At 36.2% G+C, this 55,246-nt stretch overlaps 5 protein-coding genes, 2 long non-coding RNA genes, 4 other non-coding genes and 2 pseudogenes across 11 annotated transcripts; 1 reads left to right on the plus strand and 12 right to left on the minus strand.

Moving 5' to 3' along the window:
• Positions 1 to 1,667: 1,667 nt before the first annotated feature.
• Positions 1,668 to 3,494, minus strand: LOC18044273 (cytochrome P450 93A3). The gene is made up of 2 exons (XM_006436991.2): positions 2,527 to 3,494; positions 1,668 to 2,445 (listed from the first exon to the last, which is right to left on the minus strand). Exons 1-2 carry the CDS (start codon positions 3,433 to 3,435, stop codon positions 1,813 to 1,815), a joined length of 1,542 nt encoding a protein of 513 aa, XP_006437054.1. The 5' UTR covers positions 3,436 to 3,494; the 3' UTR covers positions 1,668 to 1,812.
• Positions 3,495 to 15,239: 11,745 nt separating this feature from the next.
• Positions 15,240 to 16,985, minus strand: LOC18044274 (cytochrome P450 93A3). Its single transcript, XM_006436992.2, has 2 exons — positions 16,063 to 16,985; positions 15,240 to 15,981 (listed from the first exon to the last, which is right to left on the minus strand). Exons 1-2 carry the CDS (start codon positions 16,969 to 16,971, stop codon positions 15,349 to 15,351), a joined length of 1,542 nt encoding a protein of 513 aa, XP_006437055.1. The 5' UTR covers positions 16,972 to 16,985; the 3' UTR covers positions 15,240 to 15,348.
• Positions 16,986 to 25,448: 8,463 nt separating this feature from the next.
• Positions 25,449 to 27,098, minus strand: LOC18044275 (cytochrome P450 93A2). The gene is made up of 2 exons (XM_006436993.1): positions 26,190 to 27,098; positions 25,449 to 26,075 (listed from the first exon to the last, which is right to left on the minus strand). Exons 1-2 carry the CDS (start codon positions 27,096 to 27,098, stop codon positions 25,449 to 25,451), a joined length of 1,536 nt encoding a protein of 511 aa, XP_006437056.1.
• A 2,491-nt stretch (positions 27,099 to 29,589) lies between these two features.
• LOC18044276 lies at positions 29,590 to 31,242 on the minus strand (annotated as a pseudogene).
• A 3,194-nt stretch (positions 31,243 to 34,436) lies between these two features.
• Positions 34,437 to 36,144, minus strand: LOC18044277 (annotated as a pseudogene).
• A 2,186-nt stretch (positions 36,145 to 38,330) lies between these two features.
• On the minus strand, positions 38,331 to 40,009 carry LOC18044278 (3,9-dihydroxypterocarpan 6A-monooxygenase). Its single transcript, XM_006436996.1, has 2 exons — positions 39,095 to 40,009; positions 38,331 to 38,972 (listed from the first exon to the last, which is right to left on the minus strand). The coding sequence occupies exons 1-2, from the start codon at positions 40,007 to 40,009 to the stop codon at positions 38,331 to 38,333; spliced, it is 1,557 nt and encodes a 518-aa protein (XP_006437059.1).
• A 2,745-nt stretch (positions 40,010 to 42,754) lies between these two features.
• LOC18044279 lies at positions 42,755 to 44,720 on the minus strand. Its single transcript, XR_002905999.1, has 2 exons — positions 44,265 to 44,720; positions 42,755 to 42,975 (listed from the first exon to the last, which is right to left on the minus strand). It is a non-coding gene; the product is annotated as an uncharacterized LOC18044279 (long non-coding RNA).
• Positions 43,521 to 43,617, minus strand: LOC112099393. The gene has a single exon (XR_002906197.1). It is a non-coding gene; the product is annotated as a small nucleolar RNA snoR31/Z110/Z27 (small nucleolar RNA).
• Positions 44,075 to 44,167, minus strand: LOC112099407. Its single transcript, XR_002906211.1, has one exon. It is a non-coding gene; the product is annotated as a small nucleolar RNA snoR31 (small nucleolar RNA).
• On the minus strand, positions 44,261 to 44,360 carry LOC112099424. The gene has a single exon (XR_002906226.1). It is a non-coding gene; the product is annotated as a small nucleolar RNA R30/Z108 (small nucleolar RNA).
• Positions 44,436 to 44,538, minus strand: LOC112099398. Its single transcript, XR_002906202.1, has one exon. It is a non-coding gene; the product is annotated as a small nucleolar RNA Z107/R87 (small nucleolar RNA).
• Positions 44,721 to 48,309: 3,589 nt separating the features above from the next.
• Positions 48,310 to 52,365, plus strand: LOC18044280 (protein ORANGE, chloroplastic). Its single transcript, XM_006436998.2, has 8 exons — positions 48,310 to 48,806; positions 49,633 to 49,747; positions 50,274 to 50,390; positions 50,659 to 50,745; positions 51,219 to 51,295; positions 51,468 to 51,595; positions 51,847 to 51,983; positions 52,153 to 52,365. Exons 1-8 carry the CDS (start codon positions 48,610 to 48,612, stop codon positions 52,228 to 52,230), a joined length of 936 nt encoding a protein of 311 aa, XP_006437061.1. The 5' UTR covers positions 48,310 to 48,609; the 3' UTR covers positions 52,231 to 52,365.
• A 150-nt stretch (positions 52,366 to 52,515) lies between these two features.
• On the minus strand, positions 52,516 to 54,124 carry LOC112098957. Its single transcript, XR_002905998.1, has 3 exons — positions 54,070 to 54,124; positions 53,269 to 53,312; positions 52,516 to 52,723 (listed from the first exon to the last, which is right to left on the minus strand). It is a non-coding gene; the product is annotated as an uncharacterized LOC112098957 (long non-coding RNA).
• Between the last annotated feature and the right edge of the window lie 1,122 nt (positions 54,125 to 55,246).

Here is a 55,246-nt window from a genome sequence, read left to right on the forward strand (position 1 = left end):
TCATATGCAGTAAGCCTGGTCAGCAGGTTTATGTCAAATCCAGAGAAGGAATACTAGAGGGCTGTGAAATGGATACTGAGGTATCTAAGAGGGACTACAAGCTATGGTCTGCTGTATGGAGGGGAGAGGGCCAACTACAATCTAGTTGAGGGGTCTGTTGACTCTGACTATGCAGGGGACCTAGATAACAGAAGATCACTCACTGGTTTTCTTTTCACACTTAATAACTGCACAATCAGCTGGAAAGCATCACTTCAAAGTGTAGTGGCCCTATCTACAACAGAGGCAGAGTACACAGCTGTTGCAGAGGCCTTCAAAGAAGCAATATGGTTAAGGGGCATGATAAATGAATTGGGGTATGAGCAATCATCCATAGCAATTCTATGTGACAGTCAAAGTGCTATCAGTCTGAGCAAAAATCAAGTCCATCATGAAAAAACCAAGCACATTGACATCAAGCTCTATTTCATAAGGCTGGAAGTCTCTAAAGGCACTGTGAAACTTGTGAAGGTTCATACTAGTAACAATGTTGCTGATATGTTGACAAAGCCAGTCCCAATGGCTAAGTTTGAGCACTGCTTAAACTTAGCTGGCATCTGTAGAATATGAAGATGCAGAAACTAGAGAAGAAGAAGCCATAGGAGTGCTATGATTCAGATTCAAGGTGGAGATTGTTAAATGTGAACATGAATCAGAACCTTCAGAAGGAGACGACTTTGTCGTTTCTGGAATTGGATAGGAAACGACAAAGCAAACACACAGATAACACTGCTTAACGACAACCAGCACCCATCATACAAAAGACTTAAGTTATGCACGTGACTTTCACGATCAAACTTAAGTTAAATGGTAGCTGCCGATGCCGTTTCAATTTGAAGAGTTGTTACTGACAGTTGGGGTTGGCGGGAGTTTGCTGGGTTTGTTGAAACAAACCTAGAACAAGAGCTGGTGTACAGCTCACATATCTGGATTCCTTCCGAGGTGTATATAAAGCCTTTGAGGGCTATACTTAGAATAGTCGTTCCTTGTAGCATTCACTCTAAGACTTGTAATTTGTTTAAGCATAAAGAAAAGGTATGGCTTCTGCTTCTCAAGAGGATGTAGGCTACCAAGCCGAACCTCTATAACCCCCTCTTGCATTTCATTTTGCTTTATTCTTTCTTAATTCCTGTCTCAGTTAAATACCCTTGTTTCTTAATCTGATTTCTAAATTGATACTTCATTCTTGCCTTATCAAAGATCAGTGTGTGGTGATTTCTTGGGTATAAGAATTAAGGTTACACACTCTTAATTCCAACATTGGGAAAATAGAAATGCTACTTTGACTGAAATTGATGCCCCGGATTTTTCAGGCATAAGGAATTGTATTTTGAAGCCAAGTACAAGTTTCTTTACTTTCTCATTTTATTAAAAGTTATATCAATGATGTTGGTACCTAGTAGATATAGTTCAGCAATCAAAGGCTTTGCTTTCTAAGGTTTGTTTGAAGACATGGTCATCGAGTTTATCAAATACTTTTTAAGTAATGGTATGCACTCTGCACAGAATATTTAGTTAAGAACTGAGCTTATACTCTTGTACAAATGCTAATTATCTCCTTTATTTATCTGTTACAATTTCTCAATAATTCCACGCATTTTGACCTTCTGAAGAGAAGAAAATCTGACTTCACAATAAACAGGATCTACATCTTAAAGGAAAATCATTAAGTGTTACAAGAACAAGAAGTTTTACATTCGGAAAAATATGTGGCCACTAGAATCAAAACTAAGTCACTGTTTTCTCCTTGTTTTTGTGTTTTCTTACGATGAATCAGGATAATGGAAACGGATTAATCCTAGTAATAGGGACACAAATCAGAGGATGGGCCATCGGAAGAGTGAGGCCAGTTCCTTCTTCCATGTCGACTCTTGTGCCATTTCCTCCAATAACCTCCCAATCAAAGCACTGAATCATAGCAGCAAGGGTTGAATGAACCATGTGTAGTGCTAATGTGGTTCCAGGGCAGGCTCTTCTTCCGCTGCCGAACGGAATATAATGATAATGTTGTCCCCTGACATCCAACTGGCTCTTCCCATCTTCTGCAATGAACCTTTCGGGGCAGAATTCAAGTGGGGTTTCCCAGTGGTTCGGGTCCCTATTTATTGCCCACACGTTAATGAACACTCTCGTCCTTGCCGGGATCTCATGGGCATTGATGGTGCAGTTTTCAGTTGATTCTCTTACGGGCATTGGGGCAGCTGGGTGAAGCCGAAGTGTTTCTTTTACTAGAGCCTGGAGATAGGGAAGGTTTATGATATCTGATTCTTCTACTAGTCTGCTCTTTCCTACAACAGAATCAATCTCTTCTCTTGTTTTTTTCATCATGTCAGGGTGATTGATTAGCTCTGCTAGCGCCCATTCTATAGTGATGGCTGATGTATCGGTACCAGCAACGAAAATGTCCTGCATATCACAAGCAAAGAATGATGGTTCACCTAAATGATTTTCAAGTAGTTTTATTCAAAGGCGGGAAATTTTCCTTACCAGGATGAAGGCCTTGATGTTGTCTCTAGTCAACTTGATTTCTGAGCTCTCATCTTCTGATATATCTAGTAGCATGTCAAGTAAATCCATGGGTGCATAATCCTTGCCTGTTTCTTTATTTATCTTTCTTGCTTCTTGGTGCTCCTTTATAATTCTCTCCATCATATTATCAAACTTCCGACGAACTTCCTTGAATCTTTTCCCAAATCCCTGCAAATCTATGTTCTTACAGAACCAAATATAATCTTGCAAATTAAATTTTCCTACGAGTTCAGCTGTTTCTTGCACCAACTTCCTGACCTCATCAGCTTCTTTGTCATTGTTGGAACATATTTGGCCCATAGTCATTCTTGACACTACGTTATTTACTAGCCGGATAAGCTCTTTTCCAACATCAACTGCCTCACTTGCTTTCGCTTTCTTCAGCATGAACTGCATAAACCGCCTTATTTCTTCAGACCTGATGGGGATAAATTGGTTCAGCGTTTGGCCACCAAGAAGTTGAGTCATGCATAATTTCTTCATGAACTTCCAGTAAGGTCCATAAGGAGCAAATGAGAAATCAGCTGAGCCATATGTAAGGCAGTTAACCGCAACCGAAATGGGGCGGTCGCTGAAAGAAGTTTCATGGGTTTTGAGGATCTCCTTTGCTGTTTCAGGGGAGCAAGCAACAACACATGGGACTGAGCCAAGGTACAAATGAATTAAGGGTCCATAGCGGATGGAAAGTTTGTGAAGTGCATGGTGAGGTACTGGGGCAAGGAGGTGGAGGTGTCCGATGATCGGTAATGCCATTGGGCTTGGTGGAAGACTAGATGTGGTCTTACTTCTCCGGAAGATTGATCGGACCAAGATTGTGGAGACTAGCCATACGAGGAAAAGTACAATGTAGCCTCTGAAATCAACCATGTTTTGCTCTTAGTGAGAATAACTGAGATCTTTTGCTGTTGGTCTTAATAATGCTGTTATATATAAGTTGGTACTAAGTGGAGATATAGCATAACAGAAAGTCTTTGCCGGCTTTACCTTGCATTTCAGCTATTGTTCCAAACGTTAAATTGTAATTTGTGTGAAAGCAACATCTTAATAATCCAAATTAATTATCGACGCCTTAACTTTCTTGTTTGGACAAAATATTGTTGAAAAGTCAAAATTGGTGATTTGTTTGCTCATGAGCCATATGCATTTTTTTTGTGTTTCAAAACGGTACATATCAATTTTGACAAATTAGCCAAATGTTGGCCAATTTGTCAAGTTGACATTAATGGGCACTATCGACAAGTTGACTTCTTCGGAAGATTGATCGGGCCAAGATCGTGGAGACTAGGCATGTGAGGAGAAGAAAAATGCAGCCTCTAAAATCAACCATGTTTTGCTCTTAGTGAGAATAAGGGCCAGTTTGGTAATGCTGCAATTTTTAAAATAATTGTTGTTAGCTGTGTTGTAGAAATAATCAGCTGTGAAAAGAATTAGTTAAGTGTTTGGTAAATTTTATTTTCAAAAGTACTGTGAATTTTGAAAGCAGATATGGGTGTTTGGTAAATCTTATTGTTAAACTGCTGTAAGAAAATAAATTACTAAAATGTACATAATGTAGGATGAAATTTACTTATACATATAAAAATGTACACGTACAAATATTATAATAAAAATTACATTGAATATGCATGAAAAGGGTGATGAATCACTTACTGTTATTGAATATGGTGATGGAACACGTATTGGTTCTTGCTTTGTTGCACTAGAGAAGTTTTGATACAACACAAAATATGAAGAAATGGGGCAAACGAAAGGTGTGCGTTAATTATAATAAAAAATTATTAAAATATTGATTTTATTTCCAATTTAAATAAGGATAATTTCGGGTTTAAGTAATAATTGTAAGAATATTTATGAAATTATATTAAAGGATAAAATTGATTCTCAAAATCAGAATCTAAAAGTTACTCCTTTCCTACTTTTCAAAATCAGCTGTAGGAGGAGCTGATTCTAGGAAAAGTGATTTTGATTTTTTTTTACCAAACACCAAAATTAGCTTTTAAATTTTTTAAAATCACTTTTAACCCTCCCAAAAGCAATCCCAAACGGGGCCTAACTGAGATCTTTTGCTGTTGGTCTTAATAATGTTGTTATATATAAGTTGGTACTAAGTGGAGATATAGCATGACAGAAAGTCTTTGCCGGCTTTACCTTGCATTTCAGCTATTGTGCCAAACGTTAAATTGTAATTTGTGTGAAAGCAACATCTTAATAATCCAAATTAATTATCGATGCCTTAACTTTCTTGTTTGGACAAAATATTGTTGAAAAGTCAAAATTGGTGATTTGTTTGCTCATGAGCCATATGCATTTTTTTTGTGTTTCAAAACAGTACATATCAATTTTGACAAATTAGCCAAATGTTGGCCAATTTGTCAAGTTGACATTAATGGGCACTATCGACAAATTGACGGGCGCTATTGGGGTAATTTTGAAAAACCTTCCCTGAGGTTTGGGCTTGTTGCAGGTAGATGGCGAGAATCCGTTTATTTGTAAAAAAATCCCTACTGTCAGTTAATTTTTACATTGACCGTTAGTTGACTGTGCAAAGATAATATTGCCCTTAACAACAGTTTGTAGACTGACATAACTAAAAAAAAACTGAAATTGTTGGTGCGAAAAGCACAAACCCTATTTTTTGACAATTTTATCCCTGTCAATTCCAAAGATTTACAATATCATAGGTAAGGATTATGACTATTTTACCCTCTTCAAATTATTGATATTTCCTTAAAGTTCCTACAAGAAAGATAAAATTAAAAACTTGAAAAAAATAAAGAGGGTGTTGCATTATGACCATTACAAACCAACAATCATATTGCAAGTCTCCTGCTATTTATAAGATTGTAAAGTAATTTAAAGCCTTATGCACAGCACACAGAAACAATTTATACTTCTCAACATGTCATTCTTCTTCCCTTATACTCTAAATGTGTCATTCTTCACAACATTTCTCATCAATCATCACAAATAACACACATGCAAAAGCTAGATTTAATAATTTTTTTTTTCAAATGAAACCATCCAGCACTAGTACAATAGCAGCAGTATCAGTTCTAGCCACTCTATACAACCTTCACACAACAGGCAAGAAATACATTCATTTTTTCCATTTTTACAATTGATAACCCAACAAGCACCACCAAGCTACTTGTATTTGGCATGATTACATAAAGACAGTGGATTAAATTGTACTGCATGAGATCGAATTAATTTTCGAGCCATACATCATTGGAAAGATATTTCTGTTAGCTTTCCAATGAATTTTACTAATCTAAATTTGGAGCTATCTACAGTAAGTTATGATCAGTTAAGTGCAGACTGTTCAGTTTTGAGTAGAATTTCTTACATTAATCAAGTGAGCAGAATTTCTGTGCAGAAGGGGAATCTTTGGGAATTAAACTGTACTGCATGAGATCGAATTAATTTTCTAGCCATACATCATTGGAAAGATATTTCTGTTAGCTTTCCAATGAATTTTACTAATCTAAATTTGGAGCTATCTACAGTAAGTTATGATCAGTTAAGTGCAGACTGTTCAGTTTTGAGTAGAATTTCTTACATTAATCAAGTGAGCAGAATTTCTGTGCAGAAGGGGAATCTTTGGGAATTACACTTTACTGCATGAGATCAAATTAATTTTCTACCCATACATCATTGGAAATATATTTCTGTTATCTTTCCAATGAATTTTACTAATCTAAATTTGGAGCTATCTACAGTAAGTTATGATCAGTTAAGTGCAGACTGTTCAGTTTTGAGTAGAATTTCTTACATTAATCAAGTGAGCAGAATTTCTGTGCAGAAGGGGAATCTTTGGGAATTAAACTGTACTGCATGAGATCGAATTAATTTTCTACCCATACATCATTGGAAAGATATTTCTGTTAGCTTTCCAATGAATTTTACTAATCTAAATTTGGAGCTATCTACAGTAAGCCACGATCAGTTAAGTGCAGACTGTTCAGTTTTGAGTAGAATTTCTTACATTAATCAAGTGTCCGGTGTCAAATAGCTTGGCTCTTATTATTCCTTCCACTAATATTAAACCAAAAACCAATTCTCCTATGAGCTGTAAACTCTAAGGCTTAACCATTGTAAGTCCACGACCATATGCAGCAAATGTTATATATAGATCAAACAAATTTTGCCTTGTTTTACTGCCATTACAGAGCTAAATTTTTCTAATTTCAATTCTGATTTTACCTAAGCCATGTATATAAATCACAATATCTTTTTGAGTTATCTACAAATAAAAAGCAGATAAGAGTGTGTTTTCAAACAACTCACCTCTGATTCACTTTGACATAGATGTTCGTGCTTGTGGGTTGCCGGCGAAACTCACTGCAATACATCGTGGACTAGTGGTTCGTGCTTGTGGTTTGTGCTACTGCTCGTTGCCACTGTAAGCTGCTGCTCATCAATTCAGTAATCCTCTGTGATGATCAGAAATCGTCTTTGTATCCAAGGTTTTATATGATGATGGTGGTGGTCATTTTTTTTTTTGCTTTCGTTTTTTGTTTTTAGTTTTTAAGATTATTAAAAAAAATGATAGCAAAGAGATGCATTGTTTGAAACGAAACCAAACTTCTTTTTGCAAGTTTGGTTTTTATTTGTGTCAGAACATCAGTAATTGAAATGACTAGCTATTGTTCTCAAGGCAACGAAAGTTGCAAAAGATTTGTTTTATTGCGAAATGTCAACAATGCCCACAACAACCCAAACGGCAACCAAACAGAGCAAAAACATAGGGGGTTTTTTACAAATAAATGGATTCTCGCCATCTACTTGCAATAAGCCCAAACCTCAGGGGAGGTTTTTAAAAATTACCCGCTCTATTGACAAATTCCTTGAGGGGCTCCTTTAAATTGAAGCTACTCCACTCATTAAAAATCATCCTAAAATTGAGAGAAACAATTCGAGTAAAGAATTATCGAGAGAGTGAGCAATTGAATAGTGTATGTATTTAAGAATTTTTTACTTTTAAGGAGTGTGTGTATTTGAGAGTTTTTTCTTTTCAAGTATGTGTGAGAGTATGTATTTATTTTTTGAAAAGTGAAGTTTCTTTACTCAAATATTTTACTCAAAATAATTTTATTAATAGAATTATTTTTTTTGCTCCCATAGACGTAGACATATTGCCGAACCACATTAAATTATTGTATCATTTATTTTTGCTGTGATTATTTAGTGCGCTTCATTCCATATTCTGCGCACAATCAAATAAAATGTTAATATTTAATTGCACAACAAATATATTGGAATATTAGTTGTAAACAAACAATGACAACTGCTAGACTATAGGGATACGTAGGAATACGTAGGAATATTAACCCCTTAATTATAGGAATGTAATATGTATCTATACGTGCATGAGTTGTTAATGAGAAGGGCAAGAAATTCAATTCTGAAATATATTCTTTTCATGGTATCAGAGCAACACAAATATGGCTAGGAACGGCAGCGATGATGGGCCGTCGAAGAGTGCACCATCACCGTATTTTCTCTCGGCCAACGACAATCCAGGGAACATAATCACCCAAGTTCAATTGAAGGGTGACAATTATGATGAATGGGCACGAGCAATGAGAACGGCGTTGCGGGCCAAGAAAAAATTTGGCTTCATCGATGGTTCTGTGATACAGCCTTTGGATGATTCTATGACACAGGAAGATTGGTGGACAGTTAACTCCATGCTGATATCATGGATCTTGAACACAATTGAACCAACTTTGTGCTCGACTATAACTTACAGGGAAGTTGCAAAGGAACTTTGGGATGATATCAAGGAACGGTTCTCGGCAGGAAACGGACCACATGGTCATCAGCTTAAACTGAGTTAGCTGAATGTAAACAGCGAGGCATAACTGTTATGAGTTACTATGGCAAATTAAAGATGATCTGGGAAGAATTGGGAAACTATGAGCAATACCCGACGTGCCGATGTGGAGGATGCGCATGCAACATTGGCGCGGAATTAGATAAGAAACGTGAAGAGGAAAGGCTACATCAGTTTTTGATGGGCTTGGATGACTCAACTTATGGGACGGTGCGCTCCAATATCTTGAGCACTAAACCATTGCCAACCTTGAATCGAGCATATGCTATGATTATCCAGGAAGAGCGAGTTTGTAGTATAACCCGCAGGAAGGAACAGCAAGTCGAGGCCATGGCTTTTGCAGTTCAAACAACAACAAGCTTGAAAGGACGGACCGAGAGCAAGGACAAAACCGTGTTGTGCTCAAATTGCAAGAGAACAGGACACGATGCAGAATCATGTTTCCAGCTAATTAGGTACCCCGATTGGTGGAGGGATAGACCTCGAGGAGGAGGTGGACGTGGAACAGGCCGTGGACAAGGAGGACAGAAGCAGCCTGCTGCATCTGGAGGAAGAGGACGGGGTGGACAAATTCGGGCCAACGTAGCGCAAGTAACAACACAGGGAAGCACGGCTCAAGGACAGAGAGTCGAAGCAGACAAAAGTGGATTGAATGGACTAAGCAACGAACAATGGAGTTTATTGCTTAATCTATTAAATGGGCAAAAAGAAGGGAATCAAGGAAGATTGAACGGTAAGCATAAAATAATGGAATGGATAATTAACAGCGGGGCCTCTCATCATATGACAGGAAGCCTTAAGTCGATGAGTGATGTGAAGAAAATCCTCTCATGTCCTGTTGGGCTACCAGATGGGAAGGAAACAATAGCGGAGAAAGAATGAACCATAGTTTTGGATAAACATCTAAAACTAAATAATGTGTTATATGTGCCTAATTTGAAGTGTAACTTAATTTCAGTAGCACGGTTGATTAAGGAGTCGAATTGTATAGTCCAGTTCACTAATAAATTTTGTATTATACAGGACCACAATTCGAGGATGCTAATTGGTGCGGGTGAGCAACGCGAGGGGCTCTACTACTTTCGGAGCTTAACATCAGTCAAAGTTATGAAAGTAGCAGAAAACGACTCAGTAGATCTTTGGCATCAAAGGTTGGGCCATCCTTCCAACAAGGTCATTAGGTTGTTACCCATCGTTAATAGAAATAATAATAAGTGCACTGATGAATGTGAAGTCTGTGTCCGAGCAAAACATTGTCGAGAAGAGTTTGTATCAAGTGATAATAAGGCATCTAATATTTTTGAGAAGATTCATTGTGATTTATGGGGTCCTTATAGAACTCCAACTTTTTGCGGTGCATATTATTTTTTGACTATTGTTGATGATTACTCTAGAGCAGTGTGGATTTATTTATTAAATAATAAAAGCGAGGTGGCACGAACGATTCAGAATTTCTTTGCTATGGTTCATAGACAATTTAATAGACATGTGAAAATAGTGCGTAGTGATAATGGAACTGAGTTCACCTGCTTGGATGGTTATTTTGTGGAGAAAGGTGTAATACATCAAACCTCATGCGTTGGGACCCCTCAACAAAATGGGAGAGTAGAACGGAAACATCGTCATATACTCAATGTAGCACGGGCACTGCGTTTCCAAGCAAATTTGCCCATTGAATTTTGGGGAGAGTGTATATTGACAGCTGCATACTTAATCAATCGAACTCCATCCGACTTGTTACAAGGGAAAACACCTTATGAAATATTGTTTGGTGAAACCCCTTCGTATAAAAATATCTGAGTGTTTGGATGTTTGGCTTATGCTCATAATCAAATGCATGGAGGAGATAAATTTGCCAGTCGAAGTAGGAAATGCATTTTTATTGGGTATCCTTATGGAAAGAAAGGCTGGAGCTTGTATGATCTGAACTCGGGTGAGCTCTTTGTCTCAAGGGATGTTGTATTCAAAGAACATGTGTTTCCTTCTGTGAACAAAGGCACTAGTGAGCAAGGCAAAACGAAAAATAATAAGTTAGATAGCTTGGTTGCCGAAGAGGAAATTATGCGGGGAGCTGCTGTGAGTGAAAACTTGGACATGGAGCACCACTCTAGGATGCCAAACCAAGAGGATCAAGAAGGTATAAGGGATATAGATTATGGGCAATCTACTGAAACACCTATATATGATGAACAGGATCAAGGAATATTTGTAGCAAGGGGGGTGCCAATGAGATTATGGACGATGAGCAATCTGAAATTGTGCTAGGGCGTGGTTGCAGGCAACGACAACCATCCACCAGATTGCGAGATTATGTCTTACACACAGTACAACGGTTGAGCTCCTCCTCGAGCCCCTTTGCACGCTCACTTGGCCATACGCATTCCTCAGGTAGTCCTTATCCGATAACACATTATGTGAACTATGATAAGTTTTCATTGCGACATCGTGCTTTCTTGGCAGCTGTCACTGCAGGTACTGAGCCCAGTTCTTTTACTGAAGCGGTCGAAGATGAAAAATGGAGAGATGCAATGAAGAAAGAGATACAAGCACTGGAAGATAATGAGACATGGACTGTAGAATCCTTACCACCAGGAAAACGAGCTATAAATTGTAAATGGGTATACAAGATTAAATATAATGCTGATGGAACCATTAAGCGCTATAAGACTCGATTGGTAATTCTCGGGAACAAGCAAGTTGCAGGGATTGACTACAATGAGACGTTTGCTCCAGTGGCAAAAATGGTTACAGTTCGAGCTCTTCTGGCAGTAGCAGCAGCTAAGCACTGGGACTTCATCAAATGGACGTGCATAATGCGTTCTTACACGGCGATTTGGAAGAAGAGGTGTACATGCGTATGCCTCCTGGTTTTCATTCAGAGAACCCAGGGATGGTATGTCATTTGAAGAAGTCTTTGTATGGATTACAACAAGCTCCCCGATGTTGGTTTGCGAAATTGGTTACTGCTCTGAAGAGTTATGGTTTCGAACAATCATACTCGGACTCCTCTCTTTTTACTTTGAGCCAAGGCAAGGTACAAATCAATGTCCTTGTATATGTTGATGACATTGTTGTGACAGGTAATGATCATGCAGCCATTAAAGTTTTCAAGGAATATTTGAGCAAATGTTTTCATATGAGGGATTTAGGAATGTTGAAATATTTCCTCGGAATCGAAGTAGCTCGAAGTCCTACAGGAATTTTCTTGTGCCAACGTAAATATGCGCTGGATATTATTTCTGAGGTTGGTTTACTCGGAGCTAAACCTGCATCTTTTCCGCTAGAGCACAACCATAATTTGGCTTTGGCCGATGGCGTTTTCTTATCTAAACCTGAGAGTTACAGACGTTTGGTGGGCCGACTTATTTATCTCTCTGTTACACGTCCCGAGTTATCTTACAGTGTGCATGTGTTGGCACAATTCATGCAACAGCCACGAGAAGAACATTGGGCGGCTGCTCTACGCGTTGTGCGTTACTTGAAAGGGAATCCTGGTCAAGGAATAATGCTAAGATCAGACTGTGACCTGCAACTATCAGCTTGGTGTGACTCAGATTGGGCAAGTTGTCCATTAACTCGTCGTTCTTTAACTGGATGGTTCATTCTACTCGGCAATTCACCAGTCTCTTGGAAGACGAAGAAGCAACACACTGTCTCTCGGTCGTCGGCTGAGGCAGAATATCGATCTATGGCAGCAACCACTTGCGAATTAAAATGGTTAAAAGAGATACTATTGACTCTTGGCCTGGAGCATCCAAATCCAATGAAGCTATACTGTGACAATCAGGCAGCCTTACACATTGCAGCAAATCCAGTGTTTCATGAGCGGACCAAACATATTGAGATAGACTGTCATTTTGTTCGTGATGAGGTTCGCTTTGGTAACATTCAACCAGCTTATGTCTCGACCCATGCACAACTGGCTGATATATTTACGAAGGCATTGGGTAGACAACGGTTTGAGTTCTTCCTTCGCAAGTTGGGCATTCAAGACTTGCATGCTCCAACTTGAGGGGGGTATTGGAATATTAGTTGTAAACAAACAATGACAACTGCTAGACTATAGGGATACGTAGGAATACGTAGGAATATTAACCCCTTAATTATAGGAATGTAATCTGTATATATACGTGCATGAGTTGTTAATGAGATATAATGTTAATATTTAATTGCAGGAAGTCTGAATTCTTACTCATGGATTTTGGTCATTGTCTTTAATGAGATGGTTGGCAAAGCCATGACTGAGTCAGTGATAGTGTGTAGTATTTGCTGCTCCTAATTTTTTAATCACTTGTTTGTATGCAAATGTTTAATCTTTCATTTTAGTGAATTTTAACCACATGTATTTGGTATTTGCAGTGAGCTGCCGGCTGCCAGGGTGAAAGCAGAACCCTGAACAGTCATCTTGTTACTAAATATCAATGACTGGCCAATGAGGGTACAGGATCTTCAGCAGGCACAATAAAAGTCCATTGATGAAATAATGTTGTACGCTCTGCAAACCTTTTATTCTGATTTATATCCCTGACTTTACTTATTGGGTAGCTTAGTTTTTGCCATCAAAGCTTCATTCTTTCACTGCTTTTGCTATGGTATATTTATAGTAATACAGCAACAGCCAAGAGACAACTTTATTGCAACGATACTTTAATAGGCTTATAGGTCTTCAATAGTCTACATTTTTAAATTTTAACCTCTGCAATTCTAAGTTTCTTAGGATTTCAAGCCAAGAAACCTTGAAACCCAGGCCTAGTTGATCGAGATCAAAGTATTCTATAAAGATTAAAAAATTGATTGAACACAAGAAATCGCAATCAATACTCAAAGAACTTGATCGAGAACAGCTAAACACAGAGAAAAGAACGTACACAGAAATGTCACATGATTCAACACTAAGCTTACATCAACTGCAGCAGTCACATATTGACAGAGCACTTTTCTTAGCTGAAGAATATTTGAAACAGTCTGTCAAAGGGAAGTGTTGAAGGATTGCCGTTGGGGGATGGCTTGGTTGAGTTTGATTAGTGTCAGTTAGCTGGGTATTTCCGATGGATCTGTTTGCTTTAACACCAACTTGAAGAGGAGCTGCTTAACTAATCACTTCCCATCTTAGCAAACCAAGCGATTAAGATTAATTTCTCTCCTGAGCCTGCTTCAATGATCATGTCACAATGTTAACAAAAGAGAGACTAAGCATGTTAAAAAGCTTTAACTTCAAGAGTCATGAAACTTTCATCCAAAATATATATTTGAAGTGCTAAAACTCTCATCCAAAATATATGTTTTAAGTGCTAAAAGTTTCAATCTTCTTTCAATTTAAGCGAGGAATGAAAGAACCTGATGGTAATCAATTTTTAACTATCATGAAACTTTTAATATGTATCAGTCTGTCACCATCTTGGAAACAACCCCGCAATTTTGGACAATAAGAATTGATTAAAGTTACGTTTGTTTTTGTGTAAATCGGTAGATTTGAGCGACACCCAAATGAGATTTTTACCTCTAAAATACAAAAACAGATCTAATTTGTGAAAGATTATGATAAAGAATGAAAAAGATAATCAAATACAATGTATCAAAACTGGATAGCAATTGAGTTCGGACACTGAATGATGAATCTGAAATAGAAAGAAAATACAAATTGTGAAGATAAGGAAAAATTGCTCGGACTTGAAAGATTTGAAAGCAACTAATTGAGAGATATTCGAGGCAGATCCATACTGTTAATTATAGACGCAGATAGAAATGAGTTGCCTTGAGTTTAGAGTTTAAACAAACAAAACAAAAAATAGGAGTAATGTATAAAACTATGGGCGGATGATAAAATTATGAAATTGAAACGGTTTGTGGGTCTATGACACGTGGTCCTGATCGCACGTCCCATTAGAGGACTTATCCGCATCCGGTTCTTGTTGATTTATTTTATGTTCATAATTAATTATTAAAAGGTATTATTTTTCTGTGAGTCCCATGACGGGCCATGATTCCATCCCACGATTGCAGCGGAAAGCGAGGGACCCGAGTGTTTTGAACTTACCCACCAACAATTAATTAATTAGTTGATAAGAAATTCAATTATTCAAAGCATTGCCTGTAAAAAGAAGGTTGGGATTAGGTGGTAATCATGATTGTTGAGTTATTTAATTAGGTTTATAATCTTAAATAATATTAATGAGTTTGGTTAGCTCCGTTCGTGTTCATCAGTTCATGTGAAAATAGAGTTCAAAGGCAGATGAAACAAGAATCAACAAAGTATCAACCATTTTTTTTCTTTTTTGAAAATAGAAATGCTACTTTGACCGGAATTGATGCCCCGAATTTTTCAGGCATCAGGAATTGTATTTTGAAGGCAAGTATAAGTTTCCTCACTTTCTCATTTTATTAAAAGTTAAATCAATGATGTTCGTACCGAGTAGATATAGTTCAGCAATCAAAGACTTTGCTTTCTAGGGTTTGTCACTAAACCTTGAAGACATAATCATCGAGTTTATCAAACACTTTCTAAGTAATGGTGTGCACTCTGCACAGAATATTAAGAGTTGAGCTTTTACTCTTGTACAAATGTTAATATCAAAGTTCAGTGATCTTTGCTTTCTAAGGTTTGTCACTAAACATTGAAGACATAATCATCGAGTTTATCAAACACTTTCTAAGTCATGGTGTGCACTCTGCACAGAATATTAAGAGTTGAGCTTTTACTCTTGCACAAATGTTAATATCAAAGTTCAGTGATCTTCATAAGCAACAATTTGTCAATAATTCCACGCATTTTGACCTACTGAAGAGAAGAAAATCTGACTTCACTATAAACAGGATCTACATCTTAAAAGAAAATCATTAAGTGTTACAAGAACAAGAAGTTTTACATTCGGAAAAATATGTGGCCACTAGAATCAAAACTAAGTCACTGTTTTCTCCTTGTTTTTGTGTTTTCTTACGATGAATCAGGATAATGGAAACGGATTAATCCTAGTAATAGGGACACAAATCAGAGGATGGGCCCTCGGAAGAGTTAGGCCAGTTCCTTCTTCCATGTCGACTCTAGTGCCATTTCCTCCAATAACCTCCCAATCAAAGCACTGAATCATAGCAGCAAGGGTTGAATGAACCATGTGTAGTGCTAATGTGGTTCCAGGGCAGGCTCTTCTTCCGCTGCCGAACGGAATATAATGATAATGTTGTCCCCTGACATCCAACTGGCTCTTCCCATCTTCTGCAATGAACCTTTCGGGGCAGAATTCAAGTGGGGTTTCCCAGTGGTTCGGGTCCCTGTTTATTGCCCACACGTTAATGAACACTCTCGTCCTTGCCGGGATCTCATAGCCATTGATGGTGCAGTTTTCAGTTGATTCTCTTACGGACATTGGGCCAGTTGGGTGAAGCCGAAGTGTTTCTTTTACTAGAGCCTGGAGATAGGGAAGGTTTATGATATCTGATTCTTCTACTAGTCTGCTCTTTCCTACAACAGAATCAATCTCTTCTCTTGTTTTTTTCATCATGTCAGGGTGATTGATTAGCTCTGCTAGCGCCCATTCTACAGTGATAGCTGATGTATCAGTACCAGCAGCGAAAATATCCTGCATATCACAAGCGAAGAATGATGGTTTATCGAAGTGATTTTCAAGTATTTTTATTAATAGCTGGCAAATATTCCTTACCAGGATGAAGGCCTTGATGTTTTCTCTAGTCAACTTGATTTCTGAGCTCTCATCTTCTGATATATCTAGTAGCATATCAAGTAAATCCATGGGTGCATAATCCTTGCCTGTTTCTTTATTTATCTTTCTTGCTTCTTGGTGCTCCTTTAAAATTCTCTCCATCATATTATCAAACTTGCGACGAACTTCCTTGAGTCTTTTCCCAAATCCCTGTAAATCTATGTTCTTACAGAACCAAATATAATCTTGCAAATTAAATTTTCCGGCGAGTTCAGCTGTTTCTTGCACCAACTTCCTGACCTCATCAGCTTCTTTGTCATTGATGGAACATATTTGGCCCATAGTCATTCTTGACACTACGTTATTTGTTAGCCGAATAAGCTCTTTTCCAACATCAACTGCCTCACTTGCTTTCGCTTTCTTCAGCATGAGCTGCATAAACCGCCATATTTCTTCAGACCTGATGGGGATAAATTGGTTCAGCGTTTGGCCACCAAGAAGTTGAGTCATGCATAATTTCTTCATGAACTTCCAGTAAGGTCCATAAGGAGCAAATGAGAAATCAGCTGAGCCATATGTAAGGTAGTCAACCGCAGCTGAAATGGGGCGGTCGCAGAAAGAAGTTTCATGGGTTTTGAGGATCTCTTTTGCTGTTTCAGGGGAGCAAGCAACAATACATGGGACTGAGCCAATGAACAAATGAATTAAGGGTCCATAGCGGATGGAAAGTTTGTGAAGTGCCTGGTGAGGTATTGGGGCAAGGAGGTGGAGGTGTCCGATGATTGGTAATGCCATTGGGCTTGGTGGAAGACTAGATGTGGTCTTACTTCTCCGGAAGATTGATCGGACCAAGATTGTGGAGACTAGCCATACGAAGAAAAGTACAATGTAGCCTCTGAAATCAACCATGTTTTGCTCTTAGTGAGAATGACTGAGATTTTGCTGTTGGTCTTAACAATGCTGTTTATATAAGTTGGTACTTAACGGAGATATAGCGTGACAAAAAGTCTTCGCCGGCTTTGCCTTACGGTTCAGCTATTGTTTCAAACGTTATTGTATTCATGTGAAAGCAACATTTTAATATTTCAAATTAATTATCAACGCCTTAACTTTCTGGTTCGGACAAATTATAATGTTTATATTTAATTGCAGAAAGTCTGAATTCTTACCAATGGATTTTGGTCATTGTCTTTCTGCCTTGAAATCAGATGGTTGGCAAAGCCATGACTGAGTCAGTGGTAGTGTGTAATATCTGCTGTTGCTTATTTTTTAAAGTTTATTTCTTTTCTTCACTTGTTTGTATGCAAATGTTTAAGCTTTTATTTTAGTGAATTTTAACCACAAGTATTTGGTATTTGCTGTAAGCTGCCGGCTGCCAGGGTGAAAGCAGAACCCTGAACAGTCATCTTGTTGCTAAATATCAATGACAGGCCAATCAGGGTCCAGGATCTTAAGCAGGCACAATAAAAGTCCATTGATGAAAAAATGCTGTACTCTTCGCAAACCTCTTATTTTGATCTATATCCCTGACTTTACTTATTGGGTAGCTTAGTTTTTGCCATCAAAGTTCATTCTTTCACTGCTTTTGGTATGGTATATTTATAGTAATACAGCAATAGTGAAGAGCCAACCTTATTATAATGATACTTCAATAGGCTTCTAGGTCTTCAGTAGGCTGCATTTTTAAATTTTAACCTCTGCAATTCTAAGTTTGTCAGGATTTCGAACCAAGAAACCTTGAAATCCAGGACTAATTGATCAAAATCAATATAGTTTATAAAGGTTTAATTGACTGAACACAAAAAATCACTGTCAATACTCAAAGAACTTGATCAAGAACAGCAAAACACAGAGAAAGGAATGTACACAGAAACGTCACATGGTTTAACACTAAGCTAACATCAACTGCAGCTGTGCAGCATCCACATTTTACATTGGCCTTAACTGTCCTACTGGTTTGAGTTTTCCATATTTCCCCACTAGGATTATTTTGTCCATTCTAATCATATACGTCCCTGACACTCTCATGATACCAAGAATGAGCAGTAGCTGTCTCAGCCGCGGCTTGGTTCTGAATAAGAGTTGCCTAGCCGTGGCTTGGTTCTAATTAAGAGCTGCATGTACAAAGTTCCTATCATACCAATTGCAGCGGCAGATTGCCTTTTCTTATTCAAATAACGGGACTTCCAACAACAGCAAGACTACGAGCCATTCCTTTGATTCTGCAATAGCAGTCACACAGTGACAGAGCACTTTTCTTAGCTGAAGAATATTGGAAACAGCCCCTCAAAAGGGAAGTGTTAAAGGATTGCCGTTGGCTGAATCTTGATTGAGTTTGATTAGTGTTAGTTGGCTGTGTATATCCTAATTATCTTTAACACCAACTTGAAATGGAGCTGCTTAATTACTCACTCCCCATCTTAGCAAACCAGGCGATTAAGATTAATTTCTCCCCTGAGCCTGCTTCAATGATCACATCAGAATGTTAACGAAAGAGAGAATGAGCATTTTCAAATATTTTTAACTTCTAAGAATCATGAAATTTTCACCAAAATTTATATCGTAGGTGCTAAAAGTTTTAATTTTGTTGCGATTTAAGCTAGTACTGACAAGAACTTGACAGCAATCAATTTTTAACTATCATAAAACTTTTGGTATATTAAGACAATCAAGCGTCACTAAATGATAACAACTCGTTAATTTTGACTCATAAGAACTCTTTAGTTAGCAATTTTTTACTTTTTCTTGGATCAAGCAATTTATTCATGAAAATTAACACGTGCTGCTCCAAGCAGTTTTTTAAATTTTGAACCGGTATGAGTGAGTCGGTTGAGTGAGGAAAAAAAAAGGGGGTAATTAGTTGCCTTGCCGGTTTCCGCCTTAAAATGAAGTGAAACGGCTCTATGTAAAGAATTCTATTCATTCTTCAATTGCATAAGTTTGTGTTCGTCTTCAATTGCTTGTCTTAATAGTTCTCTAGCATCAAATGATTGAATTGAGCTCATTACGTTTGTGTCAATCTGATTTGGCCCTTCCATTTGCATCAAGTACTGAACATTTGATGCTATGGCATTTTGGATTGAGGCCGTTGTCTAAATGCCCATGCCCTTTAACTGTACCACCCATCTCACCAAACTCATCAATGTTCTGTGTGTGTGTGTGTGTGTGTGTGTTTTTTTTTTTTTTTTTTTCCATCCCAGTAATTGGATGGATTTTCCAAGAATATCTGTGGGATTTTATCGGTTCAGTCTTTCTTCTTCAGAAAACCAGCAGGGGCAGAAATGTGAATCATTGCAAAAGATGCCACTACTGATGTCTTATTGAATGATCAATGTGCTTGCACTTTTCTAAGGTTTATTCCTAGTCTTGACTTTGTTTGTGTTGAGACTAAAAGTTAAATCTTGATCTTTAATCAAGCAAAAGAATCAAACTAACTTCCCAAGAACAAATTATCAAACGATAAAGAAACAATCAACACACCCAAGAAAAATAAAGAACTTAAAACCAGAGAAGATAAGAGGAAGAAGAAGCACTCAAAGATTACGTGGTTCAGTACCAAAGGTACCTACATCCACGGCTGAAGAACCCTCTTGGGCTTGAAGCTTTTATTGAACAAGTCGATTACAAAGAGACAACTGATGACAAGGATTAAATCTCTCTCACAGAGTATTTTCTATCTCTCACCCTAAGCCTCTCAAATCCGTGAATCAAGTACTCCTACTGATCAGCCTTGAGCCATCTTTTATAGCTCTGTTTTTGTCCAGCTGTTAGTAGTAACAAACTTAATTAACCCTGGCCCCATCAACGCTGACTCAGCTCGTCACTTAACCTCTTAACTGAATTAACTAACTAGCTTCACAAATCTCCACCTTAGTTCATTCTGTTCCAGCCTCACCCCAACTTTGCTTCAGCTTGTTGACATGCTTGACTTACAAGCATCTAACTCCAATCAAGCTCAGAGAGTTCCTGAACTTGATGGTTGGCAGTGGTTTAGTTAATGCATCTGCTGGATTGTCCTCTGTAGATATTTTAACGACATCTACAGCACCCCTTTCAATTTCTTCCCTTATGAAATGCAGCCTTATATCTACATGCTTGGTTCTTTCATGATATTTGGAATTCCTACTCAGCTGAATTGCACTTGAGCTGTCACAACATATGGGAATCGTATCTTGATTCAGTCCCAGTTCTGATACTATTCCACTAAGCCACTTTGCTTCTTTTACAGCCTCAGCTAATGCAATGTACTCAGCCTCAGTTGTGGATAAAGCAACCACAGGCTGCAGAGAGGCTTTCCAACTCACAGCTCCACCACACAATGTAAAAACAAAACCAGTAGTTGACCTTCTTTTGTCCAAGTCACCAGCAAAATCAGAGTCCACATAGCCAATGATTTTACCTGTGACACCATTATTCCCTCCAAACAAAATACCAGATTCAAATGTCCCCTTCAGATACCTGAGAGTCCATTTTGCAGCATTCCAGTGAGTCTTCCTGGGTTCCCCATAAATCTGTTGACTAAGCCTACACTATAAGCAATGTCAGGTCTAGTGCAGACCATAGCATACATAATGCTTCCAACTACACTAGAGTAAGGAACTTTCTTCATATACTCAATATCAGCATTATCAGATGGCTCCTGCTGCTTTGATAATTTGAAATGAGTGGCTAAGGGAGTGGAAACTTCTTTAACATCCACCATTTCAAACTTGTTCAATACCTTTTTAACATAACCAGCCTGTGTGAGGAATAGAGTTTTGGCAGCTCTATCTCTCTTAACCTGCATTCCTAGGATCTTGCTTGCAGAGCCTAAGTCTTTCATTTCAAATTCAGACCTCAGCTCAGACTTAAGTTTCTCTATTTCTTCTCTGTGTTTACATGCTATGAGCATGTCATCAACATAGAGGAGTAAATAAATCCCATCTCCAGAAGGTAGAAGCTTACAATATACACAATTGTCATATTGACTTCTTGAATAGCCATGAGCCACCATAAACTGGTCAAACCTTAGATACCATTGTCGAGGAGATTGCTTTAAGCCATAGAGACTTTTTTTAAGCAAGCAAACCTTGTCTTTTAATCCCTCCTGAATGAAGCCTTCTGGCTGTTCCATGTATATTTCTTCCTCAAGGTTGCCATGAAGGAATGTTGTCTTGACATCTAGCTGATCTAATTCCAGATCAAAATAAGCAGTGATGGCAAGCAACACCCTGATTGAGCTGTACTTGACAACAGGGGAAAACACTTCACTGTAATCCACTCATTCTCTCTGTGTAAAACCCTTAGCAACCAGCCTTGCTTTATACCTTGGAGGTTCAACACTAGCAGCCCCTTCTTTAAGCTTGAAAATCCATTTACAGCCCACCAACTTCCTTTCATTTGGCCTCTCTACCAGAATCCAGGTATCATTTTTCTTCAGTGATGCCATTTCTTCTTTCATTGCTGATAACCAATTTGACTTATCTCTGCTGTTCATGGCTTGTTTATAGCTACTAAGTTCTTCCCCAATAACATCTTCAGCCACTGTGAGTGCATAGGATATCAAATCAGCTATGCCAAATCTCTTAGGCATTCTGATAACTCTCCTTTCTCTGTCTCTTGCCAGCTGATAAGTATCTTGTTCTGAGGTGCTGGTGCTAATTCTGCTATCATGAGACTTGCTCTTGTCATTTGCAAGCTCTACCTCTAAGTTAGGTTCTTGACTAACACTTTGCTCAGGGGCTAACAGTTCAGTTTCAACCTTCTGTTGCAGCATAATATCCTCATAAAAAATAACATCCCTGCTCACTATTACTCTTGAGGGTTTCCCATCAAAACACCAGATCCTATATCCCTTAACTCCCTCAGGGTAACCAATAAAAATACCTTTGATTGCCCTAGGCTCAAGTTTTCCCTGTTTGATGTGTGCATATGCTGGTGAGCCAAATATTCTAAGGTTACTCAGATCAGGGGTTTTACCAGACCAAGCCTCTTGTGGAGTTTTGAAGTTCAATGCTGTAGAGGGGCTCCTGTTGATTAGATATGCTGCTGTAGTGACAGCATCTGCCCAGAAGTGTTTTGATAGATTGGCACTAAACAACATGCATCTAACATTCTCCACTAAGGTCCTGTTCATCCTCTCAGCAAGGCCATTTTGCTGGGGTGTGTGCCTTACTGTTTTGTGCCTTACAATTCCCTTCTCTTTACAGAAGCTATCAAACTCCTTGCTGCAGTATTCTAGGCCATTGTCAATCCTCAGCCTTTTCACTTTCCTCTCAGTCTGATTCTCAATTAATGTTATCCATTCTTTGAACTTCATTAGTGCTTCCCCTTTCTGTTTTAAGACATAAATCCAAACTTTTCGGGTGTAGTCATCAATCAAAGTCATGAAGTATCTAGCTCCACCATGAGATGGAACCTGTGATGGCCCCCATAAGTCTGAATGGATGTAGTCCATTGAATGTTTGGTTTCTTGCTTGCCAGTGCCAAACTTTTGTCTGGTTGCTTTACCAAAGACACACTTTTCACAGAATTCAAGTGAGAAGATCTGATCAGAACTTATTACTCCTTGTTTACTTAGCTCTCTTAGACCCTTCTCACTCATGTGGCCTAATCTCATGTGCCACAGTTTAGTTTTATCTTTACTAACTGAGGCCATTATTCCTGGTGTGTAAGATGAGCCTATCAGAACATATAGCCCATTTCTTCTAACCCCCTTCATTGTAACTATGCCATTGTTAATGACCTGCAGCTCACCATTTTCAGCTTTTATGCTGCAACCAGATTGGTCCACTTCTCCTAGGGATATCAGATTTCTTTTTAGATCTGGTACATATCTAACATTTCTTAGGTCTCTTGCTACCCCATCATGCATAGTAATGGACACTGTCCCAATTCCAGCAACTTTACAGGCTAAGTTATTTCCTAGTAAGACTTTACCTGTATCAACTTTCTCAAAAGTCTTGAAGAGTTGCTTATTGGGGCTCATGTGGAAGGAGCATCCTGAGTCAAGGATCCATTCATCAGTGGGTTGCTTTTCGGCAGCAATGAGAACATCAGCCCCTTCTGAATCTCCTTCATCCTCAGATGCTATAGCTGCCTTTCCAGAGGTCTCCTTTTGGATCTTTTCAAGTTTCTTCTTCTCAAAGCAGTCTTTGATATAGTGCCCTTCCTTCTGACAGAAATAGCACTTTCTCTTTTTCTTTTTCTTATCAGTGTTATCATTTTGGTTGTTTCCTTTCTTCTCATATTTCTTCTTTTTGTCAGCTTTTGATTTAGCCATCAAGATTTCTCCCATCCATTGATCTTTTCCTTCAGCTCTTTTCTTCAAATCTTTTGACTCGAGGGCACTCTTCACATCCTTTAAGGTAAGGGTTTGTCTCCCATACAATAGAGTGTCAACAAAGTGCTCGTACGAGTCTGGAAGAGAGCTTAACAGTATAAGAGCTCTGTCCTCATCTTCAAGATTTATGCTCACATTCTCCAAGTCCAGAATCAACTTGTTGAATTCATCAAGCTGGTCTTTCATGGTTGTTCCCTCCTTCATTGAGAACGTGTACAGTCTTCTTTTCATGTAGAGTCTCTTGGCCAGCAATTTCTTCAGGAACATCTCTTCAAGCTTTGTCCAGAGGCCTGCTGCAGACCTTTCTTTTGCTACCTCTCTCAGCACTTCATCTGAAAGGTGCAAGATGATAGTGCTGTGAGCTTTGCTGTTGATGATCCTTATGTCTCCACCTGAAACTGAGGACCCCTCTGCTTTTTCTTTCTTACTAATTTGATCTTCTTTAATATCAAGGGCAGCATCAAGTCCCTGTTGTATCAAGATTGCACGCATCTTGAGACTCCATAGATATAAGTCATTTTCTCCATTGAACTTTTCCAGATCATATCTCGTAGAAGTCATTGCAAAACCAGAGTTGAGAGCTGTAAGGGCTCTGATACCAGTTTGTTGAGACTAAAAGTTAAATCTTGATCTTTAATCAAGCAAAAGAATCAAACTAACTTCCCAAGAACAAATTATCAAACTATAAAGAAACAATCAACACACCCAAGAAAAATAAAGAACTTAAAACCAGAGAAGATAAGAGGAAGAAGAAGCACTTAAAGATTACGTGGTTCAGTACCAAAGGTACCTACATCCACGGCTGAAGAACCCTCTTGGGCTTGAAGCTTTTATTGAACAAGTCGATTACAAAGAGACAACTGATGACAAGGATTAAATCTCTCTCACAGAGTATTTTCTATCTCTCACCCTAAGCTTCTCAAATCCGTGAATCAAGTACTCCTACTGATCAGCCTTGAGCCATCTTTTATAGCTCTGTTTTTGTCCAGCTGTTAGTAGTAACAAACTTAACTAACCCTGGCCCCATCAATGCTGACTCAGCTCGTCACTTAACCTCTTAACTGAATTAACTAACTAGCTTCACAGTTTGGTTGTCTTGTTTGTATGTATGCTAATTCTAAGAAGTTCATTTTAGTATAACCACATGGTCTAGAAGTTGTCTACTGCAAAATCAAACCAGAAATCTGATCACTCACATAGAAATGTCCATTGCTAATTGACAGGCCAAGCCCTGCAAGCAAGGTCCAGGATCATATTAAGCAAATATGATGGAAGTTCTTCATGCACTTTTGGAGGAATGATTCTGAAAGGCTGTACAATGCTGGTTGTTCAGTTTTATCACTGACCTTACTTCACTAGTAAGTTACCTTTTCCTATCAAAGCTACTTTCACTGTCTTTTTTTTTTAACTTTTTTATTTCATTTTCTCCTCTGCTATAGTGTATAGCCTCCCTGATATCAGTTGTTTTATTCATTCCAATCTTTGATAATAAACCACACTGGTTTGAACTCAATACACATTATCAAAAAGCTGGATTTTAGCTGGAATCATGCAAATGGTATTAAAAGTATTTAAAGACCTTTTTCTTCTTTAATTAAAAAAATTTATAAAAAAAAACTCAATGCACAATAAGCTTCATGGAGGTTAGGAAGTTCAAAATGGACAATAATTGGTCCATCCAATAACTTGGTGAGTTGGCGTTGAATCAATTCTCATTCAGGTAAAGGGTTCAACTCCCATGTGAACAAAATTTCAATAGTAGATACTTTTCTTATTTGGAGGTAGATTTGATCATTCTTCGTCTGAGACCTGAACCTCTTAATAGACTAGATATCGACTGTCATACTAAACGTGATTTGAGCAAGGGTTCTGATAGATCGCTAACTAAAAATGGCAGTACTTGAAAATTTAATAGGAAAAATAGAATTTATCTTATAACTCCAGGAACAAGCTTCATTTACAAAGATACAATACAACCATGCTTTTAACTACAGCTGCTTACAAGTATACAAAAAGTACCATGCAGTTTTTTCTTTTTAATTCCTTTGTGATATATATATATATATTAGAGTGAGGGAAATGGATCGAGCATAGTGATTGGGACACAAACTAAGGAATGAGCCCTAGGAAGAGTTATCCCAACTGCTTCTTCCATGTCGACAGTGCCATCTCCTCCATTGACTTTCCAATCAAAGCACTGAATCATAGCAGCAAGAGTTGTCTGAACCATCAGTAATGCTAATGTGGTTCCAGGACAGACTCTTCTTCCACTACCAAATGGAATATAATGATAATGTTGCCCCCTGACATCTAACTGGCTCTTTCCATCTTCACCAATGAACCTTTCCGGGCAGAATTCAAATGGGTTTTCCCAGTATTTTGGGTCTCTGCATATAGCCCATACATTGATGAAGACTCTGGTCTTTGCTGGAATCTCGTAGCCATTGATGGTGAAGCTTTCAGTTGATTCTCTTACAGCCATTGGGGTTGGGTGAAGCCGAAGTACTTCTTTGACTATAGCTTGGAGATAGGGGAGGTTTACGATATCTGATTCTTCTACTAGTCTGCTCTTTCCTACTACAGAATCAATCTCTTCTCTCGCCTTTTTCATTACATCTGGGTGGTTGATAAGCTGTGCTAGTGCCCATTCTATAGTTATAGCAGGTGTATCGCTACCCGCTGCGAACATATCCTACAAAATTCAGAAAAAAAAAAAATTGTCAGATTTTGTTCCCGTAAGATAACTTGCAACACGAGGAAAAAGAATTCCTGAATAAGTTAACAAAAATTATGAACTTTTCTTTACCGCTATGAAAGACTTTATGTTTTCTCTGCTCAACTTTATTTCTGAGCTCTCATCTTCTGATATATCTAGTAGAATGTCAAGTAAATCCTTAGGCGCATAATCGTTGCCTGCTTCTTCATTTATCTTTCTTGCTTCTTGGTGCTCCTTTATAATTCTCTCCATCATTTCATCAAACTTTTCAAGAGTCTCCTTGAGTCTTTTCCCAAATCCTTGCAAATCTAAGAACTTACAGAACCAAATATAATCTGCCAAATTAAACTTCCCAGTAAGTTCAGTTGCAGCTGACACCACCTTCCTCATCTCATCAGCTTCCTCTTCATTATCCGAACATCTGTAGTTCATAGTCATTCTTGTCACGACATCATTTGTTAACCGTATAAGCTGTCCTCCAACATCAACTTCCTCGCTTGCTTTCGCCTTTTTCAGCACGTATCGTATGAACCGCCTTATCTCTTCGGACCTGATGGGAAGAAACTGGTTCAGTGTTTGGCCACCGAGAAGTTGTGTCATGCATATTTTCTTCATGAACTTCCAGTAAGGTCCATAAGGGGCAAACAAGAAATCGGCTGAGCCATAGGTAATGTAGTCCACGTTAATCAAAAAGGGACGGTTAAGTATAGAGGTTTCGTGGGTCTTAAGGAAATCTTTCGCAACGTCTGCAGAGCAAACAGCAACACAAGGGACAGAGCCAAGGCGAAAATGAATCAAGGGTCCATAGCGGATGGAGAGTTTGTGAAGAGCTTGGTGAGGTATCGGCGCAAGGAGGTGGAGGTGTCCGATGATTGGCAATGCCATCGGGCTTGGTGGAAAATAAGATGTGCGCTTACTTCTTCTGAGGATTGATCGGGCCAAGATCAATGAGACTAGCCATATGAGTGAAAGAATAATGCAGCCGCTAAAATCAGCCATGTTTTGCTCGTAGTGAAGATAACAAAGAAAGGTGTTTATATAAGTATTTTTCGGTACCAATTTGGCAATGACGCCGGTTGTCATTTGTATTGGAAAATCTGATTCTCGGGGTTCTGTCATGGAGAGGCTGTTCGGATAAGTTTGAAGTAACGAGACGGCCGCTTGACGGAATGTACAGAGGATTAATAATTTGCTGATGAAATTCAAATGAAATTCTTTGAGCAGTTACTCAGTGCATTTGACTATTTTAACCTTTGGTTACACCTCCAAACGTTATGCCTTGTTGTAACTTTTCTGGTTTTTTAACATCTAATATTTGTCTCTTGATTGCAGGAAGTTTAGAAATCATAGATACCTTGATTGTTGTCTTTGTCGTGAAATGGGGCAATGGCATTGTCATAATCGGTATAAATAATTGATGTAACAATATATACTGGGGGCAGAACTACTTGCATTGCATTCCTGAAGTTAAAAATAATAACTTAATTAAATTCTTGGAAAAAAAAATAATTTACGCAAATTTATCACAGCCCATCAAAGTTTGTAGCCGTTTATCTATTACAGCCACCTCTGTAACTTTGTTAGTCTCTTCAATTTTATAAATTTTATGTTATAGCCCAGTCTAGTTTATAGCTCTCCATTATGGCCCCATAAAACCAAGATGCTGGTTCTGCAATGCTGCTTCGTGCTCTAAAGTTTATTGCCTAGTCTTTTTAGTGCTTATGTCGAGTTGTAAAAATAAGTATTCGGCGTTTGGTGAAAGCACTGGTCATTGCTTTTTCACAAATTCATTTACGCGGAATTGAACCACCGGTGTCAAACTCGAGCATATAATATGTCCTTTTCAAGTTTATTACACATAAAAAATCGTTCAATTTTTGTATTTCAGAATAAATTTATTGGATTAATATTCTTTTAGATGTCAAATTTAAGCATCTTTTTTTTCATTATTTTAATTTTAACCAAATGCATTTTATTATGTAAAATAATCTGAGTTTTCCTTTGTTTTTGATAAATTGAAGTTATTTAAGTTTTAGGTATAGAAAGATTGTCAAAACCAATAGTTCGCATTATTTTTCGTATTATTCAACCTAAGTATCTCATTGGGAATGTATACTCCTTTTGTCCTTTACTTTTCACATCGTTATTCACTAATAGCATCTTGTACATCATCAGCAGATTCAGCACATTCTTTAACAACTACCACCCTAATTCAATCTTTTAAATATACATAAAACATGCCCATTTAACACAATATATGTAGTCTTTTTTTAATGTGGGTGCACTCATTTTTTTTTTTTATGCAGACATGCTGTTAAGCTATACAGTCTAACAGAGTCAGTTATTAATGTTATTAAACCACACGATTATATAATGCATTAAAAATTAAATTTATTAAGTCACACAGCTTAACAATGTGTCCGTGTTTTTATATACCATATACATTCTAATTTTTTTATGTAAACATACCGTTAAACCGTGCGGCTTTATATTACATTAAAAAATAATAATCTATTTATACCGCACAGTTTAATAGTGTGTGTTTGTGTGTGTATTCCAATTAAGAATACCTGACCATATCAAAGTCAGGAATGAGTTAAAAAATAGAAAATAGCGAACTTCAATGTAATATATTTTGTCCTTAATATATCAAAATTTGTGTTTTTTTGTATTTATTTTATCCCTAAGTTTAATATGATTAAAAACCCCTAATAGGTAGCTCGCTCTATGTATATATAATGTCAATTTAAAAGATTCCATCAAATAATATTCACTTTAATTTAAGCTTTCAACTTCACTAGTAAAATAGATTAATGGCATATAGGACATACATCAGCTCAGGAATCCTAAAGATATAGGGTGAAAAGCTCACGACAAAATGTTCCTTTTAAGAATATAATTTACAAGTTTTTCTCAAATTTATTTTTATTTTTATTTTTATTTTTACACATCATTTTGTTTGTCATTGACAATGTTTTCATAGGCCATAGTATTCGAGCTCTTTCAGTACGAATATTTAATATGCTATTTGACAGATTCAGCTAACGTTTGACAAACGTCGACAACATGAATATAAAACAAACGCCGTTTGTTTAGGTTGGTTTTTAATTTTATCTAAATATATTTTATAATTTTTACCGTGCAAGTCCTTATTCTTTTCAATCACCCATTTTATATATATATTTGTGTCGTTAGCAATAAAAAAATAAGCCTGATATAAGCTTAATACTCTTGAATAATCAGCGAAAGCTTTTAGGATTTTTCCTCGTTGCCACGTTTTTCATGCATTTAAAATTTTCGTAGTTGTTGTCCTTTCAAATCCTGATGTAAGCCTTTGAGTCGGACGATAGGGAAAGCCTGGATATTGATTCATGAATTTGTAAACCAATTCTTTAATTATAACCTGAGTTTTTTAATTTTGAACCTGACAGAAACACAAGAACAAAATACACCGGATTTTGCTCTGTGGTCTTTAGCATCATGGTGCATTTACATTATTGCTGACTGCTCCAGTCATTCCAATGAGAGAAATGGATTAAGCCTGGCGGCCGGGACACAAATTAACGGATGAGCCCTCGGAAGAGTTAGGCCAGGCGCTTCTTCCATGTCAACTGTAGCGCCATCTCCTCCATTAACCTTCCAATCAAAGCACTGAATCATAGCAGCAAGTGTTGAATGAACCATGTGTAGTGCTAACGAGATTCCAGGGCAGGCTCTTCTTCCACTCCCGAACGGTATAAAATGATAATGTTGTCCCCTGACAGCCAACTGGCTCTTCCCATCTTCTGCAATGAACCTTTCGGGGCGGAATTCAAGTGGGGCTTCCCAGTGTTTCGGGTCCCTGCCTATGGACCACACGTTAATGAACACTCTGGTCTTTGCCAGAATCTCGTAGCCATTGATGGTGCAGTTTTCAGTTGATTCTCTTACGGACATTGGGCCAGCAGGGTGAAGCCGAAGTGTTTCCTTTACTAAAGCTTGGAGGTAAGGGAGGTTGGCGATATTGATTCTTCTACCAATCTGTTTTTTCCTGCTACAACATCGATCTCTTCTTTTGCTTTGTTCATGATATCTAGGTGATTAATTAGCTCTGCTAGCGCCCATTCTGTAGTGATAGCAGACGTATCGGTGCCACCTGAAAATATATTCTGTGCAATACATTATAAGCTGTTCAGAAACTAGTAAATCGGAGAGATATGGATGATAAAAGCTCATGCATAGTGTCAAAGACTTCTTACCATGAAGAAGGCCTTTACGTTTTCCCTTGTCAACTTAATTTCTGAGCTTTCATCTTCTGAAACTGTTAGTAGAATGTCAAGTAAATCATTTGGTGCATCATCTCTACCAGTTTCCTTATTAGTCTTCCTCGTTTCTTCGTGCTCCTTTATAATTCTCTCCATCATTGTATCAAATCTCTTTCGAGCTTCCTTCATCTTCTTGCCAAATCCCTGCAAATCTAAGTTCTTACAGAACCAAATACAGTCTGCCAAGTTAAATTTACCACTAAACTCAAATATGGATAGCACCAAATTCATCACCTCATCGGCTTCTTCTTCATTATTAGAACATATTTGGCCCATAGTCATTCTTGGCATCACGTTATTTGTTAGCCGTATAAGCTCTCTTCCAACATCAACTGCCTCACTTGCTTTTGCTTTCTTCAGCATGAGCTGCATAAATCGCTTTATTTCTTCAGACTTAATGGGGATAAATTGGTTCAGTGTTTGGCCACCAAGAAGTTGAGTCATGCATATTTTCTTCATGAACTTCCAGTGTGGTCCATAAGGCGCAAATGCGAAATCAGCCGAGCCATATGTAAGGTAGTCAACAGTAGCCGAAATGGGGCGGTCACAGAAAGAAGTTTCATGGGTTTTGAGGATCTCTTTTGCTGTTTCAGGGGAGCAAGCAACAATACAAGAGACTGTGCCAAGGAAAAAATGAATCAAGGGTCCATCATGGAGAGTTTGTGAAGAGCTTGGTGAGGTATTGGGCCAAGGAGATGGAGACGTCCAATGATTGGTAATGCCAGTGGACTTGGTGGAAGATTGGATGTGATCTTACTTCTTCCTAAAATTGTTCGGACCAAAATCATGGAGACTAGCCATATAAGGAAAAGTATAATGTAGCCACTGAAATCAGCCATGTATATAGCTCTTATTGGAAAAACAAACTGAGTTTGAGCTGTTGGTCCTAAGGTGCGGTTTATATAATTAATTTGGTGTAAGTGTAACGGATGAGAAAATGTCCAGAGAGATTCTTTGAACGGTTACAAAGTCTTTGCCGCTGTTGCTTCAAATGTTGGGTTTCATCTATTGTTCCGGAAATTGCTTTATTTGTATGAAGGAAACTTGTTTTCTTTATTGATATTAGTTGGACTACTATTTGCTGAATCTTATTTTAAAGTTTATTCCTTGTCTTAACTTGTTTGTATGCAAATGGTCCAGCGTTCATTTTAGTCAACCGAATTTTAAACACAAGTTTTGCTTTGATTCCGGTCAACTTACTCTTTTCCATTTCACCAACAAACCTCTTATACAGGAACTCTAGTGGATTCTCTCGGTGGTTTGGGTCCCTGACTATAGCCGACGCGTTAATGAACACTCTGATCTTTTTTGGAATCTCAATAGCCATTCATGGTACAGTTATGCATTTGACTCTCTTATGATCAAAGGGGTGGCTTCAGGGTGAAGCCTCAGTGTTTCTTTGACTATGGTCTGTTTTCTCCTATTACAATATCAGTCTCTTCTCTTGCTTTCTCCAATCACATCTGGGTGATTGATTATTTCTGCCAGTGTGCATTAGTAATAGCAGATGAATTGTCCTAGCTGAAAATAAAATCCTGGGCAATGCAGAAAAATCTTACTTCACTTGTGATATTTAAAAGAAACGAAAAAAGTACACATGGGTCAAAGAGTATTTACCCTGATGAGAGCCTTTATGTGTTCTCTAGTCAAGTTCATATCTAAAGATCGTCTGCAGAGGATGTTCCTACCACAAGTCCAATCAAAAGAATTCTTCCCAAGCGTCAAAATAGAGGTGTCCCTAAACCCATATATGAGCCTGACTTCTCTAGTAGAGTCAAATACCCTATGAGTCATTTTGTGTCTAACTATCGCTTATCAGAATCAAATCAGTCATTTGTGAATCAATTATCTACTGTATTTATTCCTAACAGTGTACAGGAAGCCTTAAAAGACCCAAAGTGGAAAGCGGCTATGAATGACGAAATAAGATCTCTTCAGAAAAATCAAACATGGGAACTAGTTGATCTTCCACAAGGAAAGAAACCAGTGGGTGGCTGATGGATCTACACTATAAAGTATAAAGCAGATGGCTCTATTGAATAATACAAAGCAAGACTCGTAGCTAAGGGTTACACCTAGACCTACGGGATAGATTATACCGATACATTTGCACCGGTAGCAAAAATTAATACTATTCGTAACTTATGTTCATTAGCAGTCAACTTGGATTGGCCAGTGCAACAGTTCGATTTAAAGAATGCTTTCCTCCATGGAGACCTGTCTAAAGAAATTTATATGGATCTGCCACCAGGATGCAGTGGACCAGAACGACTCAATCAAAAAGTATGCAAATTGAAGAAATCATTGCACGGGTTGAAGCAATCTCCAAGAGCATGGTTCGGGAATTTCACAAAGGCTATGGTTCTTTTTGGGTATAACCAAAGCAATTCAGATAATACCTTGTTCATTAAAAAACGACAAGGTAAAATGATTGCCCTTATTGTCTATGTGGATAATATGGTAGTTACAGGCAATGACGAGGAAGAAAGAGGGGCTCTTCAAAAGTACTTGTTGAGAGAGTTTGAGATGAAGGATTTAGGAGCCTTAAAATACTTTCTTGGAATTGAGGTTTCTCGATCTAAGGGAGGAATCTTTCTGTCTCAAAGGAAATATGCCTTAGATCTATTGCACGAAACGGGAATGACAGCTTGTCAGCCTATTGACACCCCAATAGAAGAAGGACTGAAGTTTTGTATTACCTCAGACCAAGTTCCAATAGACAAAGGAAGATATCAAATTCTGATTGGAAGATTGATGTACTTGTCCCACACAAGGCCAGATCTTCCTTATGCATTGAGTGTTGTAAGTCAATTTATGCATAATCCCAGAGAACAACACATGAAAGTAGTAATGCGGATCCTGAGGTACCTGAAGACAAATCTAGGAAAAGGAATCATATTTTCCAAAAATGAGGATTACAGCAACATAGAAGTTTATACTGATGCAGATTGGGCCGGGTCAGTTAGTGATAGACGCTCTACTTCAGGATACTTTACCTTTGTGGGAGGCAACCTTGTCACATGGAGAAGCAAGAAACAACATGTCATTGCCCGTTCGAGCGCTGAAGCAGAATATCGAGTCATGGCCCTTGGGGTATGTGAAAGGCTATGGATAAGCTTTATCTTAAACGATTTGGGCTATCCATCACAACAACTAATACAACTATACTGTGACAACAAAGCTGCACGAGATATTGCTCATAACCCAGTTCAACACGATCGAACAAAACATGTCGAGGTAGATAGATTTTTCATCAAGGAGAAATTAGATGAAAAAATCTTAGAACTATCAAAAATTCGATCAGAAGATCAACTTGCAGATATTTTAACGAAGGCCATTTCAAGCAGGACATTTACAAAACTCCTAGACAAGCTGGGTATGCAAGACATCTATGCACCAGCTTGAGGGGGAGTGTTGAGAATGTCAAATAAAACGGCATTGAAGGAAGTTTTCAAAGACATAATCCGCACTTGTCAAATGGATAATTTGCACTTGTCAAAGACACGATCCACGCCGAACAGATTGACACATTTCCTTCCGTATTCACATATGTAATCTTTGAAAAAATGTAACCTCTGCATCTATAAATAACTCTTAGTGTATAATGTTTTATTTAAGAAATGAAAACAAGTTTCTTTATAAATATCTTTGGATCATAGCCATGCTTGCTGTCAGATTAAGTTGTTTATCTTAGGAAGGTATTTATATAAGAGCAAGGGAAGCTGTGTTGGCTTTAGGGAGAAGAAATTTCTGTGTCTTTTACCTTGTAGACTTGAGAAATATTGTTACAACTATTACATTACTTGTCTGGACAAGTTCCCAACATATTATATAAACAATTTACTCATGACATATATCTTATTGAATCGTGATTAATTATACTGCAGTGAAGTTTAAACTCACATATATCTTATTGCTTTAGATATTGATTCCATTTTTACAACCAGTAAGGTCCTTGCATCATGCATGTTTGGTTTCTAATGTGTTTGATATTTGTAATTGATCAAGTTCTATACTCTTACATCATGGCGCATTTACATTATTGTTGAATGCAATCATTCCAATGATGGAAATGGATTAAGCCTAGTGAGCGGAACACAAATTAACGGACAAGCCCTCGGAAGAGTTAGGCCAGGGGCTTCTTCCATGTCAACTGTAGCGCCATCTCCTCCATTAACCTTCCAATCAAAGCACTGAATCATAGTAGCAAGGGTTGTCTGAACCATATGTAGTGCCAAAGAGATTCCGGGGCAGGCTCTTCTTCCACTACCAAATGGAATATAATGATAATGCTGGCCCCTGACATCCAACTGGGTCTTTCCATCTTCACCAATGAACCTTTCAGGGTGGAATTCAAGTGGCTTTTCCCAGTGGTTCGGGTCCCTGCCTATTGCCCACACATTAATGAACACTCTGGTCTTTGCCGGAATCTCATAGCCATTGATGGTACAGCTTTCAATTGACTCTCTCACGATCATTGGGCCAGTGGGGTGAAGCCGAAGTGTCTCCTTTACTATGGCTTGAAAGTAAGGGAGGTTGCTAATATCTGATTCGTCTACTAATCTGTTTTTTTCCGACTACAACGTCAATCTCTCCTCTTGCTTTATTCATGATATCTGGGTGATTAATTAGTTCCGCCAGCGCCCATTCTATAGTAACAGCAGTTGTATCCATGCCAGCTGAAAACATATCCTGTGCAATGAAAAAATAATTATTATATTTTCATCTCGTGATTATAGTTCTGCTAGTAGTGAATCAGGGAAATTTTGGATAATAATAAGTTCACGCAGAGGTGCCAAAGACTATTTACCAGAATGAAGGCCTTTATGTTTTCCCTCGTCAACTTAACTTCTGAGCTCTCATCTTCTGATATAGTTAGTAGAATGTCAAGTAAATCCTTTGGTGCATCATCTCCACTAGTTTCCTTATTAAGCTTCCTTGTTTCTTCATGCTCTTTTATAATTCTCTCCATCATTGCATCAAATGTTTTACGAGCTTCATTGGTCTTTTTGCCGAACCCCTGCAAGTCTAAGTTCTTACAGAACCAAAAACAATCAGCCAGATTAAATTTACCACAAAGCTGTAATATAGATTGCACCAACTCCCTCACTTCATCAGCTTCATTGTCAGAACATCTTTGACTCATAGTCATTCTTGACATTATGTGATTTGTTAACCGGTTGATCTCTAATCCAACATCAACCGCCTCTTTAGCATTTGCTTTTGTTAGCACCATCTGTATAAACCGTCTTATCTCTTCTGACCGGACTGGAAGGAGCTGGTTCAGTGTTCTTGCACCAAGAAGTTCAGACATACATAACTTCTTCATGAACTTCCAATAAGGTCCGTAAGGAGTAAAGATGAAACCAGCTGAACCATATGTAAGGTAGTCAACAGCAAGCATCTTTGGACGGCTGCTGAAAGCGTTTTCGTGGGTTTTGAGTAACTCTTTTGCTATTTCTGAGGAGCAAGCAACAACACAGGGGACTGATCCAAGGAAGAAATGAATCAAAGGTCCATAGCGGCTTGAAAGTTTGTAAATGGCTTGGTGAGGAATTGGAGCAAGAAGATGAAGATGTCCAATGATTGGCAGTGCGGTTGGGCTTGGTGGAAGTCGAGACTGTATCCTGGTTCTTCTGAAGATCGCTTGTACCACGAGCAAGGAAACTAGACAAATAATGAAAGGTAAAAAGAAACCCTGCAAATCAGCCATGTTTGATTCTTTTTGAAGGCAAAAAGTGAAAAGAGGTTTTATTAAGGAAATTGAAGCAAATAATTTGAGAAATAACTGAGTCTTTGACTTGTAGACTTGGGGCTTTAGATATGGTTTTGCTTACAAGCATTGCATTTTTCTCGTTTGAAAGCTACCTACTAATACTGCCAAAATAATGTCTTAGACTTTTCTTTGGACAGCCACCCAAACGAATACAATTTATAATCGTAATCTGTGATTAATATATTTATCATTTTAAAATTGCACAATGTTCCATATCTTATCCATTGAATTTGTTAAAGTAGGTATTTCTTCCAATCAGATGTCCTGGGTCGGCAAGATTTGGTAAATGATAATGTCCTTTTACCTAATTTGTTTGTATGCTACTGCTTATGCCCTCAGTATATTAATTTCGTCTGATCCTCTCGATTATCATTCTTCTCCTAGTTTTCTTGTGAACTAAAGTTAAAACTCAGGCCAAATGTTTGCAACATAAATTATTATTCTAGTAATTAATATCAATCTCTCTTCGCTTGCATGTATAATAACGAAAGTTGTTAGCAACTAATATATGAGAATGATGTAAGCTGGTACTTTGATTAACATTAGATTACATTAGGGGTAAAGTGATACATTCATTAGTCAAGCTATGGTCAAGCATCTAAATTAACGGAAAAAGAGACGGCTTCGGTGGACTAACGACTTCCTAAAACCACTGGGCGTTTCCCTGTCGTCTGATGCAATGTGGTACATTCATCATTCATAGGTTTTCAAACTTGATTCATGAATTTGTCACCTGATTCTTCATCTTATTATTATTATTTCTTCTTCTTCTTTTGGGTTAAAGGATTTTGGTTCAAGAGTTTGATAGATTGATGATAAGGTACGATATCACAAAATGTGGAAATGGGTTGTATAGGACTCCCATGGCCATTGGTTGAAGGTTTCAGTTGATTCTCTTATGGCCATTGGGCCAGTAGGGGGTGAAGCCAAAGTGCTTCTTTGAATGTAGCTTGGAGATGGGGAAGGTTTTTGATATCTGATTCTTCCACTAGTCTGCTCCTTCCGACTACAGAATCAATCTATTCTCTTGCTTTTTTCGTTATGTCCTGGTGATTGATAAGCTCTGCTAGTGCCCTTTCTATAGTTATATTAGGTGGGTCGCTACTGGCTGAACAAATATTCTGTAAAATTCAGAAAAATAAAATAAATTGTTAGGTTTTCATTCCCATGATAAAATAACTTGTATAACAAGGAAAATGAATTTCTCATTGTGCGTAATTTGAAAACCTATTTCGACCAGGAGGTTTTGTACATACAATTACTCAATCTTTGCCTGTAGATTAGGGGGCTTAGATACGGTTTGGTTACATACAAGCATTATGTTTCTTGTTTGACAAGCTACCTATTGATACTGCTAAAATAATGTCGGATTTTCATGGACAGTTACACAAATGTATTTTATATATAATTGTAAAGCTGTGATTAATATACGAGTAGCTATAGCATTATTGTTAATATATTTATCATTCAGAATTTGACGATGGTTCATATCCTATCAATTGATCAAGAAAATGCTTCAGCTACGCTTGAAAATGCCTGGTCGGACCTTGTTCTTTAGCTTTGCTTTGCTCTGTTTCTTGCTTTCCTGGTGTCATTTGTGGTTTCTGTGTTATGTTGTACTGAGGAAGTAGGTCTATATTTTTTTATTGTATCCTGTAAAAAAATGCTTGATATTTATAATTTCGTATTGTATATCTAGAGATTTTTCAAATTCATTATTTATTAGTTTGAATGGTGAGAAATGTTGGCAATTAAAATATAAAACTGATGAAAGCTAATAAATAACTAATTTGGTAAAAGCGTTTGGACTAAATTGCCAAAGTTTCTTGTTCTGAATCAGTTATGTCATCGGTCGGCATTTCAGAACTAGAACCTGTAGCTTGGCGCTCCAGCTAGAAGCACAATAATTCAGGCTTTCGCAGCTGATCTGAAAATAAGAACTTGCTGGGATAAGATCCAAAGAAACTCCTTGTTCCGAAATCTCAGTGACAAATGGCACATTAAGAGCATAGAAGTAACACAAAATACACTGAGCTTGGCTCTCTGTTTTTCATATCACACTGTATTTACATTATTATCAACTGCCATTATGCTTCAACCATGAGACGTACACTACATCAAATTCAAATGAACCATACAACAGGAGCACAATCAGATTGATGGGAATGGACTGAGCCTAGCCACTGGAGTACAGACAAGGGAATGAGCCCTGGGAAGAGTGAGTCCAGGACCCTCTTCCATGTCAACAGCTCCATTCCCTCCATCACCAACTTTCAATTCAAAACACTGAATTATAGCAGCAAGTGTGGTGGGAACAAACTGTAATGCCAGAGTAGCTCCAGGGCAGCTTCTTCTTCCACTCCCAAATGGAATCATATGAAAGTACTGTCCCCTGACATCCAAAAACTGGCTCTTTGCGCTCCACTCCTTGCTTAGAAACCTCTCCGGCCTGAACTCAAGTGGTTTCTCCCAATGGTTAGGGTCCCTTCCGAGGGACCACAAGTTAACAAACAGCCTGGTCTTTGCTGGAATCCTGTAATCAGCAATTGTACAGTCTTCGGATGACTCTCTCACGACTAACGGTCCAGTTGGGTGAAGTCTTAGTATCTCTTTCACCACGGCTTGCATATAGGGAAGGCTAGGAATGTCTGATTCCTCCACAATTCTACTTTTGCCAACAACAGAATCAATCTCTTGTCTTGCTTTCTCCATCACTTCCGGTTTGTTAATTAGCTCTGCTAGTCCCCATTCTACTGTAATTGAAGACGTATCAGTTCCAGCCCCAAAAATATTCTGTTAAAACACAAGAAATTATTCAAATGTTAATATCACTAACATGCCAAATCCGTATAGAATTTAATGATTTTGTGTCACGTGTGCATTTATAACAGCGTACGATTAAAATTTAACATTACCATGACGAAGGCTTTAATGTTTTCTCTAGTCAATCTCATCTCCGCATTCTCATCTTCATAAATATCCAACAAAATATCTAGCAAATCCTTGACAATTTCACCTTCGCCATCACCACTCTCCTTCCTCTTCATCCTCTCATCTTCATGCTCCTTGATGATCCTCTCCATCATAACATCATACCTGTCGCGAGCATCCTTAAGCTGCTTCTTTAACCCCAGCTGCAAGTCAAAATTCTTGAACAACCAGATGGTATCCGAAAGATTGAACTTGGCTCCAAGCACATTCAACTCCTTCACCAACTTCCTCACTTCACCAGCTTCATCTTCACTATCAGAACACCTCTGCCCTAAGGTCATCCTCGATATTACATTATTTGTCAACCTCATAAGCTCCCCTCCAAAGTTCACGGCCTCTCCAAGCTCAGCTTTCTTCAGCATTAGCCTTAAAAACCGCTTGGTTTCTTCTTCTCTAACGGGTCGGAGCTGGTCCAGGGTCCTTCTGCCGAGAAGCTCAGTCATGCAGAGCTTCTTGATGAACTTCCAGTAAGGGCCATAATGCACGGTGGCGAAATCAGATGAGCCATACGTGATGTAATCAAGATTGGCCGTTTTGGGCCTGTTCATGAAAATTGATTCGTTGGTTTTGAGAAATTCTTTGGCCATTTCAGGGGAGGACGCAAGCACGCAGGGCTTTGAGCCGATGAAGAAGTGGACTAAGGGGCCATTGCGGGTTGAAAGATTGTGAAAGGCTTTGGGGAGGACTGGACCGAGGAGGTGCATGTGTCCTATGATTGGTAACCGGCGTGGGCTCGGCGGGAGGCGAGCCCTGGTTTGAGTTTTGGCGAAGATGGCTCGAACCAAGATGATGGAGGCTACACAGATGAGGAGAAGTACAGCATCTTGCATGCCAGCCATGGCTCAAAAATGCCAAAACAAAAAAAAAGAAAAAAAATTGTAGCTAAGATATAAAGTTGAGCTTGCTATGTGTTTAAATAACAATAGAGATGCATATTTTAGAATAATAATTACTTTTTTCAAGTTCTTTTAATTATTTATTCATGCAACCATTCAAAACTTAGCCTAAAATGTAAGTTTTAGAAAAGTTGTTTCTTATGCTTGAGGTGGGTACTTGGCTTCATTTAAGAATAATTATAATGTTTTATGATAATTGGACTATAACTATTTCATGTAGAACAAGTTATTTCCACCTTAAAATGTAACATGGAACACTAAAGTTCAAATTATAAGAGAATATATTAAATTTTTTTTTAATACTGTTATACAGAACTGTAGGTATTACAATTAATATTTACAAACAGATTTTATAATTGTGACCTTTTTCATGACATGTACTCCTCTGAAGCGCTGCCCAAATTCTTCAAACTCTCTCAAATATTCGAGGACTGTCCACTCCACTCACATTTCGTAAGGAATAGACTGGCTTCACTCAATTATTTGATAATTGAGGGAGGATTATAAATAAACCACATAAATATTTTTATGGAAGCTCGAACCCTTGCACTCATTATTATAAATACAAGGGTTCTCGCACTGGACCAAAGGCCCATTGGTGAGAATATATTAAATTTTTAAAAGATGGAAAGTGCTTCTAGTGAAGTTTGTTTTAATCTTAATTGTATTTTTTGTATTAAAATGTCTATTAAAGTGCAATTAGATCTGCCCTAGAAATGTTATGCAAATGCATGATATTGACGATTATAGCCTTAAGCTTTGATCATAGTTGGAGATAATCACTATTTTTTAATCTTGCCCTAGAAATGTTATGCAAATGTTGTTATCGCACCCATCATACTTTAAATTTTACGCTCTTTTTTTTTCCCCCTTGCTTTTCAATCGGTTCTCATCCCCGTCAACTTCTTTAACATGTCATCCCGTCCAATTTTCAGTTGCTTTCTTTCACAAAAGATGTACGAATTCATTTTTTTAACTGCAGCATCTCGTCTTAGTTTGTTGGCTGCACAAATGGTCACAAACTAAAACCCACATCATATGTTTATGGACCACTCCAACTTCCATTGATTTATATTCTGGACCCCTCAAGCAATCAATGCAAGTTGATGCTGCTTTTTTTGTATTATTTAAAGCAATTCTTGACCAAAAAAAAAACTTGAGAGCAAAGTTGAATTGCATCCAACTAAATACACAAGATACACACACACAGAAGAAAAATATTCTGCATTATATATTAATTCATGAGTCACCAGTTACTAATAAGCATCATGATTCAAGTACAAATTAAAATAAAATAGAAGACTACATTTGCATCTGTGTGCAATGTAGCGGGTTTGCTATTTTCATTTTCTGATCTATTTTTAGAACATTTAGAAGAAAATCACCTTCATAAAAAGTGTGCATCTATAAAATGTTTTGAATGGGAAACCCAAAAAAAAAATTTATATATATCAACATCGAATAATGCACACAAATACTCCTATCCTTCCCCACAATCGTGAGAGAAGTAGTTTAATTTGATTATGAGTATTAAATAATTTCAATTCAATATTCCCAATTACTTTAGTTTACTTGTAAATAAACTTCTAATTATTCCACATACTCATGAAATAATATGAAAAATAATCAGTTAAGAAAAATAAACTTCTAACTATTGCACAGACTCATGGAATAAGCTGGCTAATAATCAATTTAAATTTGAAATTGTTAACTTACAATAAATAGAAAATATTTGTTAAGAGTGCCAATGGCCACACCGAAATAAAAATGATATTTTTAAGTGCATGCATGTGAAAATTAGAAAATGTAATAGTACATAATTCATTATAGCCAAAAAAATATTTTAAAAAATTAAAATATGAAAAATACTAAACGACGAGAAAGATGAGAGACGGACCATAGAAATATGCCCCCTCTCTCTTCATTTTCTTATTTAAAAAATGAAAAATAAAAAAATTCAAAGGACAATCGAGAGAAAATACAAAAGCAGCTTATCCTCATCCTCAACACTCAAACACTACATCACATTAAACATAGAGTGCTGCTAAACGTCATGAATGCTAAGAGAACCCCGAGAGAAACAAACATTTTTCATTAAGAATGAAAAATGAGTAATGCCCTTGGCCCCCACATGAAAAAGCAAACGTATTAAATATCAGTTTTTCATTCTTCTCTTTCACAACTCTTTTATGAAATACTCAACAAAAAGTAAGTAAGAACCCCACATGAAAGACAAAAAGCAATTCAGAAAAGAATTGTGAAAAAGAAAAAAAAATTAATATTTAATACGCTTGTTTTTTCACTTATTGGCAGCACAAGCTGCCATTTCTCTCTAAGTTCTCTCAACCTTCCCGAAGTTTAGCATTTTCCTTTAACATATTGCCTCTCCTTGAATAATAAATATTTTTTCTCTCTAAGAACAAATGAATTAATTTTTTATTTTTTTATTTTTTTAAATAATATTTAACATTTTCCCTCTCCCTAACCAGAGAACAAATGAATTAATTTTTTACTATTTTTTAATTTTTTAAATAATAAAACGGATGAACAAAGTAGGCACAAAAACAGCAGCACATGCTGCTGTTTCTGCCATCCCTCTCTCATCTCTCCCACCATTTAGCAGTGCTCTTAAAATATTATCTTAGTTTGTACATTTAAGGAACTAAAAAAGTACAAGATTTTGAATTAGTAGTAACACAATGCTTGTTCAATCAGTTGATTATAAAATCTGCTACAACTGTTCAAACAATATATCCTATCAGGCTATCCCTATCTCAATAATGAGTGTGATAACAAAACAAATAACAATAGATGAAACGGATACAATCATAAAAATACAAAGAAATCCACCGTCTATACAGTCAAATATATTATGGATACAAGTACTCATGTAGGAAGTAATCAATAACCTGTAAATAAAAGACAATATATAAAGAATAAGGAGTGAGTAGAATGGCACACATCAAGGAACACAAACTTTTGTTAAAGGTACTTATCATTGTATCAGCGTCCAATCAAATCATAAAAACAGACAGACCACAGTTAATAAGATGGCAAATGCTAAGTTACATGTATCTTACACCACTCACATGAACAGTGCGTGAGTCACACACCACACACTATTCAAGTGAGTAGTAATAAATTACATTAAATTTAACTTAAGAGCTCCCAACTAATAAGATTTCATACAAGTAAGAATGAGGATAATGTCATTGCATTGCATTTCATACAGATGTAATACCCATTATTTTTCATTATTTGACTTTTTACTATTTTATTTTATTTTAAAATAAATTTACCTTTAAAATATTAATAAATCCAAGTGTAGTTAATTTAACCCACTTTAAATTTATCAATATTTAAAAAATAAATTTATTTAAAAATAAAAATAAAAACTGACCAAGGCCATTCACACATTGTAGTTCAAAATAAATGAATTCCCTCACTAGACAAGATCACCATCAGAATGGAAACTTTCTTCTCATCCACAGCAAATGAATGCCGTGTAGGAAGGTGTCCTAAGATTTTTCCTCATTTCATCACATGATGACACAGTTTATAAACTGTAATAACCCTCTGGCCATTAAAAACTGAGAACAAATTACAGAATTAATGCATTGGTTACAAAGACATTTCATCTGATTAACACTTATCCAAATGTCAATTCTATTAACAAAATTCAAGTAAACATGGAATTTCAAAAGATAGATAGAACTAGCTAACATGGTTATAGATGTTGTTATAATCCTATTAACTAAATCTACCTATCTTTAGATAACCAAAGTCTAAATGAATTTTAGAGCAACGTGTGTCCTAAACAAAAGAGCACCAATAGATTTCAAAAATCCATTAAATTTGTACACCAATGAAAAATGATAATCTCACAGCTTTATTCGACATGACATCTCATCACCAACCAGAAATCATGGCAAAATTTTGCAAAAATATATAATTTTAGTCTTCAGGAATAGTGGATACAATTATCAATGAAGGAGCAAAAACTGAAAAGCAGATTCAGAAGCAAATACTTAAAGCTTCATTTGATAATGAATATCTCAGATCAAGTGTTGGATTATAAGATTGTAGCTTCATCCTCATCCACAAAAGCATAATTGTAATTAAATTAAGACAAAATCGAGATGGTCATAATTTTTTAAAAAAGAAAAAAAGTGGTAAAATCAAAAGTAAAGAAGATTACTCAGTGGTGGCAATAAAAGTCGTAGGTTCGATTCTGCCAGCCAATTTCTTCAATAAATTTCGGAAGAGGGAGCTGTGAATCCTCATCGTAATCCCTTCTTTACCTAATTTTTCCCCTAGTAAAATATTTTTTTAAGAAAATAAAATTGAAAATAAAAAATGGAAAGTGAGAGATCGCTCAGTTCAGCGGGGTTGTCGACACGCAAAGTTCTCGAAAAGAGAAGCCTGCATTCCGGTCTGTTGAGCTTGAATTTTACTGAGTCATCACCGCGATCTTTTTTTATTTTTTTAAATCGTGTAGTTGATTGATAATTCAATTTTAGTGAAACGAGTTTGAAAAAAACTGGACAATACCAAAATAATAATAATAATTTAACATGAAAAACGAAACAGAGAGAGCAATGAATGATATGAAACCGTGAACTTGATTGATGGAGGAGAGGGAAAACTGAGGCGACTACAGAAGGGTGGGGGGGTGTTATGAATTTATATAGGAGTGCGATGTATGAAACCCTAGGGTTTTATTGAGGACTCAACCGGGTGTTCCGGATTAACTGCATATCCGGGTCTTCGATCCGACCCGGCTTTAAACCCCCAGCTTTTAATGACCTTGTTTGAAAAAAAAATAAAAAAAAATAGATAAGCATTCTCTAATCAGTTCTGATGTTATTTTTTTGAGCCTTGTTAAGTAAATGTAACTGAACTCGACTTATAAATTTTTTTTTAATAATTCAATTATTGTCAATTAAATAATTAAAGAGTTATGAAAAATTACTTGTGAGTTGGGGTAAGTTGACTTAGGTGGCGTTTGTTTTTTTGTCTGAAATCTGAATAGACCTGAATTAGTCTGAATTCTGAATAGGTCTGAATGTCTGAATCTGAATAATATGTTTATTTTTTCGTCTGAATCTCGAAAAATAAGTATTAAGTTGTTTGTTTTTTTCAACTTAAAAAGCTGAAAATATGTACTTTTACATTTGTATCCTTATTAAATTTGAATGCCAAATAAATAATATATTAAATACCACAATATTTTAACATTTATAAGTAAAACTATATTCAAGTGAATACATAATTATTTTAGAATTTTAATATATAAAATACCATAAATTTCAAATTTTATCATATATAATATAAGAAAGAAAAAACAGGGATATTTTTATGTGGGGCAAATATCTATAGGTGAGTTTTGGGATAGACATGAAAAATAAATTATAAAACAGAGATATTTTTGACATTAGCAAATAATTGACTTAATTCAGATTTCTCCATTAAGTAAAAAACTAAAAAAAATTAGCTTATTTTATTAAGTCAAAATTATCTAAAAAGTCTCATTAAGTTATAAAAACAAACATCTCTAATTAACTTAATTAATTGAGTTAAGTCACTTTAAGTCATTAAGTTAAAAAACAAACGCCACCTTAATTTTTACCTATCTTTTCGCCTTATTAAATTACATCCATCAGTAATATTAAATATCTAATTAGAAGTTAAACTTCAAAGGTTTCGAGCACATCTCACATAAGACAATTAATGTGACACATTACTTGGATGCTAATTAAGAATATAATAAATACTTCGTACACGACTTAAATGTTTAATTAAGAACTAAATTTTAAGGGTCTCTTTATTTTTAACTAAAAATATGATTTTTTTTTTTTTTTTATCTCTTCAATTTCATTTTATAAAGTATGGGGTGTAGTATTAGAAATGTGCCAACAACTGTGTTGTAACTTATTTTGAATTTCAATTTGGAAAGGATACAGTTATTTGTACTCTAAAAATTATTCTGAACACTCTATTACTCTATACACTCATGTAATAAATTTGAAAAATTAATTTTTACTTCGTATACTCTTTAAAATGCTAAAAATCCCTACTTAAATCATTTAAATTAATTTACTCAAAACACCAATAAAAATATTTAGCACACTCAAAGAAAATTCTTTTAATACATATAACATAACTTGCAACAGTAGAATTAAGTCAAGTTTTAAACAAATTTTTTAAAATAATTTTATTTATTAGTTTTCGTTAATTAAAGAATGTATTCCACATTAATTTTTGCACCTATAAATTCTTTAAGATCAAGAAGTATGGACTTTCACTACCCCAATAATAATTGAAAATCAAATTGCAACCTAAAGTGCTTTTATTTATTTATAGATCAAAGACAAAAAGCATGAACACCTTTGCAATAATTTCAGTTTATTTTATTTCTTGAAAATTGTAAGTCTTAAAAATATTTTGTCTTCAAAATTATTTAAAAATATTGATTTGCTGCATGTTCCAATGAATTATTTTTTAACATGTTAGATATAAAAAGATTATATGTTAAATAATGAGTGTATCATATGAGTGTTTAAAGTAATTAAGTTGTATTGACTCATAAATAAATTGTCCTTAATAGTAATTTATATGATGGGTAATTTTGTAATAAATTATTTTATTAAAACAAAAGTGTTCAGGGTGATTTTTAGAGTGCAAATAGTCTCGCCCTTTTAGAAATCTACTTAAAAAAATAGTGGCTACATTAAGAGGTTATTTGTCAAATGTCTTAAATTTGAAATTTTATTAATTTCAGACATTTTCTAAAATTTGTTTGTTTGTTTTTTAGAACTTATGTCTGATTTTTAGATATTTACATCTGAATAGAAAAAAGAAACTTTTGTGACTTTTATCAGAATGAAAAAAAGTCTGAATGACAAGTAAATATTATATTCTAAAAATATCTCAGTAAAATAACTTATTTTCTAAACTATAAAATCTAATCCTTTTTTTTTGTTTTAATTTACAAGAACATAAATGTCAAATAACTAAGTTTAAGATGTTTTTTATTATAAAAACAAACAAGATGCCACTTATATTCAGATATTTAAAAAAGAAAAACAAACATGTCATTTAGATTTTCGTATTTAGATGCATTCAGACTCATTTAGATTTAAGATAAAAAACAAACACTACCTAAGTAAGGAGAAACATTACCACACGTGTAGAGACAAAAATAATGTATTCTTTTTCTTAATTTAGCCTAACTGCTAGGGATGGCAAATTGTGGGCTTGGGCCGGGCTTTTCAAAGCCCAGGCCCAAGCCCACATTAGTTAAACGATGTCCAGGCCCTTCAAAAGCCCGTCCAAGTTGGACGGGCCGAACTCGGGCCGGGCCTGGGCCGGGCTTAGACGGGTCTGGGGCGGGCTCGGGCTTTTTAAATTAATTATAAAATATTTTTTAAATTAAGAAAAATATTTAAATTAAAGATAATAATATAATATATAAATAGAATAATAGTCAAATACATTAAATATTAGCAATACAACCTAATAAAATAACAAATACTAATATAAAAAATTAAACTAATTTAATATTTTGATTTTTTTCTTTTTATTTAAATTAAATTTATTTTTTATTCATAAATTTAAAAAGCCCGGACTTGCTAAGCCCTTGTCCAAGCCCAACATATGCGGGCTTCATAATTTTTAGGCCCATATCCAGGCCCACCCCCTGCGGGCCGAGCCCGCGGACCTGGGCTGGGCTTGGCCGGGCCTGGGCTGAGCTTGGCCGGGCCTGGGCCGGCCTGAGCTTTTTTGCCACCCCTACTAACCGCAACCCATGCGAACTAAATTCAATTGCAACTCTTGCTTTCAAATCGATATATTTTGCTAGCTAGGTTTGAAATTAATATCTCTTGTTTTCAACATAATAATTTATCAACTCAATTAATTTACACGCACATAAAATTTTATGACAAACGAAATTAAGATTTAATTTTAAGAGTGAGTCTCTTCTACTAATATCTTAAAAAAATGTGGTAATCACCAAAAAGAGTACGAAATTCTAAATAAAATGTTCAAACCGTTATCGAGAGTCACTGAAGAAACACTAATTCCAAAAAGAATATGAGATCACAAATTCTAATTAGTTATTAATTAAAATGGGGACATCTCACATCCGGAGAATTTATTTATTTATTTTTATTTAAAAGTTATTCAATTTTATTTCTTAAAACATACCAGTTGCGAAGGCAGCCATAGATTTTCCCGGTAAAAAACCACCAAGGCGGAACAGACAAAGCTCCATTCTCAAATTTCAATTGATAAAAAAAAAAAAAAAAACCGCCAATACCTACCTTCCACGTAGCAAACACCAACGATATTTTTCCCACCATAATAAAATAAAGAATTAAATAAAGAAAAATAATAATGGGATTCCGAAACCAAAATGCCTCGACGTTTCAACGCCTGCGCTCTGCGATGCTTGTCTTTTATTAAACTCCCCCACTCCCTTGTTCATATGCTCTGCAGAGCAATAAACATAATATAATAAATAGATATTCATTCAATTCACGATGTTGATGTGTTGCGGCGGCCGCGTTTTGGCCGGTTTGTATCCAGCTAAAAAACCGCTGATTCCGTACAATTACCACGGCGGCAACTCTAGATTTCGCCGGCTTAATTCGAATTGGCGATGTAGAGCGTCGGAGCCTGAATCTTCTTCTTTTGCTCCGTCGATCGACGCCGAGTCCGCTGATAAAAACGCCGCCGGGTAATCTCTCTCTTTTATGTATGATTGATGTTTTATCTGTTCGGATGATGCGAATTTTTCAAATAACATACTGCAATATAACTTTTTAAAAAAAAAAAATTACATATGACTCCTGTGAAGCGATCACAGAGTGATGGCTACATGTTTGTTATTGGTGTTAACTGTTATTTTTCTTGCTGGTATTTGTACTGAGCGCATCAAATTGTGATGTTGAAGTTGAATTTAGAATTTGGTTGGTCAAATGGCAAACAGGCGAAAATTGGCGCTAGAACAGTGTAAATACTCCTGGGAGGGAGTTTGATTTGAGAATTTTTCAAAGAGTTATCATATACAGTTATTCATCCCAAAAGGTGTAATAGATTTTATTGAAAATTTGTGAAAATTCAATATATCATCCACTTGATGAATCACATGTTGCACGACTCTTGAGTGCGGTGCCGTTTCTCAATAAGTGCTTTGGCTTGAACTGCCATAGGTACATGCAAAGGATATCAATACTTAAAATATGCACGTCTATTTGGAATAAGAAATGAGTATATAATACCAAAATTAGAGATGAAGGGATGCATGGTAAGAGGATACTTTGAAAGTAACTTTCCAACTGTTTTGAGATCACTCAATAACAATTCCTTTATACTAATCTTTCTTGTGGATTGCATATCACACTGAACAAGAAACTTCCCCATTTTTTTCTTTGGTGGTGGGGCAAGAGAGCAATGCATGGCTTGACTTATAATTGGCATGCAAAAATTAGATATGTCTTAGGTGTCTCAAAAAAATCCAATGGAAAGCTTTTTATATACTTGTTTTGTGATTTTGAATGCAGATTTTGCATCATAGAAGGTCCTGAAACAGTGCAGGACTTTGCCAAGATGGAACTGCAAGAAATACACGATAATATTCGAAGTCGGCGGAATAAAATTTTCCTGCATATGGAAGAGGTGAGCTTATGATATTTTGCTGGCTGTTAATGTCTTTTGTCAAGGAGGACAACATTATTATACCATAGGAGAGTTTATCCACTGTCTTTGCTAGGAATGACAATGCACTCATGACAACTTTTAAACAACTTAAACCAGATTCATGTGTGAATATCAAGGCTACATGTATTGCAAAATACAATTCCTAAGCTGATTTTATTTATAGGCAGTTGTTCATACAAGGTTTAATGTATTGTGGTAGTGGTTCTGCTGGAAATATATGATGCTAATCCACACAGTTAGGATAATATATTATGGTTGTAGTTTATCAGTTCTTGGTTTTTGAATGTTTATTAACATGTATGGTATCTCTTCTCCGGCATAACTTTACGTTCCCCTTTCTATGCTCCATCTTTATAGTACATGCAGAAACATTTACTCTTAGCTTTAATTTACATTTAGCTTTAATTTACATTTAGATTCAATTCTAACGTACATTTTTTATGACATTGCCTTAGCGCTTATCTTTGTTCTCAAATGAGCGTAGGTTCGCAGGCTGAGGATACAACAGAGAATTAAAAATGCTGAACTTGGTATTTCCAAAGAAGAACAAGACAACGAACTTCCTAGTTTTCCGTCATTCATCCCGTTCTTGCCTCCTTTGGTTAGTGTTTTTATTTATTTATTTTTTTCCGGCATGCAATGTGAGTGTTCCTTTTTCTATCCATATTTTGTTTCCCAAGTTAATGCTAGTATTCTTTATTGTAATTACATGAGTCAGTAGTTAAATTTTGTTTAGTTGAAATTAAGTGTACTTCCTTTTCCCTTTGTTATTGACTCTTGCAATATTAGCTGGCTAAATTAGGTACATCTTCTCCTTGAAGATGTTGACTGCATGTTAATTGATTAATGATTTCAATGCTTGCTTTCAGAGTGCAGCGAATTTGAAGGTGTACTATGCAACTTGTTTTTCTCTCATTGCTGGGGTTATTCTTTTTGGTGGCCTTCTAGCACCCTCTGTGAGTTATTTATACATTTAGCTGCTATTATCAGATTACCTGTGATTTTTGAGATGCCCATCTCTCCATCAATCAGTCGACTAGAAGAAAAAAATTTCTTCTTAAATTACTTTTCTTGATAAGGAACCTAGTCAATAATTTACTTCTCTTAACAAGGAACGTAGTGGATAACTTGAGGAATGAAAGGTGCCAAATGACTGGTGCAAGATGTGCAAACTTGGAGGACAAATTAAGGGAGAGAATAATATCATGCTCAAGTGTTAACTGTTAAGTTCTCTCTTACAGAGGAAGACATTTTCTAAAAAATATAATTAGCTGATTCTTGAGTCCTCCTGAGTTAGTACATAGTTGCTGCCGAAGAGAAATTGCTCAAAATTTAGTCAATATCCAATGATTAGTGAGCAATTGAAGATATGTTGATGGAGATGAGTTCCATATTCTTAACACAATTTGGCTTTTGTTTTGCATCTCAGTTGGAGCTTAAGCTGGGTATAGGGGGCACATCATATGCAGATTTTATCCAGAGTGTGCATTTACCAATGCAATTGAGGTATTGATTATACAATCATCCATCTCTAGTCGCACTGTTACCGGCTTGCAGCTTGCTTGTTGAATAAAATACAGTCCACTCTCTTCCATGATGGTTCTTTCTCTTAGAATATGATGAAATTTTGGAGATGCTATGATTTGATACTCACCATACTTGCTGCTGCAAATTTCAGTCAGGTTGACCCTATAGTTGCATCATTCTCTGGAGGAGCAGTTGGGGTGATTTCAGCCTTGATGATAGTTGAAGTAAACAATGTGAAGCAGCAGGAACAAAAAAGATGCAAATACTGTCTTGGAACAGGTATTTTCTTGAATCTATCCTCTATTTTCTAGGCCGTTAATGTCTATTTCTAACAAACCTTTCTGCTAGACCTTCGGCACTCTGCAGTTATGCTACCATGATTCTGTGTTCACTTTGGCTACAGATAGATATTTGTTGAGTATATCCACATTGGCTTCTTTGTCTGTAAAGGATTCATACATTCATCCAATTGTCGAGAAAGGAAATCTTTCTTACTGTGTTTTTCTTCGTATTTGACCTGATAAATGCAGGATATCTCGCTTGTGCACGGTGCTCGAATACTGGATCTCTTGTTCTTATTGAACCAGTCTCAACAGTTAATGGTGGAGATCAGCCTCTATCTGCACCAAAAACAGAAAGATGTTCAAACTGTTCAGGATCTGGAAAGGTTGGATGGACACCTAATGAAATATTTTGAACATGGGATTCATTTACAGAATTATTTTACACTTCTTTTTCAAATACATTAGTTGTAATTGGTACTGTATATGCATGCTTTTGGCGCACAAATTCTCAGAATTCATTTTTTTTTTTTTATCATTTCTTATACTTTGCAGGTGATGTGCCCTACATGCCTCTGTACGGGAATGGCAATGGCAAGTGAACATGATCCACGGATTGACCCCTTCGATTAAAGGTGCATTAGCTATTTAATCTTTATTTTCTGTACAACTCACATATGAAGTTGTCGCAAGTTCTTTCTGTGAAGATAACCAATTCTCTGTATATATAAACAAATCAAGATAATCATGAACATATATAGGTGCCAATAAACCGTGTTCGAAACTTTGTGGCGGATGACATTGTAGTTTTGCACTTTGAAGAGAAATTTTTTATGCAAAAAGAAGTCACTTCCTTTGAGTAAATGATACAATTAAATTCTAGTGGATGGATGTGCTTGCTTCACCCAAGAAAATGAGATATGTTGTGTAACACCCCAATCCGAAATCTAAGGGCAAATATGTCCACAACTCACATATGAATTTAAATAACTCTTTACAATCGATAAAATTCGAGCCTCAAATACAAAAGCCAGCGGAATAACTTAAAAACTTAACCAAACCATCTACTATCCTCAATTCAAATCCATTTTCTCACTCATCACGAATCAATCCTGACTTCTGGAAACTGAATCACAATAAACTATAATGAGTACAAAACCCAGTAAGCAAATTAGTTTTTTTTTATATGGAAAATACATACATACTTATACATAATGCAATGGATGATATGTCATGATCTTTTGGAAATACTGTAAAATAAATTCATAAAAATCTCTTTTTGTCGCTTTCAAACTTTCTCATTTTCTTTCGATGAAATACGTATCCTGCAATGTGGCACTTTGTGCTGTGCGTGGCACTTTGCGGCGCTCTGGCCCTCTGGCCCTCAAGAGGTGGCCCCCAATGCAAAATCTCATAAAACAGAAATTTCGTTTGCTAAAATCCACTTGCTCATTCATAGAAAACTCAATGCATTTTCGTGTTCATGCGAATGAACCATCACACATACATATGCCCATGTACATACATACGCCCATTACATAACAACACATCACATAAACACATGAGCAGACACATATAAATTCATATTTGTACATATCAAAATAGGTTTTTCACACAAGTCAAACATATATATTATTTAGTGTGATTCGTTTTAAAGTCTAGTTTACTTACCTCTTGGCATCCTCATGTAACAAATGCGTACTGATACCATCAACCTAAAATCATCAATAACGCCTCATAAGATATAATCAAATCTCAATCATAAACTCTAATGTCCTCAAATATTTCAATTTAAACAACTCAAAAGCCAAACCTCAAATGTTCTCAATAATCGGCCCTTAAAACATAACAGTCCATACTTCTTCGATTTTTAATAAACTATTCTCTTATTGGAAGAATTTCAAATTTTACAAACCATATGCTGACACATTGAAAGTTCATTGATAAAAATTTCATAACATAATTCCTTCAAAAACTATTGAAAATAATTCACGTTTCAGACATCATCAATATTGTCAAACAGTTTTCTGTTTTGAACACACTTGCTTTACAAATACAAAACAATTTATTGCTTTATCATAAAATCATGAAAATTTCCAGAATCATACTAGACATATATAAAAATCATTGGTCCAAATTTCATAATTTTTTAAGAAGTCTAACTATGGTAAAAATAATTTCGTAATTCACGTTATTCACTAAAATCATAAATTTCCAGGTTTTCAGACTTGAATTTGAAAAATTATAATTAATGGAAATATTATCCGATTAACTTGAAACAAGTTTCAAAACATTCTAGACGATGTCTAGTCTAACATACCCAAAAATCAGAATCAAAATCAATTTATACAAAGTACTATGATTTTCGTAATAATTCATTGTCAGCATATTTCTGTAAAATCGTAGGTTTCTACTTCTATTGCAATCATACTTCTCCACAACAATTTAGTAAAAACCAAGATTAAAACTTACCTCCAAAACTTCTCCCAACAATAACACATTGATCTCATGTGTTGCCTATGACAGAACTAATAAGAAGAAGACTTTCTTCTTCTCTTTTTCTTTTCTTTTCTCTTTTCTCTCTCTCTCTTATAATGAAAAAGACATCTTGTTCTATTTATACTAGGGTAAAAATGATCACTAAAAATTAAAAAGACTTAAATACCCTTAGGAGATTTGAGATATTACATGTTGTGTGCCACAAGGTGACCTACCAAGAGCACAAGTAGTTTCTTTTGGCCTATTTAACGTTATTTGTGTTACCTTGTCATTACTAGTCTGGAGGAAGAGTCTTTTGGAACTTCCTTTACATAAATGAATATGAACTGAGCATGCCTATTCTTGTTCTTCAGAGGCAATATCATCATCTCACTTGGGGCGTTGATATTTGTATATTATGCTATGTTTATTTACTTAAGTAGGAGTGAGGACTGAGGAATATAAATTCCTTCCATTTCAATGTTTATTTACATATTTTAAGAGAGGAGTGGAAATTTCACTTTGTGGAGTTCACTCATTTTTGGAGTGAGGTGGGGGATTCCCACTTTCATGGGGCCCACTCCGACCTTTTCTTTTGTGACCCTTCTTTTATTAAATTTAATAGAGTAAAATAAATTATATCATATTTATTTAAATAGTATTATTATATTTAGTTAAAAACAATAATTTACCAAGTTAAAATTACTTAAAAATAATATTATTGTATTCTTAGAGAATTAATAATATTACTATATACTATCTTTATTTGAAAATATAATATTATTATATTTATTTAATATTAATAATTATTAATAATAACAAATAATTTATTCTTAGAAAATATTAATTTTGTACTATGTTATTAATAATAATGTTTCATTTGGGTTGCTGGTATTAATAATTTTTAATTTATATTATTAAAATTAAAATTAATAAAAAATTATGATTTTACATAATTCAAAATATTAATAATTATTATTAATTTACAAATGTAATAAAATAAGTATTTTATTTTTCGAATATATTTCTTATTAATTTTGTAATTAAAAATTATAATTTTTTTAAATAAAAGTAAAACTGTAATTTAAAACCATTTACCCTCAATTCAAAACAAAATAAATACATAAATTGCATTTTAATTCTAGTTCTATACTTTCATTTCAATGTAAAT

The sequence above is a fragment of the Citrus clementina genome, unplaced genomic scaffold (genome assembly GCF_000493195.1).
Source record: "Citrus clementina cultivar Clemenules unplaced genomic scaffold, Citrus_clementina_v1.0 scaffold_4, whole genome shotgun sequence".
Taxonomy (NCBI): domain Eukaryota; kingdom Viridiplantae; phylum Streptophyta; class Magnoliopsida; order Sapindales; family Rutaceae; genus Citrus; species Citrus x clementina.

Bases quoted from the DNA above. Each gene is read 5' to 3' on its own strand.
- LOC18044273 (XM_006436991.2), bottom strand. From the start codon at position 3,435: ATGGTTGATTTCAGAGGCTACATTGTACTTTTCCTCGTATGGCTAGTC. The intron at 2,446-2,526 runs GTAAGGAAAATT...TGTGATATGCAG, and splicing joins ACATCAAGGCCTTCATCCTG to GACATTTTCGTTGCTGGTAC.
- LOC18044274 (XM_006436992.2), bottom strand. From the start codon at position 16,971: ATGGTTGATTTCAGAGGCTACATTGTACTTTTCTTCGTATGGCTAGTC. The intron at 15,982-16,062 runs GTAAGGAATATT...TGTGATATGCAG, and splicing joins ACATCAAGGCCTTCATCCTG to GATATTTTCGCTGCTGGTAC.
- LOC18044275 (XM_006436993.1), bottom strand. From the start codon at position 27,098: ATGGCTGATTTTAGCGGCTGCATTATTCTTTCACTCATATGGCTAGTC. The intron at 26,076-26,189 runs GTAAAGAAAAGT...TGAATTTTGTAG, and splicing joins ACATAAAGTCTTTCATAGCG to GATATGTTCGCAGCGGGTAG.
- LOC18044278 (XM_006436996.1), bottom strand. From the start codon at position 40,009: ATGGCTGGCATGCAAGATGCTGTACTTCTCCTCATCTGTGTAGCCTCC. The intron at 38,973-39,094 runs GTAATGTTAAAT...GTGTTTTAACAG, and splicing joins ACATTAAAGCCTTCGTCATG to AATATTTTTGGGGCTGGAAC.
- LOC18044280 (XM_006436998.2), top strand. From the start codon at position 48,610: ATGTTGATGTGTTGCGGCGGCCGCGTTTTGGCCGGTTTGTATCCAGCT. The intron at 50,391-50,658 runs GTTAGTGTTTTT...GCTTGCTTTCAG, and splicing joins TCCCGTTCTTGCCTCCTTTG to AGTGCAGCGAATTTGAAGGT. The intron at 51,984-52,152 runs GTTGGATGGACA...TATACTTTGCAG, and splicing joins ACTGTTCAGGATCTGGAAAG to GTGATGTGCCCTACATGCCT.